Genomic DNA, 72,089 nt, shown 5'->3' on the forward strand with positions numbered 1-72,089 from the left:
ATACAGACAAAGATTTTAAGATGTAAATTCTCAAAAATTTAACCATTTGTATAGTTTAAGTTGAGATAAAGGTGGTAAAAACACCTCGTGGTTCCCTAAGATCCACTCTGAGCTCCCAGTGTCTATCTTCACTTCCTACTTTTGTCTTGTAAGGTCTAATCACTGGGAGGCAGACAGGGGATCAGAGAGTGGTAGTAGGCAGTTGAGTTCTTTCTTCTGCCCTGAGTTGCTAAATCCTAGCAACTGATTTTTAGCTTTCAGTGTCAGAGCTTAGGGAGTGGTTTTGTTTTGTTTTGTTTTTGACCCTTCAAGTTATGAGAAAGAAAACAAAATTCTTTCTTCAACTCTGAAAAATTTTTAGTAAGAATAGATTATTAAATGACAAACTAACAAGGGAGAAAAAGGAAGTATATTTAATATTTGGGAAGAAAGAATGTTTCTTAAACATGTGGCTTTGTATTCTAGCTTGTCTAGAATCTTCAACAATGAAAAGTAAACATTTAAAGAAGTAGCAGAAAGAAAGAGGGAAAGAAAGAAAGAAAGAAAGAAAGGAAGAAAGAAAGAAAATAAAGAAGTAGAAAGACAAAAGAAAGAGGAATTTACATCTCTGTGGGTGTGAACTTGTTGGACAGTTGAAAAATGGCAGCAAAAACTAGTTTATAAAATTTGTGAGTGTTGATTCCTCTGGTATAAGCTCCAGGTTGATATTGATCTCAAGTTGTCTTTGTGGTTAGCCATTTCTCTTTAAGGTGGGAGGATACCTTTTGGCTTCAAAAATTGTATGTTCTGCTTTTAGGTTGGGGGCGGGGGACAGAGAGCTTTCTGCATTTATAGCTTCTCACCAACCACCAACAATATGCCAACAACTATGGCAGAGTCATGTTCTGGGGTAAATGTGGATCTCTTGCAAAACACATGTATAGCAGCTTCCATTGCTGCTACAGGGTCAACTTCTATTGTTGCTGGCCTCTGGACATTGGTTCTTCAGACCCTACTCACCTTTCTATGCTCTAGAGTCAGATCATTTTTATCTACCCAATACAGTGTTTCTCTTTGTTTTCAAAATGCCATGGCTAGAATCAGTGGTCCTAACCAGGGGTCTTAATTACAGAAGTGGATCTTTTCTAGAACAAGAAATGAAAGTTTTCTAAGAGAAACTGGAGCCCTTTTTGCTTTACAAAACATAATTTTGTGGCTAACTTGATGAAATCTGGAGAGGACTCTTGGTCTGCACTAGGGTTCCCTGCTGCTATTGTCTCTTCCAGTGGCTCCGCTCCTCAGTCTACTGCTCTCAACAGGGCTTTGGTGCTTTTTCTTGTCACTTCTGAATGTCTATTGCACACTAGTTTTTTCATAAGCAGTTTTGTATCTGTTTACCCATCCAAGGCCCCAAGAGCTCTTATGATTCATCTTTGTGGGGGAAATCAAAGCTTAGAAGATCCTGACTTCCAGGTCTGTTCTTTCTGCAGAATTCCAGAGACCAGCTCAGATAACTCTGTCAAAGTTTGCAGAATTCAGAACATTCCTAAGTAGGTGCTTTGTGGTGTAAGTTTTGTTTTAAACAAAGCGTCTTTCAGAGGAAAGTAACCTATCAGAATAATAATAACAGAGCTCCGCCTGCTAAAACTATTTTTAATGCAAAAGCTCACTACACATACCCCTTCCTTAGAAGCTTTATTTAAGTGGTATTTGTAACCGGATTCCAATTCACAACACTTTGAAAGCAACACGCAAGTCTCAGTGAAACGTCTCCGCATTTTATTCACTATGACCAATGGCCTCATTAGCATTTATTCTCTGAGAGTGATAGGTTCTATTGCACTTAGATTATGCCAATTAGCACAGAGAAGAGAACAGAGAGTGGAAAAGCTATGGAAGACCTATATGATAAAGAAGCCCTGAGCTGAAATATACCGAAGCAGGGGGACAGGGCGTGGCTAACTCACACTCAGAATTGCATAATACCAAGATTTCAAAATTAATCCTGTAGAGACCTCAGCCCAGCATACAACACTCCTGGTTGGAAAAGAAGAACTGTAGATCTTTTGTGTTGGGCTTTTTTTTTTTTTTCAAATCTTTACCATCACTTACTCTTATCTCCGCCTTCTCTTTCTGCAGGAAGCTTTATTTCCTACTTTTGCACACCAAGTTTGTACCTCCAGATCTGTTACTGAGACGCCTGAGATACCAGAGCCATCATAAAGAAGCCATGCTAGGTGAGTCGTGATTTCTCCATGACTTTATGAATGTTAAGCTCAAGCTTGAAGTGCAGGGTACTAGAGAGATAGCCTGAAGTATTGTACAACCTGTGCACCTGGAGGCAAGGATCAATTTTTTGGGAGACAAGAGAGTGTAATGTGCACCAATAAACATTAGAAAGACCCTAGAGTCAGTGCAGAAATGAGGGTGTTGCTGGGTGGGACCATTCTTTTGGGATCAGGTGATAAAAGGGGACAATCATCTTCAAGGCACCCACAGGCTTACTCTGTCCCTCTTAGCATGCAGGGGCTTACATTTCTTGAACTTCATGCCATGAAATCTTTTACCTCTAGTCCATCTATGCCTTCTAATTTGGCCCTTGTCTCTCCTCATGAGAGCCACACAGACCAAAAGATCTCTCTCTCTCTCTCTCTCTCTCTCTCTCTCTCTCTCTCTCTCTCTCTCTCTCTCTCTCTCTTTCTCCTCCCTCTTTCCTCCCTCTCTTCCTCTCTCCTCCTTCTCTCCCCTCCTTTCTCCCTGCTTCCCTCTCCCCATCATCTCTTTTTTTTTTCTTTTGGGAGGCAGCTTTCCTACAGTCCTGGGTGCTAGCTATGTCTTAATGCCCTAAGTGATACACACTTTCTAGACTGTTCAGTGTAGTTCAGTGTAGTAGGAACTAAGTGCTGGCTATGTGCCATACATAGGGATAGATGAATTAGCATTTGCCTAGTATTTTCCATAATGGCTGGAATTCAGAACAGACCAGAACTTAGTGCAGTGTAATTCTTCAGGCACATGCATTTTCTTCTTGATTTTCATCAAAGATCTCATTTAGTTTCTTCAGTCTAGTGATATGGCTCAGTGATGTGAAATGCAAGCTTCATTTGGCTACCACTTAAGGGATGGAAGAAGCGCTGTGCTATATAGGTGGATAAAAACAAATTTATAGTCACTAACAGGAAAAAGCAGTCGTAACAATCAAATCTACTGATGCTACATTTTATAATCTTATAATTATAGACTTTTGTGTACTTTTTCAGTGAGCATTTACTGGTTACTCTTTTAGCCACATAAAATTACAGAGTCAGAGATTAAAAACATTGCCACTCCTTAACCTCAGAGGAGTGCATGGTATATAAAAGATAGCATGATAAGTGGTTACTTAAATTTCACAAGAGCAGAGTGATTTACCAGAGAGTAGGCCTCACAAGAGAAGGGGAATTTAAGTAGGAGGTAGAATGAATAGGAGTCATTTTAGGCTAAGGGACAAGCACAGAGTAAATCACTGAGGCATAAAGGAAGTGGTGAGTTCGGAGGAAATGTAGAGAAGACAGTTGTGGGTGTGCACAGGACTGGGAATGTGAGTGCTGATCAACCACTCTGAAGTCCCACCACATCCAAGTCCTGTGGCTATTGGGGGTTTCAGGCTGAGGAGTGCCTATGCAATGTTAACTGTTAGGGCAGACAGAATGAGAGGGATGAGCTATGGGTGGAGGAAAGATCAATATGAAGTGAGTAGCAGATGAGATAAGAAACTAGCAGCTCATAGAGGGCAGAGGGGATGATTTCGAAAAAAACATAGGGGTAGAATTCCTATGATACAATTCTAACACAGAACATTCACCTCTGGTGGACTTCACAGCAACTTAGTTTTTATGCAGGAAAACAGATGTTTGACTTTAAATTACTCAGCTTTCCTATTAGAGGCAGAAGTTTTTTATTTTACTTTTACTTATTTTATATGTTTGTGTGTGTCTTCATTAGTAAATGCCATGTGAGTTCAGCTGCCTGCAAAGACCAGAAAAGGACATTGGATTCACCACAAGTGCTAGGAACTGAACTTGAGTCATCTGCAAAAACAGTAGGTACTCTTCTTAACTGCTGGATCATCTGTCTAGTCATCTAATTTGGAGGCAGGATTTGAATCTAATCTAGTTGGTTCTGATGGACAACCTTTAATTTTCTGAAGAGGAATGATTTGGAATAATACCAGAGATTTCTACTTATAAACTTTAATAGATGATAATAACTAAGATGAAGATCTCATAATTTGGTCAGTAAAACGATTCCTGTGTCAAATACTTGCTGTGAAAACCTAGTGACCTGAGTTCCAATCCCTGTAGCTTATATAGGAGGGAAAGAGCAGATTGTCTTCTGACCTCCAAATATTTACAGCAGTGCATGTGTATCCACTTCATGTATAAGTCATAGCAGATGCTAAATTAATATTGACTGTGTAGACACATTTATGGAGAGATACTATCAAATGTGAAAAATTAAACTCTGATGTTTCAGAGAAGGTGGAACTTGAACACAGAGCCTTGGAAAACATAAGCATATAGGAGAGTCAAAATCCTGATATTAGCTGATATAATTCAGATATAAATCTGAATTAGAAGAATTTTGGAGCAAGAATAAAAAGAAAAAAAGATAAAAGTGGGCAAAAGCCAAGTGCAGTGCCTAGAGGTTTTATAAAGTGTGAAGGGAAATGTCACTGAAATATTAATAAGCAGTCACGTAGGAATGTCTTTCTAGAAACTAAAAACAAAATTTTTAAAGATTTATCTGTTTACTTATTTTGTGTAAGTATCTGTGCCCACTACAGTTTATGTGACTTAAGTGTGTGCAGGTTTCCATGGAGGTCAAAAAGTGAAAGATCTGATCCCCTAAAACTGGAATTACAGGTGATTCTGAGCTCCCTGCTGTGGGTATAGGAAATCAACTTGGGCTCTCTGCAAGAGCAGTAAGTGCCTTTGACCACTGAGCAATTTCTCAGCCCCTTAAAAAGAGTTCTGACTGGGGAAATTCATGCTCAATGAAAAGAATTTGGAACGGAGTTAAAGCATTTGAACATTGAATTATCATTGCAACCTTGTCAAAAGAAGTATGAGAGGAAGGTAGAGACAAAAGTTGAGATGGTTATTAGAATGCTTTGGCTGCAAGGAATAGATGATGCAATTTATAATGGTTTATTTTCTTTCTGAAATGAAAAGTCAGAAAGTGTGCCCTCTGTATGGCTTGTGTACAATGGCTAGGTCTTTTGTGTATAGTCCCAAACATGAAGCTTATATTACACAAGTTGAAATAGGAGAAAGGGCCATCAGTGTCTCTTCTGTATCTCTTTTGTTGTGGAAGAAACTTCCTAGAAACCTCCTAGCAAATTCTAATTACATCTTTTTGGTCATGAATCCCCAGAGAAGATCACCACACACAGAGAAGTAGTAAATAAAGACATGCGCCCTTGTAGCCTTACATTGAGAAACATGCTCACCAGGGAATTCCAAGAATGTTAAGGAAATGGTCGCAGAGTTGACAAGTTGTGACTTCTGTTAGGAATAAAAGAAAAGTGATGTACACAGGGGGTCAAGAAGATGACTATAAAGGAGAAACCAAAGACACGGATGCTGCTTAAGTGGAGCAAGGCTAATTGAATTAAGGAATGTGGCATTTGCATTACAAGTAATCATTTTGTTCTCTGTCCACAGAATCAAAGGAAATGGAAGACAGTAATATGTTACCTCAGTTCATCCATGGCATACTATCAACATCTCATTCTCTATTTCCAAGAAGTAGCCAAGAGCTTGATGAAGGGGCCACCACACCGTATGACTATGAAGATGGTGAACCTTGTCATAAAACCAGTGTGAAGCAAATTGGAGCTTGGATCCTGCCCCCACTCTACTCCCTGGTATTCATCTTTGGTTTTGTGGGCAACATGTTGGTCATTATAATTCTGATAAGCTGTAAAAAGCTGAAGAGCATGACTGATATCTACCTGTTCAACCTGGCCATCTCTGACCTGCTCTTCCTGCTCACACTCCCATTCTGGGCTCACTATGCTGCAAATGAGTGGGTCTTTGGGAATATAATGTGCAAAGTATTCACAGGGCTTTATCACATTGGGTATTTTGGTGGAATCTTCTTCATTATCCTACTGACAATTGATAGATATTTGGCTATTGTCCATGCTGTCTTTGCTTTAAAAGCCAGGACAGTTACCTTTGGGGTAATAACAAGTGTAGTCACTTGGGTGGTGGCTGTGTTTGCCTCTCTACCAGGAATCATATTTACTAAATCTGAACAAGAAGATGATCAGCACACTTGTGGCCCTTATTTTCCAACAATCTGGAAGAATTTCCAAACAATAATGAGGAATATCTTGAGTTTGATCCTGCCCCTACTTGTCATGGTCATCTGCTACTCAGGAATCCTCCACACCCTGTTTCGCTGTAGGAATGAGAAAAAGAGGCATAGGGCTGTGAGGCTCATCTTTGCCATCATGATTGTCTACTTTCTCTTCTGGACTCCATACAATATTGTTCTCTTCCTGACCACCTTCCAGGAATTCTTGGGAATGAGTAACTGTGTGGTTGACATGCACTTAGACCAGGCCATGCAGGTGACAGAGACTCTTGGAATGACACACTGCTGCGTTAATCCTATCATTTATGCCTTTGTTGGTGAGAAGTTCCGAAGGTATCTCTCCATATTTTTCAGAAAGCACATTGCCAAAAATCTCTGCAAACAATGCCCAGTTTTCTATAGGGAGACAGCAGACCGAGTGAGCTCAACATTTACCCCTTCTACTGGGGAGCAAGAAGTCTCAGTTGGGTTGTAAAGTAAGTAGCAGCCCCCCCCTTTTTTAAGCAGGAAAGGAGGGGAGAGTTTGTATATAGTAACAAACCTCAAAGACAATGATTCTTACTTTTGGTCATGATTCCTTTGGGGAAGTCAAATGACCCTTTCACAGAGGTCACTTAAAACCATCAGAAAACACACACACACACACACACACACACACACACACACACACATTATAACTCATGACAGTAGCAATATTACAGCTATGAAGTAGCAACAAAAATAATTTTATGGTTGGGGATCACCACAACATGAGGAACTGTATTAAAGGATCACAGGATTAAGAAGGTTGTGAACCACTGCTCATAGATATATTGAACAATAGAGACCTTTAAATCAGGTTCCCAGAACCTTAGGATTATATCACAACTAAACCATATCTCTTCTTGTATATATAATACATGTTTGGAAAATATTCTAGAACAATCATTGATAGATTCTTCAGTGTCTAGTGAACTCTGTCCCTATGAAGAGCCTCATTGCCTTGTAGCAATACTGTTTTACCAGTCTTCATCATGTTTTGCCCTAATTTAACAAGAAAGACATGGAATGTATAGAAAGGAAGGTGTGAGGCTATCAGGACTGAGTGAGAAGGAAGAAGAGATATGCAGTTGATCCTGAGTGAAGATGGAGACGAAAGTGAACAGGGGCCTTCTCATTTGGAAAGAAACGTCCTGGTCTTTGGCTTCTTCTCCCACCTGTGTTTAATTTGAAGGCTTTATCAGGTTGTGGGAAATCTGGAAACTAATTGTTGGGAACTTCATTTGAGTCCCATGGTCCTTTTATATATAATTGTACTACACATTTTTGCTTTGTTATTTTTTATCTATGACATGGAAAATCTTTTCAATATCAAACTCCACTGTTTACATGTTTCTCAAGCCATGGCTCCTTGCATGATGTTTATAAAATTATTGTTTATAAAATATGCATTGTTAGTGATTCGCCTAAAAATAATAAGGGCTCTTGTTTGATCTTCCCAGGGAGAGCAGAGCTGGAGATAGTGAATGACCAAGAATGAGGAGAAAAACCAGTCCCTCTACCAGGCATAGAGGGCTACAGCAAAAAGGCAGGGATTTGTGGGACGATAGAAGTGGTATGTTTAGAACCACATAGAATCAGAAGCAAAATGGATGTCTCAGCACCAAGGAAAGGTTTCTGTCTGGATATAAACTTGTTTTATATTTTTGCTGCTATTTTTCTGCCTCTCATCTACCTTTTCACTTGCTTCTTCCTCATAGCCTTTATCTCTTAGCTTCCACCTGGGAAAGGTGTGCATGGGAGAGCCAAATCTGGAAGCCTGGATAGTTTAAGAAGAGAAAAAAACCTGTTATGTTAGGTCTTTGTGGGTAAAACGAGACTGGATGAAGCATGGACAGAAATCCTTGCTTTGAAAATAATACTTGGGAACATACCTTAATTACCAGGAACAATAAGCCTGAATAAAAACGACTATAGATAGAATGGGGAAAAGTGTGTCATAGACTATCTTCCAAAGCCTTATTTTTGGATATAAACATAATTTAAATATTTAAAAATTGAAAATAGAAAAAATAAAATCAAGACTGAAAACTTTAACTTTTAAATATGATGAAGTACCTCTGTAACTTGCCAAGCTTGAAAATAGTCCATTAGTTATAGAAAAAAATTTTGACTTTGAGCATATGAACTAACATAGATAGCTCAGGATTGGCAGGGACTTGGGGTTTGTGGTATGTGGGCTTACCCAACCATGGTGATTTAGACTCTAAGCCATCTGGATCCTAGATGCTGCATAGATGTCACGTGTTCATGAAAGTGGTGTACTTGTTCTTTCAGGCTTGGTTTCTCCAAACTCCTTTGGATTTTTTTTTTTAAATGTGATCTTGGTGACAGATTGTCCTTTGAGTGAGTGGGAACTCCCAAGTCAAATCAGCCTCTTATCAAAGCATTAAAAATAAATTTAAAAAGGAGAAAAGTTAGAGAAACTCCTTCTCATAAGAGAAATATCTTCCCTGAATTGAGCCAAAAATATTCTTCCCTGTGCACTAATGCATTTATTATCTAAAAGAAGCAAGAAACAAAGAAACAGACAACCTGGGAGCTGAGAGTCATTGTGGTCTGGCTTTGCTACCACATGATGAGAAGAAGTTTCTGAAAGGAGTAGGGGATAAGAGTATCACCTTCAGATAGCCTAACAGTTTTATTTTAAAGACAATGAGATGCAAATATCTGTAAACTTGTGATTTAGAAATAAACCAATGCTCTATCTATACCTCTAGAAATATTAAAAAGAAACAAGCATATGTTTTGTTATACCAATATGGTTGACTATTTTCTTCATAACTACACTACTCTTTCCCTGTACTACTTTACAATTATATATACCTGGTACTTGATGGAAAGGTTGCCTTTCAGGCTAAACACCCTTCTGTAGCTAGTGTGCTAGAAGACCAAGACAAATGACATCGATATCTTCCAATTATAGCCCCAGCAAGGCTGTGCTGATCCTCTTTTCAGCAAAATGTAGCCCTACATCTTGGTGAGTAAGCAGGTATGAGGATTGAAGCCAGGACAACAGCCATGGAGAAGAGGAGCAAGAAATTCATGTCCACTTTGATAGGCTATTTGTTAAATACAATGCTGACCAATACACATGGACAGGATACTTATTAAAATAATGTTTTTCTACTGTGGCATGCAGTATGACAAGCAGACTGTGAGTCTACAGATTAGGGGGGTAATATGGAAATGGGTGTCATTGCCATGATCTTCATATTCTTTAGACCTTACAGCCCAGGTCCCTGTAGACAGACAATAGGTACAGAGGGCTCAGATATGATCACACAGACATAGGGAAAGAAGAGTATATAGAACTTTTCTGAGAACCCAGACGTTGGGGACTAACTCAATGATGGCCATGTATCACAATATGAACATCTAAAATAGGATTTTCTTGCCACAGAATAAACTGCCTTGCAAGAATTTCCTGCCATATGTTTCCAAAGGTGAGCTCTAAACTCATCTGAGGAGAAGCTTTGAGTGGAAAGTTGGAAGAAAGTGGAAATAGTGGGGAAAATGGCCTTTTGCCTGTGCTGTCAAAGGAGAGGCTAAGCATGTGCAGAGGGCTCTGCAGCTGCCTGCAAGGACTCCATTAAAACCTGTCCTTTTCCTGCTTTTACTCATTATTTAGACTTCTCTAACAAATGAAATTGTTTCAAATGAGATTATCCAGCAAGGATGACTACCCAGGTATCTGGAGGGAAATACATCATGGGAGATAAGGAGTCTGGGCTATGAGTGATTCTGCAAGGCTGCTCAGGAAAATAGTGGAAAAAGAATGGGCATAGGTTTAGGGAGTGACCAAAAGAGGTTATAATTTGTTAGAAGATATGTACACTTTGGTATATTGTCTTTGTCCTTGTTCTATTGCTGCGAAGAAATACTATGACCATGGCAATCTTATAAAGCACTTAATTTGGGCTTGCTTACAGTTTCAGAGGCTTAGTCTATTGTCAGAGTGGCAGGGAGCATGGCAGCATGCACAATGCTGATGAAGTAGCTGAGAGATCTATATCCAAATCCATAGGCAGCAGGAAGAGCAAGACATTGGGCCTGGCTTGGGTCCTTGAAACCTCAAAGACCCTGTCTAGTGACACATTTCCCCCCCAACAAAGAACATCTCCTAATACTTTCAAATAGTGCCACTCCCTGGAAACTACATATTCAAATCTATGAGCCTATGGGGAGCCATTTTCATTCAAATTATCACAATCTGCTCCCTGGCTTCCATAAGCTTGTCACCATAGCGTAATGCAAAAACATATTCAGTTCAACTTCAAAAGTCTTCACAGTCTATCACAACACTGTTTAAAATTCCAAAATTCAAAGTATTCTGAGACTCAAGGAAATCTCCTAACTGTAACTCTTATAAAATTGAAATGAAAATGCAGATCACATATTGCTAACATACAATGGTACAGAATATACATTACCATTCCAAAAGGGAGGAAAGAGAGCATAGTGAGGGAATGCTGGACAAAAGCAAGACCAAAAATCAGCAGGATAAACCCCAAACTCTGCACCTTCATGTCTGATGTCGACATGTTCTTTAGATCTTCAACTCCTTTCAGCTTTGTTGCCTTCAATATACTTCTCTCTCTTGGTCTTGTTTCCATAACCTGTTAGCAGCGCTCCTTGGCAGAAATCCCATGACTGTCATTTCCAACATCTTAGAGTCTTCAACAGAGTCCAGCTTCATGTGCTGGCCTTTCTGGGCCATGCAGGGATACACTCTGATATATACCTGACATTAGTGGCTTTTCTTAGTCATGGAGGGAGATTCTTAACTCCTTTCTTGTATCCTTGCCTCTAAAACCAGAACCACATGGCCAAAGCTGCTAAATTCTAAATTCTACTTGCTATGGTTGGATACCACATCCCCTTGTTTGATCATATATTTACCTGCTTTCTGTTGTTGATTCCTTTATTGCTTAAGCTTTTCTTTCCTTCCTTTCACAAGCTGGGAGCTTAGCTGGCTGGGGTCATGTCCACACCAATTCCTTTATTTCATGTATTATCAGGTATTTGTTTACAGTTTTTATCCCTTTGAGTACTGGACTTAACTCCATTACACTTTCTGATCTTCTTTTTCCTCCCCAAAGTATACATTTTTAGGAGTTTTTCTTTGTTTGGCTTGCTCCTTTTCATTATAGAGCTACATAAGAGTGACCACTAATCACCACCCTACATAGTCAATATTAGGCTACACTACCAACACTATTAATCTAAAACTCTTCAGTTTAGCCTTAGGTATATTTGGGGGGGGAAGGGAAATAAATCAGCCACATTATTTGTCAAAATATTACAAGAACAATCTTTAGGACACTTACTGATAGTCTCTGAATCCTTTTGAGTCGGGCTGTCATAATCTATACTGCTCTCACCATCACCATCTTCCACACTCCTAGTTATATGTCCCATTAAACCCCACTTAAAGCATTCAATTACTTTCCTAATCCAAAATCCCAAAGTCCACATTCTGCCAACAAGCATCATGGTTAGGCTTCTCATAGAATACTTTGCTCCTTGGTACCAACTTTTGTCTTAGTAACTGTTCTATTAAAGTTAAGTGATAACATAAGCATGACAATCTCTTTTAAAGGAAAGCATTTAATTGGGATTTGCTTATAGTTTCAGAGGTTTAGTCCATTAAGATCATGGTGGGGCACACGGCAGCATGCAGACACAGTGCTGAAGAAGTAGCTGAGAGCTCTAGATCTAGATCCACAGGCAGAAGGAAGAGCAAGACACTGAACCTTGCTTGGCCCCTTGAAACCTCAACTCCCACCCCCATAATCACAAATTTACTCTAAAAAAGGCCACACCTACTCCAACAAGACCACAACTCCTAATCCTTTCAAGTGGTGCTGATCCCTGGTGACCAAGCACTCAAATCTATGAGCTTATGAGAAGCCATTCTTATTCAAACCACCACATGTATTATATGTAACATTGAGAAGGTTCTGTTATGGTGTGGCATGTAGTGTTTGTGTGTGTGTGTGTGTGTGTGTGTGTGTGTGTGTGTGTGTGTGTGTGTGTGTGTTGTGTTTAGATAAATCAAGACCTGTATCCCTGCTGGCCCCAGCATAAAGTTTGTTCCACATCAGCTGAGTAATTTTTGGTTCATTGACAGTGACTATTAAACCTTTTAGTGTAATCTATGTGCAATATGAAATAGTTTTCTTTCTCTTGAATAAAGTTCAATTGGTCCTTAGAGTCAATTGGATTCTGAAAGCCAAAGGCAAGTATGGGTTCTGCCTTTTCTGTCTCAACTCCACCCCTATCTTCAGCCCTGGTTTGTGGTCTGCCTCAAGGCGACCTCCTGTGCTTCTCCTTTCCAGGAATAGGCTAGCCACAAAGAAAGAGGATATGGCCAGGAGAAGGGCACACATGTGTTTACATAGCTGTTCTCTGCCACAGGCCCTTTTATGTTGACAAAGATGCCCAGAAAGATGAACACTAATTTGTCCTTTCTTCAGAGGATCCAGAACTAGTGATGATCACCATGACTCCTATTAGATATGAAAGATTTTCTTCAACTGGGCTTCTTCCAATCCACCATTTCATTGAGTGATAATATTACCTATCCGTGTTAGTGGGCTCTCAATACAACTGTAGACTTGCTGCCTCCTTTGATAGCCATGCAACATAGTGAACATGCAGTATTGAGATAGCTTTGCTTCTTCATTTATATTCCCAGCATCTATCTCCCACCTCCAATTCCATCCCTTGGTTCCCTGTCTAGCTGAACAACTGCCTTATGAAGAACTGTGGTATAAGAAATGCAACCCTTCCCTATCATAAGCCACTATTTCTAATTTTCCACCTAGATCTGAAGGGAAGGACTTTCAGGAGCCATCTAAGAGAAGATTAAAAACTAGCAGGTGATCGTCCTGAGACGGTTCACTGAAGACTGTGAAACTATGGTGGATGAGCCCTTTTAGGCAAGGCCAAAGGGACTACATTTTAGGAAAGATTCCTACTGTTAATATGATTGTCCTTTTGTGTATATATATATGACAATCACTAGCCCACCCTTTTGAGCAGATTTCTGTAGATCAAACAAAATGTAGTCCTGTAGTGATGCTATGTAGACAAATAGATTACTTCTTAAATCTCAATTATGATCCTATAAGAATTCCTGAAAGCATACCAGTAATTATTGAGCCCTTTATAACAGGAGTGCTGTTAAAGCCCTTTCTGACATGAAACTCGGCCAGTCTTCAAGTGTCATCAGTTAATTTCTTCTGAGGTAGAAAGAAGGCATTTACTACTTACTTTACAAGAGGTCGAAAAACAACCTAAGGTTATAAAAAGGAACTAATGATTTATTGTAGGTACAAGGACAGAAGATGAAATATTGACTGGGTTTATCTATACAAAACTTCAATGATAGCTTAGTTTAACTCTCCATGAACCTGTAGAGCTAATGACAGATAATTAATGTCTAGTCTTAATGGGAACATAAGCAAACATTCTTTGCTGTAAACTTCTTATTTAATTTATGATTTGAATTTATGTTTGAACTTTTAGTGAACTTTTGTAAACAACAACTAAAAAGGATGCTTGGAAAAAATGTGATCCATTCCATTAGAAAAGGTATAAAGGTAATTAGAAAAGGTAACGTTGCATGGCATTATTACATCAGAACAGCAGAGTAGAATAATTTAGAAATTAAAAGGAACTTAGAAATTAAGAGAAACTTTTTGGAGAATTTTTATAGTTTTTGGAGAAGAGAAATTTTTGGAGAAAAACTTAAAAATAAAACTTAAAATCACTTTTCAATGATTCCCCTTTTGTTCCCTGTGTCTTTCACTTTCAGTTTGAACCCCAAAGTTCCTCAGGAGATAAGAACAAAGGTTACTTTGCTTAATACCCCCCCCCCCCCCCCCCCACCCCTGAGGGAAATACAGGCAGGCCAGCTACCTCTGCAAAGTAACTTAGACTTAAGACAAATAAATGTTTTCATATTAAAAAGCAACCCTAATGCCTCTCAAGACCAAGTCTTGCTCCTGCTGACATTCTTTCCCTACAGCTACCTTCAAGAGTGAACAAGAACACTGGAACTGGCCTCTGACAAGAGGCCTCATCAATCTTGTCCTCCTCTAATTGGCTATTTATACAGTATTAGGAGGAGTTGATGAGACAGCACAGTGATCGTTCTGTCACTTCTTAGTAAGCCTAAGAGAGGTGTCTAACCCCAAAGTGTCAGTGGTTTGCTCTATATTGGTGAAGCACTTAACACTCTTGCCCTGAGTCGCAGGTTATAATTACCGGTTCCAGAGTCATCAGAAGATTCTTATGTAATATCCTGTTATGCATAGAGCTGCAGGTGTGATCTGACCCACTCAAGGTGACAGTAGCATGTTGTAAGCCTTAACTGGTACTTAGAACCTGTTACCATCTCCAAGATTGCCTTAGATTCATGTCTTAACACAGTTTTAAAATAAAGATTCCAAATACATTGGGAAGGATTCTAAACTCATCTAAGTAGTTTATAATATGTCCAGACATATCTAATGAATGTATACAGCAGACACTGTCTTAGTATTTACATGTTTTGTTATTTTCCATGGTGCATACAAGTGCACATTCTCTTGGGGAGAAAGTTATATTTTCCATTACAAAATAAAGAAGACAAAGACAGAAATGAGAAAATAGCATAATACCTCCCAATTCCAGTTTCCATGACAGGGGTGTGAGGCTGAAGGTAAAAAGACAGGGAGTCATTGAACCCAAGCATCATAGTTCAGTCACAGAGATGACAATGTGTGACATTGAAAGGTGGTGAGGTGAATTTTCTTATTTCTGTAATGACTGTGAGGAGTTTCTGGCTACCCTAAAGGTAGCCTTGTGGGTACTAAGGACTCTTTTCTCAATATGACAAAAGAACATTGACAATGACAGTTAGCATGCCATTGTTCCTGTTAGTAAATTACAGAAAAAGACTCTATCTGCTTTGTAATGCAGTTAATGTTGTGATGTGGAGCTAAAGACACCAGGCAGGAGGAAGGAAGCACCTGGGATTCCCTTTTCATGAAGTTAAAAATCACCTGATCTATCTAAGGTTAGAATGATCCTCACAGGGTAGGCAAGATAGAGGGTACCTTCCTGGGCCATATGGAGGGTACATTCCTTATCACCAGATCTTCATGGTGGTTTTATAATTCTATGCAAATCAGAATTGGAAAAGCTATACAAATAAGATATAGGCCCTCAATTAAAACTACAATTAAAAATATATTCATAATAAAAAAATTTTTATATAAGGTCTCACTATTTAGACCTAACTGCCCTGGAACTCACTATGCAGAGTGGGCTAACCTCTTACTCAAAGACTAAAGGTGTCCCATTTTGCCTATCCAATAAACAAAATTTAAGAGCACAAGTAAATTACTGTGCTACAATATTGAGGAAACATTACCAAAAAAGACCACACCAGATGCTAAAATGGTATGTGTGTGAGAACAGTTTTAAAAGGTTCATGGGAAAGGGTAAGTATTGAAACGTATTTAAAAGGCTAGTTTTTTAAATTATGAGAATATGGCTAGTTTTTCTTATTTTTGTTTCCATCTACTACATATAATAAGCATAGTTGATGTTATAATTAGACATTTGTCTTGTGGGCCCATGAACCTATATGTGCACATGTGGAGGCCAGAGCTCAAATTAGTCATCTCCCTCTATCATTTTTCACCCTAGTTTTTGAGAGAGCATCTTTCACTGGACTGAAAGCTCTCTAATTGTTAGTCTGGCTAGTGGTCCTCTAGGATCCTCCTGTCTCTGTCCCTCAGGACTGGGATTACAGGTATGCACTACCACATTTAACTTTTTTCTTTAAAAAAAATCTGGGGGAGCCAAGATGTCGTTTTCCAAGTATAAGCCTGCACCCCTGGCCACTCTCCCCAGTACCCTCAACCTGCCGAGTATGACGTGTCTCCGGAGACCCGAAAGGCGCAGGTCGAGCGCATGAGCATAAGGGCCCGGCTTGAACGGGAGTCTCTGCTTCAGTACAACGACCCCAAACGCCAAACGCACATCGAAGATCCTGCCTTGATTCGTTGGACCTATGCAAGATCAGCAAATGTTTATCCTAATTTCAGACCCACTCCCAAGAACTCACTCTTAGGAGTGGTGGCAGGTTTAAGACCTCTCATCTTCTGGTATTATGTTATCAAAACAGACAGGGACAGAAAAGAAAGACTTATCCAAGAAGGAAAAATGGACAGAAAATTTAGCATCTCCTACTAAGCTCGGCAAGGATACCTCTGTTCTTGCATCAATAAATCTCCTATTGATTAATCACTGAAAAAAAATCTGAATGCTGGGGATCCAAACTCAGGTCCTCATACTTTCACAGTAAGCAGTTTACCCACTGAGCTGTTTCCCAAATCCTAGATACTTTGTTTTTTTAAGATTCATTTGCTGTTTTCACAGCTTATTTTTACTACTGATAAGGACTTAGAATGAAGTTGCTGTGTCCTCATATTCTTGTTGAATTTCCTTGAGCTCAAAGGGAAGATTGGCATCTCCCTATTTGTCAAGAATGCTCTGCATATTGGTTCAGTGATACTGTTGGCAATGAGAGCAAAGCAAGGAGAGGGACATTAATACAATGACTAGAGATAGGGAACTTGCTCAAAGACTTACTGGTGTCCCAGAAGAGATGGCTTGAGATACTCCATATGGGCATTGAGTCTAGAGTGACGAACTAACCATAAGCATTACTTTGTTGAAGTCTAAGTACAACAGATATGAGAACAAAGTCATGCAAACTAGGATGGACAAAGCAGTGAGATGAGCACAGAACAAAATCCAAGCTGCAGTACAGTGTGCTATGGTTGTGATACACATAAAATGTACATTTATTTGCTAGTGAAGACTTCTTCATGGATCTATAGTCCCTCAGTTCTTTGTGTATACTTGAGGCAAACTTATCCAGGAGGTGACTGGAACACACCTCTGGATCAGACACTTAACAGTGGGTAATGCCTTGCTTAGCTGGGCTTCTTTCTGCAAACTGCAATCCTGTCCCTGGCTCTATTCCAAGGCATACTTTCCAAACTGCATGGTCTCTCATAGCATTTATTCCTTCACATATCTGCTAGCACATCTTGAACAGGATTGGCAATGGAATTTCAGAAGTGAAATATCTTGCCAGGGCCACTGGAGGCTGTATCTGAGTGACTTTTGAGCCTGTATAGCTGTTCCACACTGCCCTCTGGAGGGTGAGCTAGATCTCCTAAATCTTCAGCTATCCTACTAAATTATCTCTGCACAGAGCTAAGCCCTAGATCTACATGGTGACAATAAGAGTAAATAGTATTCACATACAGAATTATAGCATTGGTATAGCAGCAGTGAAGAGGTCTACCTCAGAGAATGATTTTAAAACATACAGATTTTAAATTGTGTTTATTTTGAAAAGATTACTGAGTATGTAACTAAGAGATTGTTTTTATTGTGTTGTGGTTTGTCTATAAACTTGCTGTGAGTGCCTCCTATTGCTACCAAATTCAGGTCTGGACATTTACCTTACAGAAAATTAATCACCAGGAGAAACAAATTGGTTAAAAACAAAAACAAAACCAAAAAAAAAAAAACCAGTGTTTATTGACAGTCGCACAGAAGGAAGCAAACTGATGCCTCAACTCCCTCCTTCCAAGGTTTAGGGGGAAATGGGAGTTAGGGGTTATGTACAGAATTAGCATGCCCAGGAACTTGAGTTAGACAATCCCATGCTAGCCAGAGTTATTAATCTCCTGGTGATTAGTCTACCTTGCTGACAAGATACTCTGGAGTGCAAAGAGAAAGCCATATTTTGGGAATGAGGAGCAAGAATAAAGAAAGATAGAGTTACTAAAGGCAACAGCCTGTTATAACAAATCATGAAGTAACTACTGTTATTCAGCCTAACACACTGGCTACAGAAGTCTTGCTTGGGTCCATGTGTAAAACTGCCTCCTGTAGATTTAGGGACAAGTAATTCTTTTTCTGTTTGAAGCTTCCTTTGTCTTCCTATAGATTGCAAGTCAAGGCTGCTGCTTTTACAGTGAAGACCAGAGGGTCTCTTGTGTCTTATTGGCAGCTCTGTGCTGTGTTATTAGGTCTGCTGTCATTTCTTGACTCTTTTTAAATTCCACCAACCACACAGTGGATCTGACATAGTCACATGTCATTATTATATTATTCTGAATTTTATCATGCACATCTGTTCATTGTTAAATGAAAATTCCTTCATGGTTCCAAATAAATTATGTTCTTGGAGTTAGATGTTATGTTACCTTCAAATCTTGCATAGAATAGGCACTCAGAAATGCCTACTTGAAATGCATAATTTTGTATCTCACTAGCTACCATATATATGGGTGGGGGAAGAGAAATATGTTTAGTTTCCAGGAAAATATATAGCAAACTCATTTGCTAACCAGTTGTTTTAGTTTACACAGATGAGTCATACTGAACAGTAAAAATTATGTGTATGAAATATAGGCAGGGAGGGGAAGATGAGTAAAAGAAGGAACAAGGTTAATGTCTGGAATAAAGCTCCTATCTCACTTTAAATTGGCTGGAGTTTACTTTAATCAAGAGCAACTATGAGAAGAACAAATGCTCCTGCCATTTGGGATTTACTAGTGAGAAGCAGAGATATTGTGTGCATTATTTATCTCTTGTCACTTGATTCAAACCTGGGCTTTAATTAATGGAAATAAGCTCTCTTCTGTCAGTAATACCTTTAATTTTTTCTAATTTCTAACAAACTGTGTAGTTGAATGAGCAGAGAACATAAGTAAAAGAGTCTGAAGAGGGAAACTCCTTAGAAAACTTTCAGACCAGAGCTGCCTTCCATTTTCTGCTTTAAATGCAACTTTGAAGTAAAAAAAAAGAAGAAGAAGAACTAATCTGACACCCCCAACCCTGAACACTACGTAATAACTTTTCTCTTAAACTCCACCCTCTCTGAAAGAAACTGTGTTTCTTACTTTATGCTTGATACTGTCTTTATATTTGATTTGTACTGCTCTCCTAGCAAGAGAAGGTGAGACATCCGTTCCCTCTACAAGAAACTCTGGTAAGTTACTTCTCAGCCCTTTGTTGGCTAGTTAGCTCAGCTTCTGTGATGAGTAAAAACTTGAACAGGAAATCCTGAAGGGACGTCTGTCAGCACCAGGTGCTCACAGAATTATCTGAAAATATAATCTTTAAGATAAAGGAAAGGTAAGAATTTAGGATATGTTTCAGTATGTGATGCCAATAAATATACAAAACATGATTTTGGATGAAATACTTGAAAGAGACCATTAAAAAAAAAACAAACAAGCAGAGTCCTTACCTTTTAAAAATAGCTTCTAGAGCAATGATATTGGGTGATATCTGGTTGGATAATCATTATCTTCAGCTGAAAAGAGGTGAAGTCTCTCCCTGGGTCATGTGTATATCCTTGAACATGTGTGTAATTGAAGCTCTAAGTTTCTTGTGCTCTCTTTTTTTTTTTTTCTTTTTTTCGGAGCTGGGGACCGAACCCAGGGCTTTGCACTTGCTAGGCAAGCGCTCTACCACTAAGCTAAATCCCCAACCCTCTTGTGCTCTCTTGTTCTCTCTTTTTCTCCTTGCTCTGCCTGTCTCCAAGAAAATAGGGAAACCTAAAAATTGTCTAAGTTCATATCAAATCACAAACATCAGAATTTCTATAGCACACTTAGTAGAGAATTCTTGTTCCGGCTTAATTCTTGAAGGTTAGGTTTTCTTTTTTTGTTTGTTTGTTTGTTTGTTTGTTTGGTTTTTGTTTTTTTCAGAGTGCTTCTCTCAGCCACCTAAATGGGAAGAGCTTTAGAGAATTAAGTAGAGAACATTTTCAAGCAAAGCAGTAGAATTTAGACAGGACAAGCCAGTTGGATGTACAGGCTGGAAAATGAAAATCATGTAATATATTAACCCATGAAAATGGAAGAGTCATTTTTTACTTGATCATCACTTCTACTTATATGCAAACTCTTGATGGTGGCAACTCAGGAAGCAGATATAACTTTAGAGAAAAAATGAGGATGATTTGCTTTAATTACTGAGGCTATATTCTATGACACTGTTAGAGTATTTGGACATTAGCCTGTTTCATCCTGACAACAGAGAAGCACTGCTGTCAGGAGCCATCTAGGAAAGGAGGCTAACAGGTGACCTTCATGGAGGCAGCTCACCTTTTTGCATGAACAAAGATGGGTGAGCTCTGAGAGGCAAGGTCCCAAAGAGCCTTCACCTCAGGATTGCTTCTTGCAACTGATATGCCTTTTTTTTTTATCACTATCACATAGCCTAACAATTCGTGGGCATCTACCCACCCTGTTGGTCAGATTTCATGAATTAATTAATACCATTTAGATGAATTAATGATTGTATAGAGTTCCTGATTTGATTCAAATAATCTTAGGAAGAAAGGTTTAAGAGATGGTTTTAGTTGTTTTCTAGAAAGATGTAACAAAGTTAAAATCAAGAATAGGATGTGCCCGCTCCTCATAATAGTATAGTAGGTGAAGACTGCATAATAAGAAATACAATAAGCTCTCATCACTACACTAAAAAGAGAAATAGGTTTGGGACAAATTTGTGTTCAAGGAAAAAGCAGTCAGGTTGAAGGATGAAGCCACAGGTCTGTACTATGATAAGGTAAGGCTATGTGAAATGTTACTACGAACTTATAATGAACTTATAGAATGAAAAGCTGCATTGAACTTATATCAACAACCTTTTGTAACTCCCATTTTGTGTAACATTTTATCTATGAGTTAACTTTTTAAGAATGTTTGTCTACAAAAAGATCAGAGAAAAGAAATAAAGATGAGGGGTTGGTTTGGAGGGGGGATCTGTGCCACCCACCCACTCACCTATCCATCTATCCATTCACTCATCCATACAAATGTAGTCAGTCGTGCAGTCATTTTCCTCTTCACCCAGTGCATATGTGTCTGTGAGAGTGACATCTTTCCTTTCCCTTTTCTCTTGGGTTCAAAAAGAGTTAACCAGCCGGCCAGTGAAGGGAGCACTTGCAATAAATCTTTTACTTAATTCCCTGTTGTTAAGCAACAGGTGTTAATTTCTCTGAAACCAATGGCTTCTGGCTCCAGAATAATGAAGAATCAAGGAGAGTAAATATTATTTATACTAAGCAACATTTATTCTTGGAAAACCAAGTTTTGACCCCCACCCTGTCAATGCTCTCCATACAGAAAAAGCCAGTGCTCTGGAAAGCTCAGGGCAAACCATGTTACAAAAAAAGAAAAAAAATGCTTATTAGTTACCAAGGAGTAACAAACAACACGTGTCATTTAAGGTTTCATACTGTCTGAATTCAAAACCAGTTACTTCCTGGTGGTGTGGTTTTTGTATTAGCTTCTTTATTATCTCTGTATTTGGAGGGGGGATTGTCTAGAAAAACATGAACAGTATATTGCCTGTCTCAAAGAGTTAACTCAAGCATTTAGCAAATGCATAAGGAGCTTAGAACAGTAATTAGCACCCACTACTCATTCTTTCTGGCACTTGTGTGAAATCTAGCATGTGTAGATAAATGCCTAGGGACAGCATCTTCAAGGAGCCCATGAATTACATAGGACCTGACTCAGTTTCACAGGTTAATTTACCCCACATTGATATGGAAAGCAAGATTTTATTTGATGAAATGCATCTTTGGTGAATTTGACTCATCTGATAATGGGGAAATTAAATGTAAAAATCTATGCCTCAAAGACCTACTAAGTTATAAAACAATTTGAAATTGTGTTAGGCCAGTAGCTGCTTTAAACTTTATTAAGCGTTGTCTTTTATTTATTCATAGGCTCTTGCAGGATGGATTTTCAAGGGTCGATTCCAACCTATATCTATGACATCGATTATAGTATGTCAGCACCCTGCCAAAAAGTCAATGTGAAACAACTTGCAGCCCAGCTCCTGCCCCCACTCTACTCTCTGGTATTCATCTTTGGTTTTGTGGGTAACATGATGGTCTTCCTCATCCTGATAAGCTGCAAAAAGCTGAAGAGCATGACTGATATCTACCTGTTCAACCTGGCCATCTCTGACCTGCTCTTCCTGCTCACACTCCCATTCTGGGCTCACTATGCTGCAAATGAGTGGGTCTCTGGGAATATAATGTGCAGATTATTCACAGGGATCTATCACATTGGGTATTTTGGTGGAATCTTCTTCATTATCCTCCTGACAATTGATAGGTACTTGGCTATTGTCCATGCTGTGTTTGCTATAAAAGCCAGAACAGTCAACTTTGGGGTAATAACAAGTGTAGTCACTTGGGTGGTGGCTGTGTTTGTCTCTCTCCCAGAAATAATCTTTACGAGATCTCAAAAAGAAGGTTCTCATTATACATGCAGTCCTCATTTTCCACGTACTCAATATCATTTCTGGAAGCATTTTCAAACATTAAAGATGGTCATCTTGAGCCTGATCCTACCCCTACTTGTCATGGTCATCTGCTATTCAGGAATCCTCAACACCCTGTTTCGCTGTAGGAATGAGAAAAAGAGGCACAGGGCTGTAAGGCTCATCTTTGCCATCATGATTGTCTACTTTCTCTTCTGGACTCCCTACAACATTGTCCTCCTCCTGACCACCTTCCAGGAATACTTTGGACTGAATAATTGCAGTAGTTCTAATAGACTAGACCAGGCAATGCAGGCGACAGAGACTCTTGGGATGACACACTGCTGCCTCAACCCTGTCATCTATGCCTTTGTTGGGGAGAAGTTCCGGAATTATCTCTCTGTGTTCTTCCGAAAACACATTGTCAAACGCTTCTGCAAACACTGTTCAATTTTCCAGCAAGTCAATCCTGATCGTGTAAGCTCAGTCTATACCCGGTCCACAGGAGAACAGGAAGTTTCTACTGGTTTATGACCTAGGTTGAGTTTTGTGTATCACTTAGTTTTTTTATGTAGCTTGAGGGTAGAGATGGTTCTTTTAGAAAAGAAATTAATATAGAGGGCCTAAGGTACATGCATTGTTTTAATATTTATTTGAGATAGATTGGGTCTTTGAAAGCTGAGTAGTTTTATAAACGTGAATGAGAATGTATTGATGAGACAGTGATTTCTGGCTTCATTCCTATTTAACTACAATTATTGCCAAACTCTTCTTTAGCCACAAAAGTTCACTATTAAAAAATACTGAGCATTGGGATTTTTTTTTTTTTAGAGCTTGAGTATCTGAGCAAAAATAACATCACTTTTTCCCTATACAAAGCAAAATTCAGGCTACTTAAATCAGGTCTTTGTCTTGCCCCGAGAAGAAAGGATGAGACCATGACTAGTTAGGGAATAGATAACCAAGCTATATGAATTGCTTTATAGACTTGTATGATCAGTAAGTGCTCTGTGGCCTGAGAAGGCTGGGAACAAGTCTTTATAAAAAGAGATTTGAACTGGATCCTTGTTAATAAATGAGAGGGAAGCCATTCTCTGGGTGGTATGGCTATATGAGTGAAGCAAGGGTAGAGCTGTGACTAGTTGAAGAGGACATGAAGAGAATGGTCAAGGCCGAATCCTAAGGCATCATATCAGCATTGCTTCTTCAGAGTTATGTGCATGGTGGGGAGCACCTAGACAGGTTTGTGCAAAGCTTGTTTCATGGCTAAGAAAGTCTGGCAATGGTGAGCATTGAGGGCTAGTAAGTCAGCAGTAATAAGGTTAGGATGAAATCATGTCACCTGGGCTAGGCAGAGGAGAATGTTAGAAGAACAAATTACATCATGCAGCATGTAGGTCTCATGTGGGAGGTTTACTGGGAGAAGGAGACAGAAGTAGATTGTTGTGAAGTCAATTCTAGCTGTCCACGGATGTGCTTGATTGCTAACAGGGAAGAACCACTTCTGCACATAAAATATAGAGTCAGCAGAACTTGGGATAAATTGCAGTTAAAGGTGAACAAGAACCCCTAGGCTTAATTAGGTTGGAATAACCATTGAGGAAACAACAAATACAAAGTGAAAATAAAGGAAAGAGCTTGTCCTAGGAAGATGGTCTCATTTTGCAACCTGAATATAATGTCTCAGGCTGTCATTTTGTTCCTGCATTCAGATGTAAATCCTACCGTACCAGCTTTGATCCTGAAGGGTCACCAGGGGGCTGTGAAACACCTGGATTAAGAATCATGAGCCTGGGGGTTGGGGACTTAGCTCAGTGGTAGAGCGCTTGCCTAGAAAGCGCACGGCCCTGGGTTCGGTCCCCAGCTCCGGAAAAAAAAAAAAGAAAAGAAAAAAAAAAAAAAAGAATCATGAGCCTGAGTCTAGGAGTAATATGAACCCCTTGTGCTTCTAGATAAGGGCTGTTTACATAGTTTGAACCCAGAACTTTATAACCTTGAGCAGAGTCTCCAAGAGATGAGAGAAGAACGTCAATTTTCTCTATTTATTTAGCAATCATCAAATCTGGGAGATTTCTTTTAGAAACAAGTTGTTGTGCACTTCAAGAGCCATGAAAGTATAACCACTGCCCTCTGTGTTCCAGGCTGAGTGTGAGGGCTTCAGTCACTCTTTTCAGATGGCTTCTCCACACAAACAATGCTAAATTTAGTCATTTCAGAGAGCTTTAGGATTTTTTGTTGTTTTTGCAGTTGATATTGTTTTGAGTTTTAGAGAAGTTAAGATCTTCATAGTGAAGACTAGGGGAAGAAACAAAGGTATTAAAATCTCCCGGAAGATTAAAGTATTTGCCTAACAAGAGGTGCTACTGGTTTTTCTCAAGCTCCGACTCTGAAACCAGAGTCCTGTGACTGTCGGCAGGAAGTGAAGGTTTGCTTCTTTCCATCCTGGGATCCAGCTCATGATCCTCCTGCCTACATCCCAAGACTGAGATTACAAGTATATATGAACATACCTAGCTGTAGTTTTATATTGTTTATCATATAGAAAGTAATAAATTCTTTGAAGATAATGAGTCTTATAAAAAGTGCTTTTTTGTATTTTATTTTTTCAATTGAGTGTACATTTAGTGAATAGTACATAAAATTATGAGAGTATTTTGCAAATAGTTGTTTTGGAGAACACTCCCACATAATTCTCTATTCAAATATAGAGTTCTTAGATTAAATGAGTGGTGATGGTGATATTTCCTTTAAAATATTTTTAACAGTTAGCTTTCCTCCTGAAACAAATTTTCATAATACTTTGCTGTTAAAGATGTTATGTCTAAGCATGCAGTTTCTGAGCAGTATTGCCTTGAAAGATTGTAAATTTTAAATTGTGCTTACTCTGAATCAAAAGAGTTTTAACATATTTACAAATTTATTTCAGAAGAATCTGTTTGAAAATAAAGATATGCAATTTTGTAGTCTGGCATTTGAGTGGGAGTCACATGATAGGGAGGGTGGGCATTGCCTTTGTTTCTCTTTCTTCTCTCTCTCTCTCTCTCTCTCTCTCTCTCTCTCTCTTTCTCTCTCTCTCTCTCTCTCTCTCCCCCTCGTGTGTTAATGATTTCAGTAATGGCAATTCTATAACACTGGGATTTCTGTGCATGTATTTCTTGTTCAGGGAGAGGATAGATGCTCCAAGGAGAGTTTGGAACACGTTGGTTTTCAGTCTGCTACAGCCCCAGCTTCCAAAAAGGCTGTGCAAAGATTTTGGGCTGTTCATGCTCCTAATGGAAGAGAAAAATGAGTAGGAAGTAAAACAGGCTCTGAGCAGTTCAGTAACTTCTCACCAGATTCAAAGGGTTTCTTTCCATCTCTTAGATTTGAAGGTAGAAAGTGTCAAAGAAGAGCGGAAAGCAGTTACGCTTAGAAGAGAGAAAAGAGCAGGGGAAGGAAGCCAGCCCTCTATCTGCTATGATAAAGCCAGCTTTTGTGGGGATGAAGGGAAATGTGCTAATAATTTATCTTGTTGCTATGACAAAATATCTGACAAAGGCAGCTTAAGGCAGGAGAGTTTACTGTTGTTGGTAGTTTGGAGGAATACACTCTATTGTCTGTGAGGAGTGTGAGCTTGGTGGTCATGTCACATCTGCATCCAGGAAGCAAAGAACTGAATGCTGGTGTCAGCTCTCTTCCTCCTTTTTATTCAGTCCAAGTTCCCAGTCCATGGAATGATGTTGTCCATATTCAGAGTGGGTCTTCGCTTCTCTGCTAATCCCTTCTGGGAACATCCTCATAGATACAGCCAGAAATATGGATCCTAGGTAATTCTAAATCCAGTAAAGCAATCAATCAATGCCAACCACTACAAAAAGTGTCCATTTCTTTCTTTTTTATGGCTGATATACACACTCCTTCTTACCTTCCCATGTGTTAGATGAATTCACAAAGAAAAACTGCTTGAGGTATCATATGAATCTCATAATTTTCTAAGTATTTTAATGTCCCATTTGGCTCCATATTGTTACTATTTAGATGAATTATAATTTCTGTGTTATTATAATTCTGTCATGCCTCAAGAGCTTATTTTGTTTTTAAAATAGGGAGGTTTGTTTGTTTGGTCTGCTTTGAGAGTTTCTCTGTGTAGCCCAGGCTGCTCTGGAACTTCCTCTATAAATCAGGTTGGCCTCAAACTCAGAAATACGCCTGCCTCTGCTTCCCAATTACTGGGATTAAAGGCGTGCACCCCCATTGCCTGGCTCAAAAATGAGTTTTAAAGCATATATAGAGAAAAATGTCCCTTTTTCCTGCTTGAGTCTAAGGGAAGGCTATCAAAACTGTGAATAGCCTAGGCTATATTGATTTTATACCGCCCTCCAGTGGCCAACTCGCAAATAACAAGGATGTTTGGCAACCAGCATGGACCATACCATCGGTTTCACGGAGTTGTTACTGTTTGTGTCTTTAATTCCAGTATGGACGGAGGCATATCCAGAGCAGCTCAGGGTAGATGACACACAGCTGTTTCTCACTGCTTCTAAAGAACAGGAAGAACATCAGTTGAAGATACAAGCTGACACTTTGAATGAAATAACTGTTTCAGGTGGATCTGTAGAATGCTGGAGCCCAGACCTTGAAAAGGCTCCAGAAATTGCAGGTATTTATAAGCAGGTATTTTACATGCTTGAAATGCCCCAAACTCTCCTTGCATTCCACTCTAAACATACATATCCCAAGTGTTTGCAGTGTTCCAATATAGTTGAGATGCGTGTGGTTTCTTTGATTCTTTTTATTCACTTTTCTTCATTACCATTATTACTTCACGTGGATGAAACACTCTTACAAGACTATATACCTTTAAAAAGGAAAGTCTATTGAGGATCACTCAGTCCAGGTGCCTCTCTCTGTAGGTGAAAAGCAGAGTCTACTCCATTCCCTGAAAGAGGGTTTCAGAAGGCCCAAGAATCAGCAAGTTATGGCAGTATTTTCCAATCTCAGTGTGCAGTCAGTGATAAGCCATTGAGTGAATAGGTAGGGAGAGTCTGATACCAACTACAATTATGTGTAGATAAATTCGGGAGCTGGACTTAACAATTAATGAAGGCTATATCCTAGCCCTGGCTTAATCTTAGCTTTACTTTGAAATGACATAAGGAGTTTTAACACTAAGTCCCACTCCAATTCTACACCAAACAATTCTGTTTAATCCACCCACATGTGCCTGTGTTTCTAACTCTTAGAGACTCCCCAGGTGGTTCTCCAAACAGCCAAGTTTGAGACACTGGGAGTGAAGACTGGGTTGAAGTCTGTCACACTGGGTATGATGGCTGGAGTCTGAGCATTGTCATCAAGAGTGTGAGGGTTGGGGACGTGAAGGAGATCATAACCTGGTCAGGCAATATTAACTCTGAAAAGATTGAAAAGTTAGCACTAAGACAGTAACCCTTAGATGGGCTGGCTCCTAATTTAAATGTATGCACACATACACATGAAACAAAGCGGGGCTTGTATTAGTTACTTTTGTATCTCTGTGACCATGGTACTCAGCTAAAACAACTGAAGGTAGGAGAAGTTTACTTTGGCTCGTATTTTTAGTTCACTATGGGGAAGTCATAACATTGTATCAAAGTACATGGGTATGTACACCAGAGACTGTTCATGTTACAGAAGATCAGAAAGCAAAGTCCAGAAGCAGGGGCAAGCTATGACTTTCAAAGGATCATCCCTAGTGCCTTAAAGCCAGCCAGCCCTCACCCCTAAAGAATCTATGGGCTTATCTACAGCGCCACCCTCTGAACATGTTTTGCTACACACAAAACAACCCTGTGAAGGGTATTTCTGAAAAGCAGATGTAAGTTGCTCTTTTTGTTTTGAGTCAAGACAATGTCCCTTTGTGAAACTAAGTATCGCTGAACGTAATGCAACCAAGTTTAAAGATAAAAACATAGTGGAAATGCTTCAGGATAGTCTATATTTACTCCAGATTTTTTTCTACTTACATTTACTTCCATTATCTTAGATTACTCAAAAATATCCTATAAAGAAGTTATAATGTTTTCTCAATATATAATCAAATCAATCATCTGTTGATTGGACAACTCAGTCTTTTCTACATGGTAAAGACCAAACTCTGGGCTCAGAAGGTAAGAACTTAAAAGTCATATTGGCCTAAATATCATCTTGAGGCAATGGGAGCTTAGGAAGTAATCTGAGTTCTTATAGCCTTTGGTTCCTTTTAATAATTTGAAGACTACTAATATCAGCTGACAGGGATGTTTTGGATAGAAAATGTCTAGACCAGGCTGCCGAATAGAATTTCCCTGATGTCATGCTTTCTTTCTGTATCTTCTAATATGATAACATATTATATGATTGTAGAATGTGGCTAATATGGATTATAAATTGTACTTAATTTTAATGTGACCAGAATTATATTGAATATTCCAAGTCTGGTGTGCATATAAATGGTATAGTTTAAGTTGTGTTTGGTCATTAGGGTATTGAGCTACTATGGAAGTATACTATTCTTAAACCTTGGCTTTCTTGAGTATAATAATATCTGTCTCATAGTTTTGAGTAAGGGATAAATAAGTTATTGCTTGGTAAGACCTTAACATAGTGTCACCTAGTTCACAGACATCCTTGTAGATATTTGCATCCTTGTAGAAGTTTTCTGAGACTGTCTATTTCCTTTTTAACTGGAAGCACATAAAGCACATAAGACACTAAATGACTGTGTAAACTGTCTTATGGCGTAGCTCAATGAGAACATGAGCCTTAAGAGTGAGGGTTCCAACATCTACAGTTATAACTGCGCAAACGACATATGCTTTAGAATCCAATATTAGTATCTAATTCCACAGTTTTGGGGCATATTCAAAATATGTAGAATTTTTTTGTTCTGCGCTCTCTAATATTATTTCTTCCTTATTTAATCCACTGTTGTTTCTCCTAGAGCAGTTATTCTCAATGAGAAGATGTTAATACCTTCGGGATATCCAGCAGTTTCTAGATACATTTTGGTGACTGAACTGAGAGAATTTTTACTAACAGGACCTCACAGGTGAAGTCAAGGATGCCATTTAGCATTCTGCAATATATACAACAATTCATTTTGTAATAGTTTTTATCACTCTTACAAAATCCCCGAACAAAACAACTTTAAGGAAGAAAGATTTGTTTTGGCTCATAGTTTCAGAAGTTAGTCCATCATGGCAGAAAGATAATAGTAGAGCAGAATAGCTAACACAATGGTGGCCAGAAAGCATAGAAAACATGGCTTCTTTGGTTGTTTTTCTTTTTCCCCCTTTTATTCCATCCAGGCTTCTAACCTGTGCAATGGTGCTAACTACTTTCAGGACAGATTGTCCCCCTTTAGATAAGTCTCTCTATAAACACCTTCACAAACTTACCTAGATGAGGGCTTTATTATGATCTTCTAGGTACTTCTCAATCCAATCAAGATGATGGACAAGATAAATCACACTACTCCATTATAAAAACTTATTAAATCCACAGTATGCACAGAAACATGATTGAAAACTGTTACAGAGTTTTTAGCTAACTGTAGCCACATGAAAGAGGGCTTTCCAAAAGGAGGAGACTTACACAGACTCTGGCTAATTTCTGTGGTTGGTTTTATACTCATTGACTTTTTTTGCTTGACCACAAGAGACTCAGACTGTCTCCAGACACCTTATTTTAAGCTACACAAGTGTCTTCGTGCCATGTCCATTGCCTTTCTTCATTAGTTACTCCAAGGCCCAGAATTCCCCTCTCCTCAGCTGCCTTAGTGGCATAAGTGGATCTGATGAGCATACGTAGCCTGTATCCTAACTGACAAGGTATACCTACTTCATGGGAGCACAAGACTACTGGAGTACAGCCTAGCATCACAGTTCCCTGAAAAAGGCAGCAGGAGTGGCATTGGTGATTCTATGGCAAAAAGTTACTTACCTTTGGCAATTTAACTCTTTTTTTAACTCTTTGCTGTTCTATGGCCAAAAGCCACTGGCTTCTGACAATTTAACTCCTCCTGATAGCATCAGGGGGAAAAAAACTTAATTACTTTAGTTCTTTTCTCTGTGACTCAGGCCTCTGGCTAGCCAGGCAAGAGGCTTGGGGTTTGATAACTCTTCATGAGCCAGAGAGAAAACAGAAAAGAAAAGAAAAGAAAAGAAAAGAAAAGAAAAGAAAAGAAAAGAAAAGAAAAGAAAAGAAAAGAAGGAAGGAAAGAAAGGCACACATATACTGGACCAAGCAGAGAAGGGCTAAATCACTGCTTTATTGTAGTTGCTCTTAGTTTTCATACATTCGCAGGATAATTTACTACACGGGTTTTATTTGTTTGGTTTTTTTCCCACTCCATCTTTATTAATTCCGGTATTTCTTATTTACATTTCGATTGTTATTCCCTTTCCCGGTTTCCAGGCCAACATCCCCCTAACCCCTCCCTCTCCCCTTCTATATGGGTGTTCCCCTCCCCATCTTCCCCCCATTACCACCCTCCCCCCCCCAACAATCACGGTCACTGGGGGTTCAGTCTTGGCAGGACCAAGGGCTTTCCCTTCCACTGGTGCTCTTACTAGGATATTCATTGCTACCTATGAGGCTGGAGCCCAGGGTCAGTCCATGTATAGTCTTTGAGTAGCGACTTAGTCCCTGGAAGCTCTGGTTGGTTGGCATTGTTGTTCATATGGGGTCTTGAGCCCCTTCAAGCTCTTCCAGTCCTTTCTCTGATTCTTTCAACTGGAGTCCCGTTCTCAGTTCAGTGGTTTGCTGCTGGTATTTGCCTATGTATTTGCCGTATTCTGGCTGTGTCTCTCAGGAGAGATCTACATCTGGTTCCTGTCAGCCTGCACTTCTTTGCTTCATCCATCTTATCTAGTTTGGTGACTGTATATGTATGGGCCACATATGGGGCAGGCTCTGAATGGGTGTTCCTTCTGCCTCTGTTCCAAACTTTGCCTCACTATCCCCTCCCAAGGGTATTCTTGTTCCCCTTTTTAAAAAGGAGTGAAATATCTGCATTTTGGTCATCCTTCTTGAGTTTCATGTATTCTGTCCATCTTGGGTAATTTGAGCATTTGGGCTAATATCCACTTATCAATGAGTGCATACCATGTGTGTTTTTCTGTGATTGGGTTACCTCGCTCAGGATGATATTTTCCAGTTCCATCCATATACCTATGAATTTCATAAAGTCATTGTTTTTGATAGCTGAGTAATATTCCATTGTGTAGATGTACCACATTTTCTGTATCCATTCCTCTGTTGAAGGGCACCTGGGTTCTTTCCAGCTTCTGGCTGTTATAAATAAGGCTGCTATGAACATAGTGGAGCACGTGTCTTTTTTATATGTTGGGGCATCTTTTGGGTATATGCCCAAGAGAGGTATAGCTGGATCCTCAGGTAGTGCAATGTCCAATTTTCTGAGGAACCTCAGACTGATTTCCAGAATGGTTGTACCAGTCTGCAATCCCACCAACAATGGAGGAGTGTTCCTCTTTCTCCGCATCCTCGCCAGCATCTGCTGTCACCTGAGTTTTTGATCTCAGCCATTCTCACTGGTGTGAGGTGGAATCTCAGGGTTGTTTGGATTTGAATTTCCCTTATGACTAAAGATGTTGAACATTTCTTTAAGTGTTTCTCAGTCATTCAGCATTCCTCAGCTGTGAATTCTTTGTTTAGCTCTGAACCCCATTTTTTATTAGGGCTATTTGTCTCCCTGCAGTCTAACTTTGTGAGTTCTTTGTATATTTTGGATATGAGCCCTCTATCAGTTGTAGGATTGGTAAAGATCTTTTCCCAATCTCTTGGTTGCCGTTTTGTCCTAACAACAGTGTCCTTTGCCTTACAGAAGCTTTGCAGTTTTCTGAGATCCCATTTGTCGATTCTTGATCTTAGAGCATAAGCCATTGGTGTTTTGTTCAGGAAATTTTTTCCAGTGCCCGTGTATTCGAGATTCTTCCCTACTTTTTCTTCTATTAGTTTGAGTGTATCTGGTTTTACTAGGACTTAAGCTTTGTACAGGGTAATAAGCATGGATTGATCTGCATTCTTCTACATGCTGACCTCCAGTTGAACCAGCACCATTTGCTGAAAATGCTATCTTTTTTCCATTGGATGGTTTTGGTTCCTTTGTCAAAAATCAAGTGACCAAAGGTATGTGGGTTCAATTCTGGGTCTTCAATTCTATTCCACTGGTCTGTCTGTCTCTGTACCAATACCATGCAGTTTTTATCACTATTGCTCTGTAATACTGCTTGAGTTCAGGGATAGTGATCCCCCCAGAAGTCTTTTTATTTTTGAGGATAGTTTTAGCTATCTTGAGTTTTTTGTTATTCCACATGAATTTGCAAATTGTTCTGTCTGACTCTATAAAGAATTGGGTAGGAATTTTGATGGGAATTGCATTGAATCTGTAGATTACTTTTGGTAAAATGGCCATTTTTACTATATTAATCCTGCCAATCCATGAGCTTGTGAGGTCTTTCCATCTTCTGAAATCTTCTTCAATTTCTTTCTTCAGAGGCTTGAAGTTCTTATCATACAGATATTTCACTTGCTTGGTTAAAGTCACACCAAGGTATTTTATGTCATTTGGGACTATTATAAAGGGTGTCATTTCCCTAATTTCTTTCATGGCTTGTTTCTCTTCTGTGTAGAGGAAGGCTACTGATTTATTTGAGTTAATTTTATACTCAGACACTTTGCTGAAGGTGCTCATCAGGTTTAGTAGTTCTCTAGTGGAACTTTTGGGATCACTTAAGTATACAATCGTATCGTCTGCAAATAGTGATATTTTGACTTCTTCCTTTCCAATCTGTATCACTTTGACCTCCTTTTGTTGTCTGATTGTTCTGGCTAGGACTTCTAGAACTATATTGAATAAGTAAGGAGAGAGTGGGCAGCCTTGTCTAGTCCCGGATTTTAGTGGGATTGCTTCAAGTTTCTCTCCATTTAGTTTAATGTTAGCAACTGGTTTGCTGTATATGGATTTTAGTATGTTTAGGTATGGGTCTTGAATTCCTGTTCTTTCCAGGACTTTTATCATGAGGGGTGTTGAATTTTGTCAAATGCTTTCTCAGCATCTAATGAAATGATCATGTGGTTTTTATCTTTCAGTTTGTTTATATAGTGGGTTACATTGATGGTTTTCTGTATATTAAACCATCCCTGCATGGCTGGAATGAAGCCTATTGACCATGATGGATGATTGTTTTGATGTGCTCTTGGATTCGGTTTGCAAGAATTTTATTGAGTATCTTTGCATCGATATTCATAAGGGAAATTGGTCTGAAGGTCTCTTTCTTTGTTGGGTCTTTGTGTGGTTTAGGTATAAGAGTAATTGTGGCTTCATAGAAGGAATTCGGTAGCACTCCATCTGTTTCAATTTTGTGGAATAGTTTGGATAGTATTGGTATGAGGTCTTCTATGAAGGTCTGATAGAATTCTGCACTGAACCCATCTCGACTGGGCTCTCTTTGGTTGGGAGACCTTTAATAGCTGCTTCTATTTCTTTAGGAGTTATGGGGTTGTTTAACTGGTTTATTTGTTCTCGATTTAACTTTGGTACCTGGTAACTGTCTAGAAAATTGTCCATTTCCTGCAGATTTTCAAGTTTTGTTGAATATAGGCTTTTGTAATGGGACCTGATGATTTTTTGAATTTCCTCTGGCTCTGTTGTCATGTCTCCCTTTTCATTTCTGATTTTGTTAATTTGGACACACTCTCTGTGTCCTCTCGTTAGTCTAGCTAAGGGTTTATCTATCTTGTTGATTTTCTCAAAGAACAAGCTTTTGGTTCTGTTGATTCTTTCTATGGTCCTTTTTGTTTCTACTTGGTTAATTTCAGCTCTGAGTTTGATTATTTCCTGCCTTCTACTCCTCCTGGGTGTATTTGCTTCTTTTTGTTCTAGAGCTTTTAGATGTTCTGTCAAGCTGCTGACATATGCTCTCTCCTGTTTCTTTCTGCAGGCACTCAGAGCTATGAGTTTTCTTCTTAGCACAGCTTTCATTGTATCCCATAAGTTTGGGTATGTTGTACCTTCATTTTCATTAAATCTAAGAAGTCTTTAATTTCTTTCTTTATTTCTTCCTTGACCAGGTTATCATTGAGTAGAGCATTGTTCAACTTCCATGTACATGTGAACATTCTTTCCTTATTGTTATTGAAGACCAGCTTTAACCTGTGGTGGTCTGATAGGATGCATGGGATTATTTCTATGCTTCTGTATCTGTTGAGGCATGTTTTATGACCAATTATATGGTCAATTTTGGAGAAAGTACCATGAGGTGGTGAGAAGAAGGTACATCCTTTTGTTTTAGGATAGAATGTTCTATAAATATCTGTTAAGTCCTTTTGGTTCATGACTTCTCTTAGTCTGTCTATGTCTCTGTTTAATTTCTGTTTCCACGATATGTTCATTTATGAGAGTGGGGTGTTGAAATCTCCTACTATTATTGTGTGAGGTGCAATGTGTGCTTTGAGCTTTAGTAAGGTTTCTTTTATGTATGTAGGTGCCCTTGTATTTGGAGCATAGATATTTAGGATTGAGAGTTCATCTTGGTGGATTTTTCCTTTCATGAATATGAAGTGTCCTTCCTTATCTTTTTTGATGACTTTTAGTTGAAAATCGATTTTATTCGATATTAGAATGGCTACTCCAGCTTGCTTCTTCAGACCATTTGCTTGGAAAATTGTTTTCCAGCCTTTCACTCTGAGGTAGTGTCTGTCTTTTTCTCTGAGGTGTGTTTCCTGTAGGCAGCAGAATGCAGGGTCCTCATTGTGTATCCAGTTTGTTAATCTGTGTCTTTTTATGGGAGAATTGAGTCCACTGATGTTGAGAGATATTAAGGAATAATGATTGTTGCTTCCTGTTATATTAGTGTTTGGATGTAAGATTATGTTTGTGCTTGTCTTCTCTCTCTCTTTTTTTTTTTTGTTGTTGTTGCAAAACAATTAGTTTCTTGCTATGTCTAGGATGTAGCTTGCCTCCTTGTGTTGGACTTTACCATTTATTATCCTTTGTAGGGCTGGATATGTAGAAAGATATTGTGTAAATTTGGTTTTTTCATGGAATATCTTGGTTTCTCCATCTATGTTAATTGAGAGTTTTGCTGGATACAGTAACCTGGGCTGGCATTTGTGTTCTCTTATGGTCTGTATGACATCTGTCCAGGATCTCCTGGCTTTCATAGCCTCTGGTGAGAAGTCTGGTGTAATTCTGATAGGTCTGCCTTTATATGTTACTTGACCTTTTTCCCTTACTGATTTTAATATTCTTTTGTTTAATTTGTTTAATTTGTTTTGTGCATTTGATGTTTTGACTATTATATGATGGGAAGTGTTTCTTTTCTGCTCCAATTTATTTGGACTTCTGTAGGCTTCCTATATGTTTATGGGCATCTCTTTCTTTAGGTTAGGGAAGTTTTCTTCTATGATTTTGTTGAAGATATTTACTGGTCCTTTGAGTTGGGACTCTTCTATACCTATTATCCTTAGGTTTGATCTTCTCATTGTGTCCTGAATTTCCTATATGTTTTGGGCTAGTAGCTTTTTCTGTTTTACATCATCTTTGACAGTTGTCAATGATTTCTATGGAATCTTCTGCTCCTGAGATTTACTCTTCTATCTCTTACATTCTGTTGGTGATGCTTGTATCTACGGCTCCTTGTCTCTTCCTTTGGTTTTCTATATCCAGGGTTGTCTCCTTTTGTGCTTTCTTTATTGCTTCTACTTCCATTTTTAATTCCTTCACCTGTTTGATTGTGTTTTCCTGTAATTCTTTCAGGGATTTTTTTGCATTTCCTCTCTATAGGCTTCTGCTTGTTTATTTGTGTTTTCCTGCATTTCTCTAAGGGAGTTCTTTATGTCTTTCTTGAAGTCCTCCATCATCATGATCAAATGTGATTTTAAATCTAGATCTTGCTTTTCTGGTGTGTTTGGATATTCAGTGTTTGCTTTGGTGGGAGAATTGGGCTCTGATGATGCCATGTAGTCTTGGGTTCCTGCGCTTGCCTCTTGCCATCACGTTGTCTCTGGTGTTACCTTGTTCTGCTATTTCTGACAGTGGTTAGACCTTCCTACATTCCTCTGTGTCAGGAGTGCTGTAGACCTGTTTTCCTGTTCTCTTTCAGCCAGTTATGGGAACAGAGTGTTCTGCTTTCAGGCGTGTAGTCGTTCCTGTCTACTGGTCTTCACGTGTTCCTGTGGGCCTGTGTACTGAGTCTACCAGGCAGGTCACTTAGAGCAGAAAAGTTGATCTTATCTCTGGTCTCAGGCCTGGAGTTGCTTCTCAATGCCAGGTTTCAGCTCTCCATGATGGCAGCAACCAGAAGGTTCTGCCCCACCTTCGCTCATGACCCTGTGCACAGAAGGCTCAGATGATGCTAGGCGTTTTCCTCTAGAGTCAGAAATGTGGGCAGAGAGTAGTCTCTTCTGGCTTCCCAGGTGTGTCTGCCCCTCTGAAGGTCTAGCTCTCCCTCCAATGGGATTTGGGTGCAGGGAGCTGTTTGAAAGGTCTGAGCGGTGTCTGGACCTCAGTGTTGAGTGCCCCTATCTTCCTGTTCCCAGAAGCCCTATACAGTTTCCTCTTGGGCCAGGGATGTGGACAGGAGTGGGCAGTACTGGTGGTTTCTCCTGCCCTGAAGTCTCAGGAATGCCCACTTGTCTGGGGGTTGAGCTCTCTCTTCCACGGGGTTTGGGAGCAGGGAGCCGTGGGCCGGGAACAGCGAGGTTCAGGGTTTTTTGTTTGTTTGTTTGTTTGTTTGTTTTGTTTTGATTTGTTTTGTTTCTTTTAAGGCGTAAGGTCACCAAGTTACAGCACAATTGTTTACATGTGTTTTCATTAAGACTAACCATTCATTATCTTTTACTGGCTCCACAAGTTCATTGTAAGTTTAAAGCAATAATTTTATGTCATGTTAGCATGGTTTTGTCAAGAAACAAACCATCTGCCTTGTGGCTTATTATTTTGAAGTCTTGTATAGATAGACCTATCCATCATTTATTTTCTGTCTTTGTGTCTACAGTAACTTACTCATTCCCAGGTTTTGACCTTTAGTTACCAGATAGTGGCCTTATTCCTGACCTAGAAGGAATGTTTCCTTGATTGTAAATTTGTTCAAAGCTTTCTTTGTGTCTACAGTAACTTACTCATTCCCAGGTTTTGACCTTTAGTTACCAGATAGTGGCCTTATTCCTGACCTAGAAGGAATGTTTCCTTGATTGTAAATTTGTTCAAAGCTTTCTTTCTTTTCCTAGTGCATTTAGCCTGTGACACATGATGGTTTACAGAGTTCTGTTTGCAGCTTTGATTCTAAAGGATACTTGAGATTGCTTGTATCAGTTTATGAGTTCTAAAAAATCATTATCAGGAATTTGAAATCAGCACCTCATCTACATAGCATTACTACATGAAAGTACATCTTCATATTGATTCTGCAGGAAATCTGCTCAATAGGGTGGGCTGATGCTCACCAATCATTAGGCTATGTAATAGTGGCAAGAAAGGACTATCAGCAACAAGAAGCAACACTAGGATAAAGTTCCTGAGGACCCTGCATCTCAGAACACACCCATCACAGCCTTGGAAAACATTGGGCCATCTTGAGAAAACTCACTTGCCATATGGCTTCTGACACTTCTTAGTTTGTATATGCATGGAGGTTGGGTTAAATCTCTTACACAAAGTATAAATAAAAGTATATCTGTAGAAAAATAAGTGGATTTCCAATGGAAATTATGTATAAACATGAAAACAACCTCAGAACGCTAAGTGGATTCTTTAAGAATGAAGAGTATTGGAACACTGGGAGAACAAAGGTCCTTGTGCCCACTAATCACTAGGGAAAACAAAGTATGGTAAGTACACAAGATTTCCCTCTCAAAGGAATGTGTAAAAGTTTAATTTTATTAACCAGATGTCATCTCAGAGGCTTTCTGCTGAATAGCTTCACTGTTTCTAGTTCTTTCTGAACTCTGGCTGTCTGGTTCAACTCAGCAGTTCTGACACCAAACTCTTCTCCAAGTGACTGCTTCAAACTGGCTTCTCTCAGTTTCTGACTGAATTGCTCTGCTTGGCCTCAAACTAACTCTGGCAATCTGTTCTAATCTTCTGCCTCCTTCTCATCCTCTGGCCTCTGGCTCATTCTGTCTCCACCAGCAACATTTCTCTGTAAAACTGTCCTAGGGAAATTGCCTCCCCCCTTCTTTCCCCCTCCTCCCCCCTCCCTCCCCTATCTGTTTTGCACTGCCCTCTTAAGTGGCCTCTCTTCCTGTCTGTTCTTATTATAGTTGGATGTATCCTATCTCTGACTCATTCTGTCAAATCTTTCTCTGATTTGTTACTTTGTCTGCCCCTCAATTAGACATGTCTTTCAAACATGACCGCCTCCTTTTATTTTTATTTTTTATATATTCCTTCTTTTTATTTAATCTTTTTTATACACTCCAGATTTTATTCCCCTCCTGGTCCACCTTCCTACTGTTCCACATCCCATACCTCCTCCCCACTCCCCTGTCTCCACAAGGATGTTGCCACCCCCATCCTACTAGACCTCCCCACTCCCTGGGGCATTAGGTGCATCTTCTCTGACTGAACCCAGACCCAACAGTCCTCTGCTGTATATGCGTTGGGGGCCTCATCTCAGCTGGTGTATGCTGCCTGGTTAGTGATCAGTGTCTGAGAGATCTCAGGGGTCCAGGTTAATTGAGACTGCTGGTCCTCCTACAGGGTCACCCTCCTCCTCGGCTTCTTCCAGCTTTTCCCTAATTCAACCACAGGGGTCAGCAGCTTCTGTTCATTGGTTGGGTGCAAATATCTGCATCTGACTCTTTCATCTACTTATTGTATCTTTTTCAGAGGGCAGTCATGATAGGTCCCTTTTTGTGAGCTCTTCATAGCCTCAGTAATAGTGTCAGGCCTTGGGGCCTCCTCTTGAGCTGGATCTCACTTTGGGCCTGTCACTGCACCTCCTTTACCTCAAACTCCTCTCTGTTTCCATCCCCGCAGTTCTTTCAGACAGGAACAATTATGGGTCAGAGTTTTGACTCCAGGATGGAACCCCATCTCTCACTTGATGCCCTGTCTTTCTGCTGGAGGTGGGTTCTACAAGTTCCTTCTCCCCACTGTAGGGCATTTTATCTAAGGTCCCTCCCTTTGAGTCCTGAGAGTCTCTCACCTCCAGGTCTCTGGTACATTAAGGAGGGTTCCCCCAATCTCCTACCTCCCAAGGTCACCTGTTTCCATTCTTTCCACTGGCCCTCAGGGCTTCAGTCCTTTTCTCCACCCAATACCAGATCATATTTCCCTCTTCCCACACCACACCACCCCATCCCCTTTCCCTCCCAGGTCCCTCCCTCCCTCTTCTCTTGTGATTGCTTTCTTCTCCCTACCAAGTGGGACTGAAGCGTCCTCACTTGGGCCTTTCATCTTGTTGACCTTTTTGAGTTCTGTGGACTGTATCTTGGGTATTCTGTGCTCTTTTTTGGCCAATATCCACTTATTAGTGAGTACATACCATGCATATACTTTTGGATCTGAGTTACTTCACCCAGGATATTTTCTAGTTCCACCCGTTTGCCTAAAAAACTCAGGATGTCCTCATTCTTAATAGCTGAGTAGTATTCTGTTGTGTAAATGAACCACATTTTCTGTATCCATTCTTCTGTCATGGGACATCTGGGTTGTTTCCAGCTTCTGGCTACCACAAATAAGGTCGCTATGAACATAATAGAACATGTGCCCCTGTGGTATGGTAAGGTATCTTTTGGGTATATTCCCAAGAGTGGTATTTCTGGGTCTTCAGCACTGCTTCCAATTTTCTGAGGACTCTCCAGACTGATTTCCAGAGTGGTTGTACCAGTTTGCAATCCTACTAGCAATGGAGGAGTGTTCCTCTTTCTCCACATCCTCGCCAGCATGTGGTGTCATTTGAGGTTTTGATCTTAGTCACTCTGATTGGTGTATGGTGAAATCTTAGGGTTGTTTTGATTTGCATTTCTCTGATCACTAAGGACTTTGAACATTCTTTAGGTGTTTCTCAGCCATTTGAGATTCCTCTGTTGTAAATTCTTGGTTTATTCTATACTTACTTTTTGATTGGTTTGCTTGGTATTTTGGTGGTTAACTTCTTGAATTCTTTATATATTTTGGTTATTACCCCTCTATCAGATGTGGGGTTAGTGAAGATTTTTTCCCAATCTGTAGGTGCTGATTTGTCTTATTGACTATGTCCTTTGCCTTACAGAAGGGAGAATTGAAAAAAAAACAATGGAACTAGAATCCATTTCAGAGATGTTAGTCTACTATAGTGAAAAGAAAATAGTACAGCAGAGTAACAAGCGTCATGGCCAGGAAGCACAGGAAGAAGAGCTGCTTTGGTTGGTTTTCTTTTTCTTCGTTTTTATTCCATCTGTGATCCTAACCTAAAGGATGGCACTCCCTACTTTCAGAGCTTATCTTTCCCCTCAATACTAGGGAGAGTAAGGAGAACTTTAAAGGCTACAAGAATAGCACTGCAAATTGCAACCATTGCCTATAGGTTGATGCAGAGAACCCAAAGAAGGTGAAGACAGAAGACATATAAGAGATTTTGCATGGAGCATATAGGGTGAATAATACAGTATAAGCGCCAGTTTTAAACCTCTTATTGGTGATGGCTTGTGGAGACAGTGGTGGAAGAGTCAGGCTGAAGTCAGATATGTGACTAGTGATTCTTTAATAATAAAACAGAGGCACTGTCTCAGATATACAGGCCCTGGAGGAGGCATTAATGGCTCTAAGCGTGATGAGAGAAGCTGGAAGATCATGAAGACTTGAATATAGAGAGAGGTGAAAAGTCAAGCTTGGCTTTCAACTCACGGAAATGAAGAACATTGGCTTTAGAAAGCAGGATGATGGCTTCAGTTTTAAAGACAAGTTTAGTTAGAAACCATGAGAAAAATCTAGGCAGTAGGGAAACTGGGTGTGAAATACTGGCAGGGCACTAAGACGAATAACTAAATATAGATATAATTCTGGTTGTCATGGGAAATGGATGCCACAGGGTGAACAAAATACCTTTTATAGAACTTAAAGTAATGCAAGCATCTAAAGAACAAGAAAATTTGCTAAGTGAGTCAGAAGTACATAGCAGCCCATGGAAGAGGACCCTGAAGGAAGAGGAAGTAAAGCGTCAACAATTGTAAATGCTGTGAGGATTGGCACATGGCATGGGTAGATAACAAAACATGCACAGCCTTGTGATGGTATATGAATGGGAGACCACTCAATTCATGCCTGCTTTTTCCTCGGTGATCTGTTGCAAAAGAATGGAAAACAAAACAAAAAAATACTTTTCTTCTTTACCCCAGAAAGTCACTTCTCCTTTTTATCCCCATGTCAGGTCTCTTCAGAAACTATGAGACGCCTTGTGGTCTAGAAAGTCTGGTTTACTTGCGGTGGAGGCATTTATTAATAACCATTCCAGAGGGTATGGCTGAATCCTTTGAGAGGAGAAGATGAAGTTCAGATAGGGCAGATAGGAGTGGCTCAAATTACATCCTTGAAAACTCTGGAACCTGTGAAAGTAATGGTGTGCAACTCCTGAGGAGTCTCAGGGCTGTCCCTGGGGATATCTAGCAGGGAAGAAGCAGAGCCTTCTAGCACTCAACAAGATTTAGAACCCAGGACATCCATCTAGGCTGTTGCACAGACTGAGACTCTTTTCCTGTACAATTAGGATAAGACATAATTTAATTTTATTAGAAGTACTATTGTAAAATGAGGATGGTATCTAATTTATTAATTTTAAAATATTGAAACATTTTTATTAGAGGCTATCCAAACCCCATCAATCTTGGGTGTCCAAATAGACATCCAAGAAGAAATAGGAGAGTTAGAAAAATGGGGGCTGGGTAGATCTCTGATCTTTTTGTTCACACTCTGTGGACAGAATAAAAAGCCAACTTAATGGTCTGGTGGAGCAATAGATACTGTGTCCTCATTGGACACATGACTTCCTCTTTCAGGATGAGGTGTCCCTGTGTGGTTTCTATAGTCTTACAAAATTGTGGTTTTATGAATTTTCGTTTTCATTTCTTATTATTCAGAGTAAATACAATTTGTAAGAAATCCAGATTCCCTTTTCTAATTATAAAGGATGCTGTGAGAGCTGTTCAGGTGCTCTCTTCAGGGCCAATACACTTACCACTTCCTTGGTTACTAGGTATGGAGCTACTGAGACCTGGAACTACCTGTTCGGGCTATGTCGCTTCGTAGTGAGTGGATGAATATGGGAGCTGGTGGAAAGACTTGGTCCAATTTCCAATATTCAGAACACTCCTCAGTGTAACTGGACTTTTACGGACTGGACAGCTATATAAATAAGGACATAGAGATTCTTGTATATTTTTAAAGTTTAGAGTTTAACTTGGGCTACCACCCATATTCTCTAACCAGACTAATTCTGCTCATGTCCCACCATGACCTGTTCTACCTCTCTACTCATGTTCACATTCATCCACCTCCAAGTCATCTCCCTGAATCCCTGCTTCTGGTTTTTCCCCATTGCCCCTTTCTCTCTACCAGAAGTCCTACCTTCCACTTCATGCCAAGCTATTGGCCCTTAGATTTTTATTAAAGCCAATCAGAGAATCTCTTAGGTAGGTGAGGAAGGACAGAGACACACCTTTACACAGTGTACTCCAACACCTCAAGACCATCTTATTTCTACTGTTCCTGATAGTATTAGTTGAACGCTGGTGGTTACTGCATTATGGCTCCTTCTATGCTGCCTGATTCCTCATCCTGTCCCATATAGGGAAGTCTCAGATCAACAAGCTTTCACACACACATGGTTCACACCTTCTTCAAGCTCTGGATTCCCAAGAATCCAAATAATCTGGATCTTGGTTTTAGTTTTTCTTGTTGACTGAAGATAACAGATGTCAACAGGTGATAAAATGTTTCCACTTGGATTCTGTGGCTTTTCCTCCCATACCTCATCTCTATATTACCAAAAAGTAGTTCTCCAAAATTCACAACATGTGAATATTTACTCATGTAAACTCAAAGAACTAACACAGCAGAAAACAGATTGTTTCCTAAAAGTAGTTTTGGTACTTTTCCCACTACAGATTATATAACTATTAGAATAGATGCTAGAAAACTCATAGCGCTGAGTGCCTGCAGAAGGAAACAGGAAAGAGCATATGTCAGCAGCTTGACAGCACACCTAAAAGCTCTAGAACAAAAAGAAGCAAATACACCCAGGAGGAGTAGAAGGCAGGAAATAATCAAACTCAGAGCCGAAATCAACCAAGTAGAAACAAAAAGGACCATAGAAAGAATCAACAGAACCAAAAGTTGGTTCTTTGAGAAAATCAACAAGATAGATAAACCCTTGGCCAGATTAACGAGAGGACACAGAGAGTGTGTCCAAATTAACAAAATCAGAAATGAAAAGGAGACATAACTACAGATTCAGAGGAAATTCAAAAATTCATCAGATCTTACTATAAAAGCCTATATTCAACAAAACTTGACAATCTGCAGGAAATGGACAATTTCCTAGACAGATACCAGGTACCGAAGTTAAATCAGGAACAGATAAACCAGTTAAACAACCCCATAACTCCTAAGGAAATAGAAGAAGTCATTAAAGGTCTCCCAACCAAAAAGAGCCCAGGTCCAGACGGGTTTAGTGCAGAATTCTATCAGACCTTCATAGAAGACCTCGTACCAATATTATCCAAACTATTCCACAAAATTGAAACAGATGGAGCACTACCGAATTCCTTCTATGAAGCCACAATTACTCTTATACCTAAACCACACAAAGACCCAACAAAGAAAGAGAACTTCAGACCAATTTCCCTTATGAATATCGATGCAAAGATACTCAATAAAATTCTGGCAAACCGAATCCAAGAGCACATCAAAACAATCATCCACCATGATCAAGTAGGCTTCATCCCAGGCATGCAGGGATGGTTCAATATACGGAAAACCATCAACGTGATCCATTATATAAACAAACTGAAAGAACAAAACCACATGATCATTTCATTAGATGCTGAGAAAGCATTTGACAAAATTCAACACCCCTTCATGATAAAAGTCCTGGAAAGAATAGGAATTCAAGGCCCATACCTAAACATAGTAAAAGCCCTATACAGCAAACCAGTTGCTAACATTAAACTAAATGGAGAGAAACTTGAAGCAATCCCACTAAAATCAGGGACTAGACAAGGCTGCCCACTCTCTCCCTACTTATTCAATATAGTTCTTGAAGTTCTAGCCAGAGCAATAAGACAACAAAAGGAGGTCAAGGGGATACAGATCGGAAAAGAAGAAGTCAAAATATCACTATTTGCAGACGATATGATAGTATATTTAAGTGATCCCAAAAGTTCCACCAGAGAACTACTAAAGCTGATAAACAACTTCAGCAAAGTGGCTGGGTATAAAATTAACTCAAATAAATCAGTAGCCTTCCTCTACACAAAAGAGAAACAAGCCGAGAAAGAAATTAGGGAAACGACACCCTTCATAATAGATCCAAATAATATAAAGTACCTCGGTGTGACTTTAACCAAGCAAGTAAAAGATCTGTACAATAAGAACTTCAAGACTCTGATGAAAGAAATTGAAGAAGACCTCAGAAGATGGAAAGATCTCCCATGCTCATGGATTGGCAGGATTAATATAGTAAAAATGGCCATTCTACCAAAAGCGATCTACAGATTCAATGCAATCCCCATCAAAATACCAATCCAATTCTTCAAAGAGTTAGACAGAACAATTTGCAAATTCATCTGGAATAACAAAAAACCCAGGATAGCTAAAACTATCCTCAACAATAAAAGGACTTCAGGGGGAATCACTATCCCAGATCTCAAGCAGTATTACAGAGCAATAGTGATAAAAACTGCATGGTATTGGTACAGAGACAGACAGATAGACCAATGGAACAGAATTGAAGACCCAGAAATGAACCCACACACCTATGGGCACTTGATTTTTGACAAAGGAGCCAAAACCATCCAATGGAAAAAGATAGCATTTTCAGCAAATGGTGCTGGTTCAACTGGAGGTCAACATGTAGAAGAATGCAGATCGATCCATGCTTATCACCCTGTACAAAGCTTAAGTCCAAGTGGATCAAGGACCTCCACATCAAACCAGATACACTCAAACTAATAGAAGAAAAACTAGGGAAGCATTTGGAACACATGGGCACTGGAAAAAATTTCCTGAACAAAACACCCATGGCTTATGCTCTAAGATCAAGAATCGACAAATGGGATCTCATAAAACTGCAAAGCTTCTGTAAGGCAAAGGACACTGTGGTTAGGACAAAACGGCAACCAACAGATTGGGAAAAGATCTTTACCAATCCTACAACAGATAGAGGGCTTATATCCAAAATATACAAAGAACTGAAGAAGTTAGACAGCAGGGAGGCAAATAACCCTATTAAAAAGTGGGGTTCAGAGCTAAACAAAGAATTCACAGCTGAGGAATGCCGAATGGCTGAGAAACACCTAAAGAAATGTTCAACATCTTTAGTCATCAGGGAAATGCAAATCAAAACAACCCTGAGATTTCACCTCACACCAGTGAGAATGGCTAAGATCAAAACTCAGGTGACAGCAAATGCTGGCGAGGATGTGGAGAAAGAGGAACACTCCTCCATTGTTGGTGGGGTTGCAGACTGCTGCAACCATTCTGGAAATCAGTCTGGAGGTTCCTCAGAAAATTGGACATTGAACTGCCTGAGGATCCAGCTATACCTCTCCTGGGCATATACCCAAAAGATGCCCCAACATATAAAAAAAGACACGTGCTCCACTATGTTCATCGCAGCCTTATTTATAATAGCCAGAAGCTGGAAAGAACCCAGATGCCCTTCAACAGAGGAATGGATACAGAAAATGTGGTACATCTACACAATGGAATATTACTCAGCTATCAAAAAACAATGACTTTGTGAAATTCTGTAGGCAAATGGTTGAACTGAAACTATCATCCTGAGGAGCTAACCCAATCACAGAAAGACATACATGGTATGTACTCATTGATAAGTGGCTATTAGCCCAAATGCTTGAATTACCCTAGATGCCTAGAACAAATGAAACTCAAGACGGATGATCAAAATGTGAATGCAGATCGCCATGAGAGACACAGCCAGAATACAGCAAATACAGAGGCGATGCCAGCAGGAAACCACTGAACTGAGAACAGGACCCTGTTGAAGGAATCAGAGAAAGAACTGGAAGAGCTTGAAGGAGCTCGAGACCCCATATGTACAGCAATGCCAACCAACCAGAGCTTCCAGGGACTAAGCCACTACCCAAAGACTATACATGGACTGACCCTGGACTCTGACCTCGTAGGTTGCAATGAATATCCTAGTAAGAGCACCAGTGGAAGGGGCCCTGGGTCCTGCTAAGACTGAACCCCTAGTGAACTAGACTGTTGGGGGAGGGCAGCAATGGGGGGGAGGGGTGGGAGGGGAACACCCATAAGGAAGGGGGGGGAGGGGATGTTTGCCGAAACCGGAAAGGGAATAACATTCAAATGTATATAAGAAATACTCAAGTTAATAATAATAAAAAAAAAAAAGAATAGATGCTATTTGACAGTTTCACCATTGTATATTCTTTTTATAAACATTTTAAATTTTCTATAATGTAGTTAAAATTAGATGGCTAGATAATCTATGAAATCATATTTTCGGAGACAGTTATAAGGAATATATCCAATTATGATACTTCCAAACAGTCTATTTTTGAATGACAGTTTAGAACTTTGAAACATGTACTCAGTTAGCACTCACCATCTTGGCATTTCTACATTCTGTCACTGAGCTGAATTAAATGTTTATGTGTCAAGCAATACCCATGAGAAAGAAGCCCTCTTCCTGGATTGATATAAGCTGTGTTGAGGGGGGAATTTTGTGAACTATTAAGTGGTCAATAAGGGTTATACATGTTAAGTCTATAAGCCTGAAACTGCCTTAAATATATGAGTGATATTCACAAGACAGAGGTTCTCTAGGTATCCTTCATGCCTCTGTGCTATCCCATGAATATGAATTGTCCCCCAGTAAGTTTATTGTGTTGAATTCTTGGTGCCATATGGTGATGGTATTTTGGGAGTTGGTGGAAGCCATTTGGGAGAATGGTTTTACTAGACGAAGCAGGTTATTGTAGGTGTGCTTTTGGAGGTATTTTCTTCCTCTGTCTCTTTCTGCTTGCTGTCTATCATGAGGTGAATAACCTCTTCCATCACATTGTTTGCCACCATGATATTGTGACCAAGTACATAGGGCCAAGCAAACATGAACTGAGCATTCCTGTTTATAACATTTCCTTGGAAAAGGTAATAAGGTGTCTGTTTTATTCAAATAAGTAAAAAACAATAGACCAAGAGTATGATTCTGCTTAAACATAACTTGGTAAACCATTGAATTTATTGGGATTACTTACAGGAACATGGTTAAGGGGCTACTTACAGAAACTTGTGTGACTCAGGCAATCACATCACTGAAAAGCCCATACCATCATGGATGTTAAAAGTTACATAACAGGAAGTTCCTGAACAATTTGCAGGCAGCTCCATCAAAGAGTATCCTCCCAGAGATTGTGTGCTATTTATGCTTCCTCAGGGAAGAACCTCCAGTTTCATGGCTGCTGAATATGTTTCTTGTGAATCTCATGATTTTTCTGCCTCACCTAAATGTTTCAATATGCAGGAAGTAGCGATATCTTTGAAACCATAAACTAAAATAAAGAATTCCTTCATTCTGTTTTATGACCATTTCCTCTGTGAAAACCACATGCAAACAACTGTGGTGAAAGGAAACTCTGACTATCCCAGCTGCAAAGAAAAGAGGTCTTCTGACTGGTTTCCCTAAGCTGTACAGAAAGCTCCAGAGTTGCAGTCTTTATGAGTCATGCAGCTACTTTTGAGTCATTCCTAATTCTTTTAAGTAACTCCTCACCCATATTCCTGTTAGTAACCCCAATAAAAATATTGGTTTATCGAATTGTATATTGATGCAATCTTTAGTACATAATAATTCCTTTTCTGGGGTGAATTTGTTTGTGTCGTGTCTCCCCATGTAAATTCTGCCAAGTAACACCTTAATGTTTTTGAAAAGGTGACTATGTGCTTTGTTAAGAAATATATTACCAAGATGTCAGAAAGTTTTATTAAAGGCTACCCATTCTGTCAGCAAAATTCAGTAGGAAGACACCGAGAGTAGCTCATTTTGGAGATTTAAGGTTACGAATTCACACCAACTCAGCTCTGATGAAGACCTAAAGGAATCATTTTATAAAAGGAGAATGAGGAAAACAGAAAAAGTCACATAGTGAGATAAGAATCCAGAAACCCAGAAGTTACCATTTTTGTTTATTTATATTAACTCAGTCTTACATGAACTTACCAAGACCATGTATGGACTGCATCAATGCCATTCTAATGAACTCTCACTCTCTTCTTCCAACATCACCTCACTAAAACAAAGCTTCAAACACGTGAAATTTTGTGAAACACAGACTATATCCAAATCATAGTATGGATGCTTGCAAAATTAGTGAAAGGTGGTCCCTACAGTCTGTATCCAATACTGCAAAGGGTAGATTAGGAGTTGAAAGGACTATGTTGTTGATAATGTGGACTGTGTATCTTTTGCTTTTAAAATTGAATCAATATTCCATTACAGAGTATTTCTGTTTATTTTAAAGTTATTGCTAAAAGTAGGACCTAATGTATACTTTCAGTACCATAGATATAAGAATGTTGCAAGAAAGAATGGGCAACTGCTGTTTTTATTGGACTGAGCCTTTGCTGATTTCTTTCTTTTATATTAATTATTTTGTTGACACTTCAAATGATATCCCCCTTTCCAGTTACCCCTCCACAAACCTCCCATCCAACCCCCTCCTGTCCCCTACATTTGCCTCTATGAGGGTGCTCCTCCACCCACTTTCCCACTCCCACCTCACTGCTCTAGCATCTCCCTACACTAGGGCACCAAGCCTCCACAGGATTAAGGGCCTCCCCTCCCACTGATGCCAGATAAGGCCATCCTCTGCTACATAATGTATCTGGAGCCATGAATCCCTCCATGTGTACTCTTTGGTTGGTGGTTAGTCTCTGAGAGCTCTGGATAATCTGGTTAGTTGATATTGTTCTTCCTATGTGGTTGCCATCCCCTTCAGCTCCTTCAGTCCTTCCCCTTGCTTTTCCACTGGGGTCCCCAGGAGATAGAACCTGTAGAGATCACCTCCAGTAGATAAGCACAGCCCCCATTTGAGGGATAGGGCCATCCACTCATCTTAAAGTTGTTAACCCAGAAATGTTCCTGTCCAAAGAAAAGACGGGGACAAAAAATGGAGCAGAGGTTGAAGGAAAGGCCATCCAGAGACCACCCCACCTAGAGATCCATCCCATCTACAGATACCAAACCCTGCCACTATTGCTGATGCCAAGAAGCGCTTGCTAGCAGGAGCCTGGTGTGCCTGTTCCTTGAGAGATTCTACCAGCACCTGACCAGATGCAGATACTCACACTCAACCACTGGACTGAGCATGGGGACCCCAATGGAAGAGCTAGGGTAAGGACTGAAGGACCTTTGCTGATTTCTTGCCTATGCTCTCAGCAAGGCTGCCTCTTGCTACTGATCCACCCAGTCCTTCAATTCTCTTTTATAACTTTACTGGCCCATGAATGCACCATGCTACTACCTACCGTTCACTTACCTACATTTGACTGTTGAGTTTGAGCTCCATGGAGGTTGGGATTTTATCTTCTTGTTTGTTGATGAATCCTCAGTATCTAGAACAGGGCTGGACAGATTCTGGGTGACCATGAATAGTTGTTGAATGAATGGATGAATGATTTACATGAAGGGGATAGTGAGAGTACAAAGTGACACTTTCTATTATGGAAGTGGAACAAAATTACTGTGATAAGCAAGAATTCAGACTTTCAAAGCTAAAGTTTTCAAGGGCCAAAGCCACAGAACATAGTTTAGTGCCACAAAAAGGACATGAATGTGGTTTCAATAAATGTCTCCAAGGCCTATGTATTAAAGGCTTGGTCCCCATCCTGAATTCATTCTCTCTCTCTCTCTCTCTCTCTCTCTCTCTCTCTCTCTCTCTCTCTCTCTCTCTCTCCCCCCTCTCTCTCCCACCGTGTGTGTGTGTGTGTGTGTTGTGTGTGTGTTCGTGTTTATTTAAGTGTATGTGAATGTTGGCATGAGTTCAGGTATACACATAAATGTCAGGGTACATCTGTGGAGAGAACATTCTTGAATGTCAGACCTCAATTTGCACCTTTTTTGAGGTTCTTTATTTTGTAATTTGCTGTTGTGTATGCCAGCCTATCCGGACTGTGAGCTTTTGGGTACTCTCCTGTCTCTTCTTGCTGTCTCTCTATAGATACACCAGGATTACAAAATTGAGCTACTGTACCTGGGCTTGGGTTCCAGGCACTTGAATTCTGGCCCTCAGGATTACACATTTTAGTCTTTCACCCATTCCCTGGGCCCAACTTTCCTTCTCTTTTTTGAGTTATCTCAGATATTCTGTCTGCTATGGAAATCTGGGTGTCACAATGGCTTTATATTTTCTCGTTAGAATGGAAAAAAGGACTTTCACTGTTACTTAGTTTCAGACCTCTAAGCTTTACTTTTCTTCTAATTCTGAATATATTTAAAAATTATCCTGATCGGGGTTGGGGATTTAGCTCAGTGGTAGAGCGCTTGTCTAGGAAGCACAAGGCCCTGGGTTCAGTCCCCAGCTCCGAAAAAAAGAACCAAAAAAAAAAAATTATCCTGGTCTGAGCACTATTAGGCAGAATGCTTGAAATAAACAAAAGAAATTAATACTGCAAGTGGGAAGTTGGAATGATCCTGGATTTACACAATGGTGCTTTTCTTTTGAAGACTAAGCATCATGTGATTCTGTGACATATAGCAATAAAGTTCTATAGTTAGGTTAGTGTCTTAGTTAACATTCCATTGCTATGAGAAAACACCATGACCAAGTCAATTCTTATAAAGGACAGCATTTCAGTGGGGCCGTCTTACCGTTTCATAGGTTTCATCCATTATCACTATGGTGGGAAGCATGGTAGTGTGCATTCAGATTTGGTGCTGGAAGAGCTAGAGTTCTACATTTTTATCTGAAAGCAGCAGAAAGAGACTGTCCCACATTGGGTGGAGCTTGAAAATAGGAAACCTCAAATCCCACCATAACAGTGACACACTTCTTCCAACAAGGCCACACCCACTCCAAAATACCGTCACTCCATATGGGCTAAGCCCTATCTTTGAGGGCCAAACCACTACAGTTAGAAGTAGGGTTGGGCTGCTATTTCATTTCGACTTCCACTTAGCCATCTAACAAGCAGTTGTGCACTCATGACTTTCTTTCTCCTGTCTGCCATTGTCCAAGCCTCCTCTATCAACTCACACATGGTACTGGATATCCTGCTGTCTTCCAAGTTGCTTGCCTGCAAGACACAGGAGAAGGGGCATGACTAACTCTGATTGTGGCAGCCACCAGAGGCAGACTTCTCTCCGGGGCCCGATGATCCTTGCTTCGTTACAGAACTCCATGCACTGAGTAGAGGAAGGGTATAGTGTGATTTATCTTGTGTGCCTGGACCTTTAAATAATCGCTTATTGATTGTCAGATGTGTCCTTAAGAATTGTTAGCAGTTAGAACTACTTAGCCATAGTTCAGTGTTGGTTGGTTGCCTCTTAGATTTCTGGGAAGAGAAGATAATTTAAAAAAGGGGTTGGGGATTTAGCTCAGCGGTAGAGCGCTTGCCTAGGAAGCGCAAGGCCCTGGGTTTGGTCCCCAGCTCCGAAAAAAGAACCAAAAAAAAAAAAAAGCTGAGAAAGGGAGACCGAGTGAAATGAGAAGAGAAGTCAGTTGATGCAGAAGATATTGTTAGGAGACAGTTGAGCCAGGAGAAGCTGAGCTGAGCAGATATGCTAGAAAAGTTGTTAGTTTGAAGCTGCTACTATTGGGAAACCTGGGAGAAGGGACTGTTTAAGTGGACAATTGTGGAACTAAGGGAGGAACAGTTGGGAGAAATATTTGAAGGAGCTAGGCTGTAAACTGGGAGAAATGGTTAGGAAAGAAATTAGATTCAGGAATCTCCCCTCCCCACTGCCCTTCTTTCTCTCCTATCTAGTGTTAGAGGGTGAAACCAGGTGGATAAAACATAGGAAAAAGACAAGAAGCTTGTCTTCGCTACCCACGAAGTAGCAAAGACAAGCAGCAAGAGAAGAAATGTGGTATGATTTATCTTGTGCACCTGGCTCTTTAAGGTGTTGCCAGTTGCTAGTCAACCTTCATGAGGGTCTTCTGGGAAGTGGCCCCAGCCTGGGTACTCACTGTACCAACCTGGATTTCCCCTTCTTTTTCAGCAGTGGGCATTTTTGGAGCATAATGCCTGAGAATGTTTGACTGGGCTTCTCTTTGCTATATTTTTCTCTTAGCATTTCCTCACTTTCTATTTTTATTTTTATATGGACTCTTTCTATAACTATTACTCCAAAGGTACCTTGTTGATGATAATACCAATGCTGCCATTATAAAAACTATGACAATACACTGGACTGGTTTCCAAATCAGGTTGATTACAGCTGCGTAGTCATTGGCCCAGGAGCAGTTCATTCAAACTTTTTCTTAGTTCAAGTTCCTCCACTTAGTCCAACCCTTTTCATTTCATATCCTCACCTTTTCCTCAAACTTCCCAGCCCAGGTAACACTCTCTTTATCTCTTTTTCTTCTACCTTTATTAAACTTTTCTTCATCACTGTATTTACTTGTCACCTTTATAGCTTCACAGAGTTTTCTTCCTCTGGATCCTTTTGTGAGCTGAATAAACTCCCAAAGCATCACTAATTATTCTCTGCTTCTCACAACATTTCTATTTCTCTAAACATGAACACTTGGAGGAACCCTATACTCACCAGGTCAAACACCAATTTCTGCCACACTTTATCTTCAAATTTTTTCCTAATCTATAATATGACTTTCATTTTCCCTAAATCCTCTTAGGATCTCATCTCTAGTCAAGCATATCATCCTTCAAGCATGGTAATAAAAACCCAAATACCAGGGAAAGCCATGAGTAAGATGGAAGATGAGGTCTCCAAGAGCTGGAAGGAGGCAGAGACAACGGGCAGGAAATCCAAATCTCCTCTCAAAGTGTCCATTGTGATTCAAGACAATAGCCTTCCCATCAGGCCCCCTCCACAGTCTGCATCCTCATCAGTCCTCATTCCACCAGCAGGCAGCCCAGTAATGTGACCAGACAGCTGTTGGGTCCTAATGGGTCACAAGGCTTCAAACAGGGCAGATAAATGCCACCCTGCTTGCCTGGTCCCCTCTAGTGGAAGCGAAAGGCAGGCTGCATCTGCACATTGAGAACTTGCAAGAGCGGCTCTTCCAGCTCTCTGTCTGGCCAGATAAGGCCGCACCTACACTGCCCCTGCGCCTCCCACGCCCACCAGCGGTCAGGCATTTGACCTTCTAGATGGAGAGGTGGCCAGGAACGACTAAAGAAGGAACGGAAGGAAGGAAGACTGGTGTGTGTGTGTGTGTGTGTGTGTGTGTGTGTGTGTGTGTGTGTGTGTGTGTGTGTGTGTGTGTTTGTGTTTTTTTTGTGTGTATGTTTTCCTTTTTTTCTTTTCTTTTTTTTTTTTTTTTTTTTGTAATTGTCTATAACTCCATAAGTGCTTTTTTTTTTTCTTTCTGTCTTTAAATAAGTTGCAGGCTTTGGTTTGGAAATCCCTTGGGATGAAGGGCAGGACCCTGAGACTGCTGCCCCTTTGTCTGCCTTCATGGTATGGTCCCTTCCCCCAGCTCTTCCTGGACCCCATGAGCCAGGCCTCAGCCCTTCCAGCTAACCACTTCCCATGAGCCACTACTCTGATGTCAGCCTATAACCAAAGAAACTGGGGGTTTGGGTCTGGTGACCAGTCTTCTCAGTTCCCTCAGTCAGGGTGCTCCCCACCTACAGAAAGGAGGCAACACCCTATCTGCTGCCATCAGCCCCTTCCAGAGCCCACCTGTCCTGCCCAGCCCTGTCCTGCCCTGCCATGCCCTGCTCTGCCCCATCTGGAAGTGCATCCAGTACCCCTGGTAAGCAGAGACTCAAGAAAACCTCGGGGTCCTGCTTCTGGTCATGTGACCCAGGAGGCGGGCCCTTGGGCACCTGAACAGAAGGAACTGGGATGGAGGGCCACCTTGCAGTCCTCCTCTGCTGATCCTCACCCTAACCTGTAGCTCCTGAGTTGGCAGATTAAGCATTTTATAAATTGTATTTTAAATACATGTTTTAAACTTGGGGGAAAAAAACCAAATACATGCCACATGCTATACTCCCTGACACAGATTGTCTTATTTTAGGGTGCAGTCCTTCATCAGAGATAGTGAGACACTACTTGAAGCTAGGACCCTTAAGTCTGAACTGGAAACATTGGGAACTGTTATGCTTTCTCTATCATTGGAAACAATAGCAACTTACTTCCCTTAACTGGGTGGCCTGGAGGACAGATGACTAAAGGAAACAGGGAAGTCAACGATTGGGTAATAGAGAGGATCAAGAAAAGAAGAACTTCATATTTTCCCTCAGTGGCTCAACATAGAGCCTCATACTGTCTGAGAAACTCAAATTTCTTGATTCCATCTGGTCCTTGAGCTCTGTGACTGTGGTTTCTCTGGACCAGTCCATTTAAAAGGAAGCAGTATTTCCTTGCCCCATTAATTCCAGGTCTCCTGAATCGTATGTCGAGAGTCTAGGCCCTTCTTCCTTTCAGTTCAATCAAGAGGTAAGATATTAGACCTCATCAACTCTGTCTATGAGGATTAAAACAGTTTCATATTTGCAAACATTTTATAACCAAATGAAGCAAAACATAACCTGTCTATAAACCACTTCAAAGGGTGAGAAAACTTCCTACCTAATAAAAAGTAGGAGATGTTCCATTTTCTCTTTACCCATGGTATCTGATTATCATCAACAAATCTTATTTCAGCCAGAAGAATTTAAGTGAAGACAATGTGACACCTCTTTGTGCTTTTTAATGGGACCTGGCATATTAAACCCCTGCATATTTAATTAATATGCAGAGCATAGCCTCCAATCTGAGGAAGTAGGCACATGTTAAAGAAATGTTTAGGGGTTGGGGATTTAGCTCAGTGGTAGAGTGCTTGCCTAGCCAGCGCAAGGCCCTGGGTTCGGTCCCTAGCTCCGAAAAAAAGAAAAAAGAAAGAAATGTTTACTCTGGGTTCAGTCCCCAGCTCCGAAAAAAAAAGAAAAGAAAAAAAAAGAAATGTTTACTTTAGTCTTCTGAGATCTTACCTACAATTGGCTAAATCAAGCCTCAAGAAGTGCAAAGTATGGCTATGTGGGTCCAATCCTGTTTGTGTTTTCCTCTGGAAGGATACATGCATGGAATGACCCTGGAATAGGAGGACGGTCTGGAGAACAGTTATGTGGAACAACATGACAGATGCAACACCAGTCCCCTCCAGCTGGTAGGGCCACAGCTGTGCTCTACTGTGTTTTCTGTTGTGATAGGATAACATATTGGTTGTATTCATCCTGGTGAAAGACAAAGGATTCAGGCAAGTAGGAAGTGTGTACTTTCTAAACTTTCTAATTTTTGTTTCTTGGTTCTTCTGCCATATGGCTTCACAGTGCTTTCCATAGAGAAAGCCTTGGTGAATTCATATTTAAAGTTCTCATTGAACTACGCTCTGCAAGCTTACACCGTGAGATGCCTTTTAATACACTTCTCATTGTGCAACAGTACCAGGTGCTTTTAAATGTGAGGGGGCATCTGCAGGCTTCAATTTCATGTAGTCACTGTTTTTAATAGTTGAGTAATATTCCATTGTGTAGATGTACCACATTTCTGTACCCATTCCTCTGTTGAGGGATATTTGGGTTTTTTTCCAGCCTCTGGCTATTATAAATGAGGCTGCTATGAACATAGTGGAGCATGTATCTTTGTTATATTTTAGAGCATCTTTTGGGTATATGCCCAGGAGAGGTATAGCTGGGTCCTCAGGTAGTTCAATGTCCAATTTTCTGAGGAACCTCCAGACTGATTTCCAGAATGGTTGTACCAGTCTACAATCCCACCAACAATGGAGGAGTGTTCCCCTTTCTCCACATCCTCGCCAGCATCTGCTGTCACCTGAGTTTTTCATCTTTGCCATTCTGACTGGTATGAGGTGAAATCTCAGGGTTGTTTTGATTTTCATTTTCCTGATGTCTAAGGATGTTGAAATTTTCTTTAGGTGCTTCTCAGCCATTCGATATTCCTCATCTGAGAATTCTTTCTTTAGCTCTGTACCCTTTTTTAATAGGATTATTTGAATTTCTGGAGTATAACTTCTCAAGTTCTTTGTATATTTTGGATATTAACCCTCTATCGGATGTAGGATTGGTAAAGATCTTTTCTCAATCTGTTAGTTTCTGTTTTGTCCTAATAGCTGTGTCCTTTGCCTTACAGAAGCTTTGAAATTTTATGAGATCCAATTTGCTGATTCTTGATCTTAGACCATAAGCTATTGGTGTTTTGTTTAGGAAATTTTCCCCAATGCCCATGTGTTTGAGGCTCTTCTTCACTTTTTCTTCTATTAGTTTGAGTGTATCTGGTTTGATGTTGAGGTCCTTGATCCACTTGGACTTCAACTTTGTACAGGGAAATAAGAATGGATCGATCTGCATTCTTCTACATGCTGACCTCCAGTTGAACCAGCACCATTTGCTGAAAAGGCTATCTTTTTTCCATTGGATGGTTTTGGCTCCTTTGTCAAAAATCAAGTGACCATAGGTTTGTGGGTTCAATCCTGGGTCTTCAATTCTATTCCACTGATCTATGTGGCTGTCTCTGTACCAATACCATACAGTTTTTATCACTATTGCTCTAGAATACAGCTTAATGTCAGGGATGATAATTCCCCTCGTTCTTTTATTGTCGAGGATAGTTTTTGCTATCCTGGGTATTTTGGTACTCCAAATGAATTTACAAATTGCTCTTTTTTTTTTTTTTTTTTTTTTTGATGGCAGCATCGAGGTTTATTGGAGCATCCTAATCCAGACGCTGGGGCTTGCCCATGGTGCTCTTGATGTACAGAGCCCAGACGTTCTGCCAGTTTTTCTTGAGCAAGGACACCAAGAAGTTGACAGCCAGGTGGATGTTGTAGACTAGCTTGTCATCGGTCATCTTCACATGGCCAACGGCAACAACCAGACACAGCACCTTCATCTGGAACTTGATTGTGAATTTCACCTCATCCACTTTGGCCACCATGTTTTCATTGTGTGTCAGCAGGGAGGGGAACTTGCCGGCCTTGTTTAGGCCTGGGCCCAGGATATGTGGGATTTGTTTGATCAGAGACTCAGAAGACAAAAGGTATCATATTTCTTGGCCAGCTTTTTGACCAATTTCTTGTTCTTGTTAAGCTTCTTGAGTGCCTTGACGTCCATGTGGCAGATATCCATGGCCTTGGCTTCATCACAGTGCTGCTGGTCCCCCAGGATGCACAAGGAGAACTTGGGGCGAGGGGTGGACTTAAGCCTGACCGTGCCCGAGAAGCATTTGTCCTTCTGAGGGTCGTAGTTCTTCAGGCTGATCTGCAGCTCCACCGTCTCCAGCAACTTGCGGCGCTTACACTGGTTCCCATGCAGGACTTCCCCCACCGCCTCGCAGAGGGTGTGGCGTGAAACTTTGCTGCTCATGGCTGCTGCTACTGCTGCTGCGGGAACTGGAAAAGAAGCCAAATTGCTCTTTCTAACTATGCGAAGAATTGAGTTGGAATTTTGATGGGGATTGCATTGAATCTGTAGATTGCTTTTTGCAAAATGGCCATTTTTACTATATTAATCCTGCAAATCCATGAGCATGGGAGGTCTTTCCATCTTCTGAGAATCTTTTTCACTTTCTTTCTTCAGAGACTTGGAGTTCTTGTCATACACATCTTTCACTTGCTTGGTTAGAGTCACACCAAGGTATTTTGTTATTTATGACTATTGTGAAGGGTGTAATTTCCCTAATTTCTTTCTCAGCCTGTTTATCCTTTGAATAGAAGAAGGCTACTGATTTGTTTGAGTTAATTTTATACTCAGCCACTTTGCTGAAGTTGTTTATCAGGCATAGTAGTTCTCTGGTGGAACCTATGGGGTCACTTAAGTATACTATTGTATCCTTTGCAAATAGTGATATTTTGACTTCTTCCTTTCCAATTTGTATCCCTTTGACCTCCTGTTGTTGTCTGATTGCTCTGGCTAGGACTTGGAGCTCTATATTGAATAAGTAGGGAGAGAGTGGGCAGCCTTGTCTAGTGCCCGGTTTTAGTAGAATTGCTTCAAGTTTCTCCCCATTTAGTTTGATGTTGTCTACTTGTTTGCTGTATATTATTTTTACTATGTTTAGCTATGGGCCTTGAATTCCTGAGTTTTCCAAGACTTTTATCATGAAGGGGTGTTGAATTTTGTCAAATGCTTTTTCAGCATCTAATAAGATGAGTGTGTAGTTTTTTTCTTTGTATTTGTTTACATAGTGGATTATGTTGATGGATTTCTGTATATTGAACCATTGTGGTGTCCCTGGGATGAAGCCTACTTGATCATGATGGATGATCGTTGTGTTCTTGGATTCAGTTTGCGAGAATTTTATTGAGTATTTTGGCACCGATATTTATAAGGGAAATTGGTCTGAAGTTCTCTTTCTTTGTTGGGTCTTTGTGTGGTTTAGGTATAGGAGTAATTGTGGCTTCATAGAAGGAATTGGGTAGTGCTCCTTCTGTTTCTATTTTGTGGAATAGTGTGGACAGTATTCATATGAGAGTTTCTGTGAAGGCCTGATAGAATTCTGCACTAAACCCTTCTCATTCTGGGCTTTTTTGGTTGGAAGACTTGTAATAACTGCTTCTATTTTGTTAGGAGTTATGGGACTGTTTAGATGGTTTATCTGATCCTGATTTAACTTTGGTAACTTGTATTTGTCTAGAAAATTGTCCGTTTCCTTCAGATTTTCCAGTTTTGTTGAATATAGGCTTTTGTAGTAGGATCTGATGATTTTTTTAACTTTTTCATGTTATGTCTCTGTTTCATTTCTGATTTTGTTAATTTGAATAATGTCTCTGTGCCCTCTGTTTAGTCTGACTAAGGATTTATCTATCTTGTTGATTTTCTCAAAGAACCAGCTCCTGGTTGATTCTTTGTATAGTTCTTTTTGTTTCTAATTGGTTGATTTCAGCCCTGAGTTTGATTATTTCCTAACTTCTACTCCTTTTGTGTGTATTTGTTTCGTTTTTTCTAGAGGTTTTAGGTATGCTGTCAAGCTGCTAGTTATGCTGTCTCTAATTTTCTTTTGGAAGCACTCAGAGCTGAATTTTCCTCTTAACACTGCTTTCATTGTGTCCCATAAGTTTGGGTATGTTGTGGATTTATTTTCATTGAAGTCTAAAAAGTCTTTAATTTCTTTCTTTATTTCTTCCTTGACCAACTTATCATTGAGTAGAGCATTGTTCAATTTCCATGTATATGTGGACTTTCTGTCATTATTGTTGTTATTAAAGACCAGCCTTAGTCCGTGGTGACCTGATAGGACTCAAGGAATTTTTCAATCTTCTTATATCTCTTGAGGCCTGTTCTGTGACCGATTATATGGTCAATTTTGGAGAAGGCACCATGAAGTGCTGAGAAGAAGGTATATTCTTTTGTTTGGGATGAAATGTTCTATAAATATCCATTTGGGTTAAATCCATTTGGGTCATAACTTCTATCAGTTTCTCTATGTCTCTGTTTAGTTTCTGTTTCCATGATCTGTCCATTGATGAGAGTTGGGTGTTGACATCTCCTACTATTATTGTGCGAGGTGCAATATGTGCTTTGAGCTTTAGTAAGGTTTCTTTTATGAATGTAGGTGCCCTTGTATTTGGAGCATAGATATTCAGGATTGAGAGTTCATCTTGGTGGATTTTTCCTTTGATGAATATGAAGTGTCCTTCTTTATCTTTTTGGATAACTTTTGGTTGAAAGTTGATTTTATTCGATATTAGAATGGCTACTCCAGCTTGTTTCTTGGGACCATTTGCTTAGAAAATTGTTTTCCAGCCTTTTACTTTTATATAGTGTCTGTCTTTGTCATTGAAGTGTGTTTCCTGTAGGCAGCAAAATGCTGAGTCCTCTTTACTTATCCAGTCTGCTGGTCTATAACTTTTTTATTGGGGAATTGAGTCCATTGATGTTCAGAGTTATTAACGAATAGTGATTGCTGTTTCCTGTTATGTTTGTTTTTAGAGGTGGAATTATGTTTGTTTGTCTCTCTTTTGGTTTCATTGCAAGGAATTTAATTTCTTGCTTTCTGTACAGTATATTTTCTCTCCTTGTGTTGGAGTTTTCCATCTATTATCCTTTGTAGGGCTGGATTTATAGAAAGATATTGCATAAATTTGTTTTTGTCATGGAATATCTTGATTTCTCCGTCTATGTTAATTGAGAGTTTTGCTGGATACAATAACTTGGGCTGGCATTTGTGTTCTCTTAGGGTCTGTATGACATCTGTCCAAGATCTTCTGGCTTTCATAGTCTCTGGTGAGAAGTCTGGTGTAATTCTGATAGGTCTGCCTTTATATGTTACTTGACCTTTTCCCCTTACTGCTTTTAATATTCTTTTTGTGTTTTGTGCATTTGGTGTTTTGAGTATTTTATGACAGGAGGAATTTCTTTTCTGTTCCAATCTATTTGGGGTTCTGTAGACTTCTTGTATGCTTATGGGCATCTCTTTCTTCAGGTGTGGGAAGTTTTCTTCTATAATTTTGTTGAAAATATTTACTGGCCCTTTAAGTTGGGTGTCTTCGCTCTCTTCTATACCTATTATCCTTAGGTTTGATCTTCTCATTGTGTCCTGAATTTCTTGGATGTTTTTTTACATTTTACATTTTCTTTGATGGTTGTGTTGATGTTTTTATGGTATCTTCTGCCCCAGAGATTCTCTCTCTTATATCTTGTATTCTGTTGGTGATGCTTGCATCTATGACTCCTGATCTCTTCCCTGGGTTTTCTATCTCCAGGGTTGTCTCCCTTTGTGCTTTCTTTATTGTTTCTATTTCCATTTTTAAATCTTCAATGGTTTTGTTCAATTCCTTCACCTGTTTGGTTGTATTTTCCTGTAATTCTTTAAGGGATTTTTGTGTTTCCTCTTTAAGGGCTTCTGCTTGTCTACCTGTGTTGTACTATATTTCTTTAAGGGAGTTATTTATGCCCTTCTTAAAATCTTCTATCATCATGAGATGTGATTTTAAATCCAAATCATGGTTTTCCAGTGCGTTTGGATATTCAGTATTTGGTTTGGTGGGAGGACCAGGCTCTGATGATGCCAAGTAATCTTGGTTTCTGTTCCTTAGGTCCCTGCACTTACCTCTCTCCATCAGGTTGTCTCTGGTGTTAGCTTGTCTCGTTGTCTCTGACAGTGGCCTCCTGTAAGCCTGTGTATCAACACTCCTATAGACCTGTTTTTTTTTCAGCCTGATCTGGGAACAGAGAGCTGCTCCTGGGTTTGTGTGTCCTGAAGCCTCCAGGAGGGTTATCTGGAGCAGAAAACTTGGTCTTACCTCTGTTCTCAGGTGTGTTGGCACTCCTGGGGACAGACTTGAAAGTCTATTTTATTAAATAATAGAATAGCTATTCCACCTTGTTTCTTGGGTCTGTTTTTTGGAAATCCTTTTCCCAGCCCTTTACTCTGAAATAATGTTGCTGAGGTGTGTTTCTTGTATGCACCAGAAAGATGGATTCTGTTTATGTGTCCGTTCTGCTAGCCTGTTACTTTTTATTGGGGAATTAAAACCATTCATGTAGAGATTTTAATAACTAATTGTTGTTAATTCTTTTTTATTTTGATATTGGTTCTCTCTCTCTCTCTCTCTCTGTGTGTGTGTGTGTGTGTGTGTGTGTGTGTGTGTGTGTGTGTGTGTGTGTGTTTTTTGAATTTGCTTGTGTGGGATTATCTATTTCCTGTGTTTTCTTGTGTGTAATTGTCCTCCTTGTGCTGGAGATTTCGTTCTAGTATCCTCTACAGTGCTGGATTAGTGGAAAGATACTGTTTAAATTTGGTTTTGTCATAGAATATCTTCATATCCATCTACAGTGATGGAAAGTTCTGATGAGCATAGTCTGGACTGATATCTGTGGTCTCTTAGTACCTGCTATATCTCTCATGAGGCCCTTCTAGCTTTTAGAGTTTCAGATGAGAAATCAGGTGTAATTCTGTTAGGTCTTGTATATTACTTGGCATTTTTCCCTTGCTGCTTGGAAAATTCTTTCTTTGTTCTGTACTTTTAGTGTTTTGATCATTATGTGGTAGGAGGATTTTCTTTACTGGTCCAATCTATTTGTTTTTCTATAAGCTTCTTTGTTCTATGTTTCTAGGCATCTCTTTCTTTAGATTAGGAAAATTTTCTTCTATGGTTTTGTTGAAGAATTTTCTGGGCCTTTGAGCTGAAAATCCTCCTCCTCCTCCACCACCTCCTCCTCCTCCTCCTCCTCCTCCTCCTCCTCCTCCTCCTCCTCCTCCTCCTCCTCCTCCTATTCCTATTATTTTTAGATTTGGTCTTTTCAAAGTATCCCAGATTTATTGGCTGTTTTGTGTAGTAGACTTTTTAGATTTTGCATTTTCTTTGACATTTTTATATATTTCTTCTATCGTATCTTCTACACCTGAGATTCTCTCTCTTCTATCTCCTGTATTCTGTTGGTGATGCTTATGTGCCTATAGTTCCTGTTCTCTATGTTTTCCATCTCCAGAATTGTTTAGGTTTGTGGTTTTTTAAATTGCTTCCATTTCCCTTTTCACATCTCGGAGAGTTTTAGTCATAAAATTCACCTGTTTGATTGTAACTTTCTGTATTTCTTCAGTGTTATTTTCTATTTCTTCTGATGAGATTTGATTTGAAGACTATTTTATCATGTATTAAAATGTCAATCAATACCTGATTAACACTTGGGGCCATTTGCTTGGAATGCATTTATTTATCCTTTTACCTTGAAATAGTATCTATCCTTGAGGGTAAGGTGTGTTTCTTGGATGCAGCAGAAAGATGGATCCTGTTTTCTTTATTATCCTGTGTCTTCTTACTGGGGAACTGAGACCACTAATATTGAAAGTTATCAATGTGTAGTATTTATCGAGTCCTGTTATTTTGTTGTTATTGTGTGAGTTATTTTCCTGCTCTTTTGATTTACTATTCTAGAATTATTTATTTCTTCTCTTTCTTGGGTATGGTTAACCTCTTTATGTAGGCTTTTATTTTTCAAAACAAACTTTTAATAAGGATTCTAAAATGCTTTGACCCATGTAGACCTGATTAGAAGTAGTTCTTTTGGGATGGTTCCAATCTTCATTAGTCAGGATACCAGCAGTCCAGTTCAGAAATATCAATATACCAAACACAAATCAGCAGTTGTGGATCAATCCAGCAGAAACAGCCAGTCCTCCACTGAATTGGCACAAGTCAGTGGGAATAGCCAGTACCAACCAGGATGCCAGGAGAAATTTATTGCTGTGCCTCTCTCAACAAAATGAAGATCAGTGATGACTGAAGACCAATGAAGCATTGCAAGGCTAGCTACGCAAGCATGCCATCACTGTCCATTGAGTCCTATTTATACTCTCCCAAACATCACATATGTCTTCCCACTGGTCTTGCTTCAACAAAACCTCATAAGAGTCTGCCTCAGGAAGACACCGCATGTGTCTGCATCACATGACACAATCAGAAACTTTCACTTCATATCCCCACTTTTGTTTAAAAATTGTACTTTTCCCTAACATTAACAATCTGCATACAATAATAAATAATTATAAGAACCATAAAAGTAGAGCTTTACATTATATTTTAAATAAGCAGCTTACGTACAATACAGTCTAACAAAACCACCTTAAATATCTATAATCATACAATAATTCAAAGAAAACCTTAAATTTCTGTTGATTTATACTAAAAACAAAACAACCTTAAATTCCTATAAGTATACAATTATTCAAAAAATAAACTTAAATTTCTATCAATAATTCAAACAAAATAACCTGAAATTCCCATCAGTATACTATAATTTTATCATCCTCGATGATAAAAACCATAACACATCAAACAACCAAAACCATCCTTTCCAACTTAAGGGATCAGGACAACCGTCTTCTTATATTTGACGCATGCTGAATTGGGGCAAAGAATTTCTGTTTGGGGTCCAAGAAAAAAATGGTTAATACAAACAAACAAATAACAAGTAACTGTAGCATTTGTTACAGTCTCTGTTTTTATCCAGTCTATGTGTTGTCTGTCAAGCCTATGTGTTGTCCGGTCTCTGTGTGGTTGATTATTTGGGCTAGCCCTTTTGAAGTTGGTGTGCATTCATATTTTGTAGAAATCAGTAACTGAAACAGTCTGTGAGGGTGAATCACTTCGGGTTTATTTGCTTTGTGAAGACATTCACAAATGTCTTCTGCTATGAGGTTTCCCTTAAAGATCTAATCTTTATAAGTTTTGTTGGTGACAATATTTTCTTATTCCCCATAAATACATAAGCATAACCATGTTTCCATCTTATAACTATTGCAGGTTTTCATTCTAATGTCAACACATATTTATATTATGTTGGCCAAGTTTCTCAGGTTTTTGATAACTCGGTGTCTCTCAGCTGCTGTTGTTCCAAATTTAGACCTAGGAAGTCATTATTTAATCTGTTCCTCAGGGAGATTTACTCTCCATTTTTGTTTAATAAGCATCTGTTTTAAGGTACAATTGTCTCTTTCTATAACTGCTTGTCCAATGGAATTATGTGGTATACCAGGAACATGTTTTATATTGTAATATGGAAATAATTATTTCATTTTATTGGATACAAATACGGGAACATTATCAGTTTTAATTTGTGCAAGTATCCCGATGATTGACATTATTTCCAATAATAGCACAATCAGTCTTTTCAGAACTTAAAACTGTTACCCATTGAAACCCTGAGTATGGGTCAATGGTTTGGTGTAATATACCTTTGTTTTCCAAATTCTGCAAAATGGAAAAACGTCCACGTGCCAGATGTCATTTCTTTTGGAACCCCTAGGGTTACTACCAGCAGATAACAGAATTCGTTTGCATAGAGATCACATAGGATTTTTTTATTATTACTTCTTTGCTTGTTGCCAAGAGATGGAAAATTTTTTCTTTAAACATCTTCTATTAATCTCATGTTTTTCATGAAATTTTGAGGCTTCTAATACATTTCCTATTTTTGGTCATTTCTCTGTCTATGGTAATTGAAAGTTTTGCTGGGTATTGAAGTGGAAGTTTCTTTATATATGAGGCAGATTTACAAGGTGCTTTACTGAGGCAGACTCTCATGGTATTTTGCTGAAGAAAGAACCACAGGAGAACATGTGCTGTTTAGAGAGCGTATAAACAGGACTCAATGGACAGTGATGGCTTGCTTGCATAGTATCAATTTCTTTCTTTAAGTTAGAGAAATTTTCTTCTATAATTTGTGTCAAAGATATTTTCTGGGACTTTGTATTGGGAGTTTTCTCCTCTATTTCTATTATTCTTAGGTTTGGTGTTTTTCATAGTGTCCGAAAATTCCTGAATGTTTTGTGTTAGAAAGTTTTTAGCTTTAGCATTTTCTTTGACTGATGTATCAATTTCTTCTATGGTATCTTCTACGCCTGAGATTCTCGCTTATATCTCTTGTATGCTGTTGGTAATGCTTGTGTCTATAGTTCCTACTTTCTTTCCAAGGTTTTCCATCTCAAGGATTGCCTCAAATTGTGTTTTTTTATTGCTTCTATTTTTCATTTCCAAGTTTTGAACAGTTTTATTCATTACTTTCATCTGTTTGATTGTAGTTTCCTGTATTTCTTGAGGGGGTTATTCATTTCCTCTTTAAAGGCCTCTGTCATCTTCATAAGATTAGATTTAAGCCCATTTTCTTCTGATTCAATTATGTTAGGATATTCTGTGCTTGCTGTAGTAGGAGAGGTGGGTTCTAGGATTGCCTGACTTTTGTTGATTGTTTTCTTATGCTGGTCTTTAGCCATCTGTTTGTCCCTAGTGTTGACAAGCCTGGTAGTCCCTGATGTGAGATTGCAGGTAGACCTGGTTGCCCTTGTGATAGCAGGCTTCCAGAGATGCAGGCAGAGCTGGTAGACCCTGGTGGTTTCAGATTGTTAGTTGTCCCTGGTAAGGGAAGGTCTCCAGGAATCCTGGTAGACATGGTGGTCGCTGAAGATTTTAGGCCTCTGTTTGTCCTGGTCAGCAGCAGGCCTCCAGGGATACAAGTGGAGTCGTGGCCTGGAAAATGAAACACAAATGGGGCAGGGTGGAGCTTACTGCTGCTGGGTTTGCTCAGTGTGGCTGGCAGGTAGGGAAATCATCTGCCACCCACCTAGTCTCACCTAGTGGTTCATGATGGCTGTGGAGCCAGAAGCAGGATTCTGGGGCTTGGGAACTCACCTGATTGTCCATAGCAACAGCAGGCCTCTAGAGATGGCAGGTGGAGCTGTCTCATTAGGAGTTCTTAATTGGTCTCTCCTGATTCTTTGGTGGAATATTTTGATCTAACATATATTCTAGATAATTAGTAAATCTCTTCTTTACATTTTTTCAGTAGCAATTCTTTTCTTTTTTTTAACATTTAGTTATTTATTATGTATTCCTCATACAGCTTTCTGCCTGCATGTACGCCTGAAGACCAGAAGAGGGCACCAGACCTGATTATAGATGGTTGTGAGCCACCATGTGGTTGCTGGGAATTGAACTCAGGACCTCTGGAAGAGCAGACAGTGCTCTTAACCACTGAGCCATCTCTCCAGCCCCTCGGTAGCAATTCTTAATCTCCAATGAGGCAAATTTTTCTTTACTTCATCAAACGTTTTTTCCTAAGATATCTGAATCAGCCAACAAACTATTATCCATATAATTGTAAATTATGGAATGAGGAAACTGTTTAAGAATTATTTTTAATGTCTGTTATACAAAGAATTGGCATAAAGTAGGACTATTAAATATCTCCTGTGGTAAGATTTTCCAATGTTATGCCTTTATTGGACAATTTCTATTATAAATAGATACTAAGAAAAGAAACTTATACCTATCATGCTTATGTAAATTGATTGCAATAAAGCAATACTTTAAATCATTAAGTATAATTGTCTATTCCTTAGTTAACAAGGAAGGCAATGAGTTTCCAGTTATAAAAAGCCCACTGACTGTAAGATTTTATTAATGGTTCTCAGATCTCTCAACATCCACCATTTGCCAGATTCCTTTTTTAATGACAACTATTGGAGAACTCCAAGGGCTAGTGGACTCTTCTATATATTGCGCCTCCTGCTGCTCCAACACTAGGCGTAGTGCCTATAGCTTTTCTTTTGTAATAGGCCATTGTTTTATCTGAACAGGTTTGTCAGTTTGTTGTTAATGGTAGAGCAGCTGGTGGTCTACCAGCAGTGACTCCCCATACACAGTTAAAGCACCAGCCTCTCTTCTATTTTGTTTATGAACAGCTTGAACAGTCTGTAGCTGTCTTTGATAACATCTTTTAATTTTTTATTAGAAAAATATCCTCCTTTGCAGCCTGTCTCTAAAGTTGTGGGAATGCTAATCTGTGTTTCCCATTGTTGCAATAGATCTCTTTCCTAAGTTCATGGCTTTATATGCCATATCTTGTTCTATGCATTTAATCCATTTTAGATTTTGTTTTACCATGAACAATATACCAGTCTCTAGGAGCTATGTGGCTACACCAGATTCCAGGAATCTTCTGTTATTAAAGTTACATCTGCTCCGGTATCCATTAATCCTTTAATCTCGATTCCTTCTAATTATAATTTTAGCTTGGTCTCTTATCCTTTATAGTAGTTTGCCAAAATATCTGTGTTTCTTTTTCTTAAAATCTTTTGTTTTATTCCTAGGAACTGCTCTATCTCTGTTAAATAGTTTATTTACATTTTGAGCAGCTCTGTTTGTTCTATAAGGCCTTGAATTTTCTAGATGTTTTTCAGAAGTATTTTTTCTTGGTGAACAGGAAACAAATGGCTCATATTGGTTTTAGTCTGGTCTTGAGTTTCCCACCACTAAGGATTGCCTTGGATATTTTTGGATGACCGACATTCATGAGTCATATGACCATTCCTTCCACATCTTATAAATTGCATAAGAAACTTCCTCCCTGAATTATCACTATTATAGAAGAATTTATTCTTGGGTACTGTTTGGCTACAGTTTTTTAGGAGATGACTTGATTTTTCACAGCCATAGCAATGGGTGTGTACTGTAATTGTTTGTCCAGTTGTCACAACTGTATTGTGAGCATTTGTTTTTTATCTACAGTAGTTTTAATCCATTCAAAGAGGTACAGATCTTGCCCTTAAAGATCTAATAGCCTTTTTGCATTTAGCATAAACATTTTCTTTGTATTTTTTTTTCGGGGCTGGGGACCGAACCCAGGACCTTGCACTTCCTAGGCAAGCGCTCTACCACTGAGCCAAATCCCCAACCCCAAACATTTTCAAAAGCTAGAGATTCAATTAAAATTTCTGTAGCAGATGGATCTGATATTGTTCTATTCAGAGCTATAGTTAATTTTTGTAAAAAGTCAGTGAAAGATTCTTTTGAACCCTGTGTTATCTTTGTAAATGATTCAGCTCAACATTGTTGTTCAAGCTTGTCCAAGCATTTAAGGCTATTGTGCAACATTGTTCCAGGACAGCATCCTCAAAAGTAATCTGTACTCTTAATTCGGAGTACAAACCTTCACCTTCTTTACAATGTCAATGCCTCAAGTCCTATTTCATTGCTCCACAACTGAAGCCTCCTCTTTCCATCATGCTTGCCATTGTAATTGAAGTCCAGGCTCTGGGATATCTGTCATCAAGTTTCTCCAATCTTTTGGAATTATACAATTCTTTGTGGCACAGTTATTAATTATCTGTTTGGCATATGGCGAATATAAGCCATAACTTGTTACTGCTTCCTCAAATCTTTTTAAATTTTTGCCTCTATAGGTTGCTACTCTAATTGTTGATTACCCTGGAGTTACATTCATCTCCTACTAATTCCTCTATTAAGGATGAAAACAGCATTTTTTAAAATCTGATATAGACTTCCCTTTTGAAGTCTTGTTATAAAGACTGAAGGTTCTACCCTTCCTTCTTCTGTATTTTATATCTGCTTTATTTTTGCTTATAATTTCTTGTAACTTTTCTTCTAAGATGTTTCCAATTTTTATTATTTCCCTTTTCTAGTATCTTTATTATCTTAAAAATCCTCCTCAATTTTGCTTACAAATTTCTCTAATTTTTCTTCTAATGTTTGTCTCTATATCTTTATTTTTTAGTACTTTCCTCAGACTGTTTTATAATTTTTTTCCTTTTTTTTTTTTTTTTTTTTTTTTTTTTTTTTGGAGCTGGGGACCGAACCCAGGGCCTTGCGCTTGCTAGGCAAGCGCCTACCACTGAGCTAAATCCCAACCCTTTACAATTTTTTTTGTTAATGTTCCCCAAATCTTGTGGCTTTGCTAAGATCTTCTTTGAGAAGACACAGAAAGCCAGTATGCTTATTTAAGGAAAGAATGAGGATCATTAATTCAACAGTAATCATAACCAGTGCTGTGTCAGTTTCAGTTGGGTCATCTCTCTCCTCCTCCTCCTCCTCCACCTCCTCCTCCTCCTCCTCCTCCTCCTCCTCCTCCTCCTCCTCCTCCTCCTCCCTCCTTCTTCTTCTTCTCTCTTCTTCTCTCTCTCTCTCTCTCTCTCTCTCTCTCTCTCTCTCTCTCCGATTTAAAACAGAATTAGATAAATTCCAAAACCTCTGTGATATTGTGGCTCTCATCTTTATATATCGTATTTCTTTACATTTATTTATTTCAAATCATTTGTATTTGTCTGTGAAATTTTGTGTCCAGATACTTTTCCTCTTTAAAGTTAAGACATCTAATTCCAAACTCCTTTTACTTGGTCAGGTCTGTAGTGTTAGTTTCCTCTTTGTGTTCTCTGTCTCCCTCTGCTGCTCAGCTCAGGACACTTACAGTAGTTAGTCCAGTCTTGGTCTTTTTGCTCACATGGAGGGGTGGAAAAGCCTCTCAACTGGAAAAACCACTTCGAGTCACTGATGTCCCGGGTCCTGGTGACACCTTGACATTTCATGCTGAGCCAGTGCTCATAACTTGTCCAAGTCTCAGGGGAAGGAAAGGATTGGTGCCAGGTTCCAGAAGGGCTTTGGTTTAAGTCCACCTTCTTTCTGGCATGACCCTAAGCCTCTGCAGGTGTCCTGGGGAAGGCTCTAGAAAAGCTGCAGTGGAGCTCTTGACCACTTGAGCTGAGTCATCCTGTGGCGATTTTCAGAGCTGTGTGCAGATCCAAGCTCTGTGGCTGGTGCACAAGACCAAGCACAGTCCTTGCAGGACTAGTTCTGCCACCATGGTCATGCTTGGGCTGTGCCACTGCTGTTCTCTCAGCTATGCACTCTATGCAGTGTGACTCTATCCAGGCTAAAACCAGTCCTCTGCCCACCCCCACAGCAGACCCTAACTGGGAGATCTGCTGCACCTGTATCTGTTGGCCCGAGTTAAATTATGTGCTCAAGGGCCTCATTCATGTGTTTGGTAGCTCAGCAGGGCCTTAGGAGCCACACTTTCATTTTTAGGGAAACTTTAGTGACTCTACCAAGGACTTTCTCAGGTCAACTTGGATTCTTTGCCCCACATAAAGTATGCCAAATAATGTGCCAACTGTACGGAGGCTTTCCTGTCCCACTCTGTCCTGTTTAGTTTCATAGTAAACAACACAGAGACATCAAAACTTATTAATGAGCTACAAACCTAAACTAGGCAGGTTCTGTGCTACTCTAATTTATATTCAAACCTTAGACACCATGCTACTTGCAGTTTGAGTCTCACCTGGCTTACTCTGCTCCATGTGTGTTCTCATTGGGAGTTTCTTTTGCCACATGGTCATGGTCCATCCTGCCTCATAGGGACCTCATTCTTCTTTCTGTTCTCTCTTCCTCCTTGTGGTCCCTACTTGAGACCCCCTATTCAACCTCAAGTTCCTCCTTCCTCTCTTTCCTGCCCAGTCAAATGCTCTAGCCTTTTATTAATCAATCACAGATTGCTGGGGAACATTCTTTACAACACATTGGTCATTACAGTGCCCCAATAACAAGTTACAAACTGATCAGGGCACACAACTCAGCTTCTGAACACACAGCTCACAAGACTAACCCCAATAGGGGTTAACTTAAGTTTTAAGAGCTGGTTGGGAACAAGT

At 39.6% G+C, this 72,089-nt stretch overlaps 2 protein-coding genes and 2 pseudogenes across 2 annotated transcripts; 3 read left to right on the forward strand and 1 right to left on the reverse strand.

Moving 5' to 3' along the window:
* The first annotated feature begins 5,695 nt into the window (after positions 1–5,695).
* Ccr2 (C-C motif chemokine receptor 2) lies at positions 5,696–6,817 on the forward strand. Its single transcript, XM_032910833.1, has one exon. The coding sequence runs from the start codon at positions 5,696–5,698 to the stop codon at positions 6,815–6,817; it is 1,122 nt and encodes a 373-aa protein (XP_032766724.1).
* A 9,422-nt stretch (positions 6,818–16,239) lies between these two features.
* On the forward strand, positions 16,240–16,632 carry LOC116908122 (annotated as a pseudogene).
* Positions 16,633–19,392: 2,760 nt separating this feature from the next.
* Positions 19,393–24,621, forward strand: LOC116908040 (C-C chemokine receptor type 5). Its single transcript, XM_032911314.1, has 2 exons — positions 19,393–19,453; positions 22,211–24,621. The coding sequence occupies exon 2, from the start codon at positions 22,222–22,224 to the stop codon at positions 23,284–23,286; it is 1,065 nt and encodes a 354-aa protein (XP_032767205.1). The 5' UTR covers positions 19,393–19,453; positions 22,211–22,221; the 3' UTR covers positions 23,287–24,621.
* A 33,197-nt stretch (positions 24,622–57,818) lies between these two features.
* LOC116907971 lies at positions 57,819–58,510 on the reverse strand (annotated as a pseudogene).
* Positions 58,511–72,089: the final 13,579 nt, after the last annotated feature.

The sequence above is a fragment of the Rattus rattus genome, chromosome 8, assembly GCF_011064425.1.
Source record: "Rattus rattus isolate New Zealand chromosome 8, Rrattus_CSIRO_v1, whole genome shotgun sequence".
Lineage (NCBI taxonomy): Eukaryota > Metazoa > Chordata > Mammalia > Rodentia > Muridae > Rattus > Rattus rattus.

Excerpts from the sequence above, each read along its gene's own strand:
- Ccr2 (XM_032910833.1), top strand. The coding sequence starts at position 5,696 with ATGGAAGACAGTAATATGTTACCTCAGTTCATCCATGGCATACTATCA.
- LOC116908040 (XM_032911314.1), top strand. The coding sequence starts at position 22,222 with ATGGATTTTCAAGGGTCGATTCCAACCTATATCTATGACATCGATTAT.